Below are 72,089 nucleotides of genomic sequence, written 5' to 3'. Positions count from 1 at the left end.
CACGCACAGCAACTACAGTATAAGTTGCAAATAAGTGTTAATTCTGAGAGCCGCTTCTTCCTGGGCTTCATTGGCCTGCCATACTGTCTCACCCCTTGGCTGTCCAGCCTCCTGACAATGTACCCAGCGAAGCAAGCCCCAGATCAACTATAGTACCATTTTAACGGTAGCAGAGTGGCATGGTTCTAATCATGTGCACTGATAGGGAAGAAACTTCAAAGGTCTACTGCTTGTTTTGTTGATTTCAGGTGACTGTAGGGGTGGAATCGGTCACGGGCCCGAGAACGGTGTTGGGGATATCTTACCAGACTAAGAACCAGCTCCAATATGAGTCTGGTACACGTAGTTTACCTGCAGAAGGCAGCGTACCCGAGTTAGTCAACACCTGGGTGGTGCACTGGATTGCCATCTCAACTTCATGGCTGACACCATTGTCGAGGCAGGGGGGACTTCTGAGCTGTGTGATGCAGTTTGCTGTCTGGTGTGCAGGTGCAGATGAATAGAGTTAATGGAAGACAGAGTGCCTTATATTCACAGGTCTTCAGGATTCAGCCTCATTTGAACCATTTGTGTAATAAAGTTCAAGAGTTAAGTATGATAAACAGCGATCTGAAATAAACCCGATTACTGAAGAGCGGTAAAATTATTCAGTACAGCTTGATGACAGTTTGCTGAATTGGAAAGACAGTTCTGGGTGGGATAAACGAAATGGTTCTCTTCCCGACCCAACTTCTCGTGGTGAGGGATTTGGAACTTCAGGTAGGAACCGTGAAGTAAGGTGGAAACTGTTTGATAAATTAGCTAATCAGCTTTAGCCAATAATACAAAGCATTGATAAGTTATCAATAGATAGGACTGTTAGGACTGCAACGGTTAATCGTTCATTTGCAAAATCGGGCTAGAGTTCTACAAATTGTCCATTCAGTCATGCTTCAAATTATATACCCGTATACCCATGGTGTACTGAGTAGAATTTTATCTGAGCTCCTTGATATGGTCGAGTCATTGGTCGGCTTCTGTAGAAACTTGCTACAGGAAAATTTGTCAAGTATAATTAAAAATGAATTGACCAGAAAACACTCTGTCATTGCAAAATCATAGTGAGCGACTTGTCCGGTACATTGAGTATGTTAGGATAGCCGCATATCGGCTCTTTGCCTTAGTGTTACGGAACTGGTAGCAATAAATGATATTCTAGGTGCCAAGCTCAAGAAGATAGGTCCCGTATGCTTTTCACTAATAAAACTGAGACTTTTGCCGAGTTAGGTAAATTAGTGGCGAGTATATGAACACCCATTTTGGCGAAGAAGGACGCGGCATCCGTAAATGCAGTTTGCAACCCTTTACAGGTAACAGCATACTCCCCGATAATAAATAGAAATAGGTGTCATCTGAGAGTAGAACATGTTTTCAGTACAGCCAGTCAGGTCATTTAGTGGGGGACTGTTCAGTGCCTGGAGATAGAGCTCACACCATTGGGTGGTACCTCATGGTAAGAAGTGCCAGGAGCCACTGAGGGTCTTTATTAGGGTGAAGGCGGTTCGCAGCTCAATTTTACCATTTGCCTGCACCACTTTAAATCAAAATCCAGTATGCACTCAACTTGATTCTGGTAGCAACATCTCTTTGCTCGATCAGCATTTGAGGCTGACTGCAGTACAATTTTACTGCCGCCAACTTATATTTCGCGGAAAGACCACAAAGATAAGATGAGAGAGATTAGGGCTCGTACAGAAGCATATAGGCAGTCATTTTTCCCTCGTTCTGTTTGGGAGTGGAACTGGGAGAGAAGACGCTAGTTGTGGTACGAGGTACCCTCCGCCACGCACCGTATGGTGGATTGCGGAGTATTTATGTAGATGATGTAGATGTAGATGTATCTGTAGTATAGCAAGCAACTTCATATTTATAAACTTCTTCCTTGATAAAAGATAATCAACCACTGTCACACGATCACTGGCGAATTATTCAGTGTTTGGCGAAAACGGTGTTAATTTAGGGAATCGCTGACTGGCATGGCCGATAAAATTTATTGTTGACAAGGGCCCATGAACTGATGTATTACTTGGTTCTGATTTTTTAAAGAAGACATGACGTATTCTAGTACACGCAAGTACAGATCCTTTTTCAGTTTCAGCCTAATAAAAGGTGTTTGCTTGGTAACCATAATTATATTCAAGAGCTGTTCAATATCTAAGAGAAATTGCCGCTTTTAGTGTTGCTTATCTGCCCGAAATTGAAGCTCAACAATTGCTGGAAACACCTAGGCAGTTTCTCGATGTGCTGACTGATAAATTAGGGGTCAGTGATAAGGATGAGTACGAAATTCAACTCACCGATCAAATACCTGTAAGCCAACCCCTTTACCGATTGTCTCTTAAAATAAAAGAAATACGTAAAATTATCGATCAGACTTTGGCGGATGGTGTGATTAAGTCGTCAATGTTTCCGTAGACGTAACCTATTTTTCTGATTCCTAAGCTCAGAGGTGTGCATCACCAGTCAATTCTTAATTTCCGGACCCTTAATCAAAACGTAGTATTAGAATTTGTGCCATTACTGGACCTCTACAACTGTTTTACCTGGTTTTCATCAGACCAATCATCAGGAGCCATTGGTCAAAGAGTTATAACCCCACGCTGCATGTTGCACCGACTGGCGTCTGTCTGAATATGCGAGGGCGTGCTAAAAAGTAAGGACTCCAAATTTTTTATGTGGAAAGTTTTAAAGCTTTTAAAGTAAAACAAATGTTGCTAAAATTCTGCGTCTTTGTTCTTCGTATCTATATATTTGCAACCCCCTGCTGCTAGAGGGCTCCGAGTTGTAGTGTGTAACATGGTGTGTGTAACGTAACTATGTCAGCGTGTGAGAAACAGCGTGCTGAAATCGAGTTTCGAACTCGAAGAGTTCGTCCACACACTCCACTTGTCAGCACTCCAATACCAGGCCACACACAAGAGCTGCGACATCTGCAACCACCCACACTTAAAGAACATCCTCGAGGACTTCATTTTAATAAAGAAGAAGCATTGCAAGCAGAACTGATGTTGTGGATATGTAAACAAAGTCAAACATGCTACAGGGACGGTATCAACAAACTGGTCTCTCGTTGGGAGAATGAGCTCGTCGCCATGTGATTATCTTGAGAAATAAATACGTAGACATGAAGAATAAGGCTGTACAAGATTAATGGCGACTTTTCATTTAAAAAACTAAAGATTTTTCACACAGAAAATTCGGAGGCATTACATTTCAACACGCCCTTGTAATTGTCTCTTTTAAGTTAGCCATCGTGACGGCAGTGCTATCGCATTTTCTGGACACATTGTTAGGGGAGCTCAAATTTCAATGTGTTTACAGTTATTTAGGCGACGAAGGTTTCGTTGTGTAGTAAGACCTTCGTTGAACATTTTGATCATTTACGCCAGGTCTTGTGCCATTTGTACGAAGGCGGGCTGAGTGTGAAACCTTCCAAGGCTCCTGGGAGATTTCCACTTTGAGACGCACTGTGTGGGCTAATGGAATCAGTGTGGATCGATATCTTACCAAGGCTGTCTACCAGTTCCCTCCGGATAGACAAGAAGGGCGTGACTAGATTTATAGGAATGCTGATGTTTTCTTCGAAAATTTATCTATAATTTTGCCCAATTCGCCCCACTCCTGAATCAGTTGTGCCAGAAAGACGAAAAATTTCAGTGGACCGACACCCAGCAATACACGTTCGATGTTTTGTAAATGGCCTTGGCTACCATGCCTGTCTTAGCTGTTCCTGATTCATTTTGCAAGCTCATTGCTCAAATTCTGGGTTAGCAGTTGCGTTACTCCGAGACTGTGAGGGGGAGCGGAAGCCGGTCGCCCATGCGTCGAGGTGCCTGTCCTCTGCTGAAGTTTGTATGGAGCGGGAAGCCATGATTGTATCGTTCGGATCGAGAAATGTGAGCTCTACATTCTTCATAAATAATTCCAGCTGGAAATGGAACACCAGGGTTTAGCCTGAGTATTGGTTAGGCTCTATAAAACATGAAGAACTGCGCACTAGGTGGTTACAGTCTCTGCCTTCCGTTATTAAGTGAAGGAAATCCGAAGTTCAGAGAACTAAGTGGCTGATGCTCTCAGTCGCGTATTCCAATGTGATTCGGAAGTTCTTGACACCCCACAAATCAGCAAGGAATCCATACGTTTCTCTGCTTTTCTGGGAGAGATTCCTACGCAGTTAAATAACTTCAAAGAGAAACAAGATAAGGATACTCAATTAAGGGACGTCAAACAACGGCTTAGAGACAGTCAGCAAGTGCTGGGTTATTCCATCAATAAAGGCCGTACCCACTATGGTGTGAGGTCTGTGTGCTTTTTTGCCATTTACATATTTTATAAATTTTATGTTTTTTCTTTGTATGTGTTTAACAATCTGTACTGACTCGATCAACTGTTTGGGGTGTAAGCTAAGCTGAAGCTGGATACTGTACATTGGTTAATCCATACGATTTAGCCCCTTTATTTGGTTCGGACTTGTCCTTGGTTGCTCAGGCGAATAACAGCTTATCCTTGTTGACTTGCTAATGCTCACGTTCTTATTTAAATCCTGTGTAGAAGTTGATTAAAGTGAATACATGTTGTGGTATTTGTAACACTGATTTCCAAGTATTTAAAACTATTGTTAGACCCTCTAAGTGGCTCTGGGGCGATTTTCTAATGCTTGTAGAGCCCGTGTAGAAGTTATTGGAAGTTTTTTAATGATTAAAATATGTGTACGGCTGAAAGCAAGGGGAAACTACAGCCGTAATTTTTCCCGAGGGCATGCAGCTTTACTGTATGGTTAAATGATGATAGCGACCTCTTGGGTAAAATATTCCGGAGGTAAAATAGTCCCCCATTCCGATCTCCGGGCGGGGACTGCTCAGGAGGACATCGTTATCAGGAGAAAGAAAACTGGAGTTCTGCGAATCGGAGCGTGGAATGTCAGATCCCTTAATCGGGCAGGTAGGTTAGAAAATTTAAAAACGGAAATGGATAGGTTGAAGTTAGATATAGCGGGAATTAGTGAAGTTCGGTGGCAGGAGGAACAAAACTTTTGGTCAGGTGAATACAGAGTTATAAATACAAAATCAAATAGGGGTAATGCAGGAGTAGGTTTAATAATGAATAAAAAATAGAAGTGCGGATAAGCTACCACCAACAACATAGTGAACGCATTGTTGTGGCCAAGATAGACACGAAGCCCATGCCTACTACAGTAGTACAAGTTTATATGCCAACTAGCTCTGCAGATGATGAAGAAATTGATGAAATGTATGATGAGATAAAAGAAATTATTCAGGTACTGAAGGGAGACCAAAATTTAATAGTCATGGGTGACTGGAATTCGAGAGTAGGAAAAGGGAGAGAAGGAAACATAGTGGGTGAATATGGATTGGGGGAGAGAAATGAAAGAGGAAGCCGTCTGGTAGAATTTTACACAGAGCATAACTTAATCATAGCTAACACTAGGTTCAAGAATCATAAAAGAAGGTTGTATACATGGAAGAATCCTGGAGATACTAGAAGGTATCAGATAGATTATATAATGGTAAGACAGAGATTCAGGAACCAGGGTTTAAATTGTAAGACATTTCCAGGGGCAGATGTGGACTCCAACCACAATCTATTGCTTATGAACTGTAGATTAAAACTGAAGAAACTGCAAAAAGGTGGGAATTTAAGGAGATTGGACCTGGATAAACTGACTAAACCAGAGGTTGTAGAGATTTCAGGGAGAGCATAAGGGAACAATTGACAGGAATGGGGGAAAGAAATACAGTAGAAGAAGAATGGTTAGCTCTGAGGGATGAAGTAGTGCAGGCAGCAGAGGATAAAGTAGGTAAAAAGACGAATGCTAGTAGAAATCCTTGGGTAACAGAAGAAATATTGAATTTTATTGATGAAAGGAGAAAATATAAAAACGCAGCAAATGAAGCAGGGAAGAAGGAATACAAATGTCTCAAAAATGAGATCGACAGGAAGTGCAAAATGGCTAAGCAGGGATGGCTAGAGGACAAATGTAAGGATGTAGAGGCTTATCTCACTAGGGGTAAGATAGATACTGCCTACAGGAAAATTAAAGAGACCTTTGGAGAAAAGAGAACCACTTGCATGAATATCAAGAGCTCAGATGGAAACCCACTTCTAAGCAAAGAAGGGAAAGCAGAAAGGTGGAAGGAGTATATAGAGGGTCTATACAAGGGCGATGTAGTTGAGGACAATATTATGGAAAGAGGCTGTAGATGAAGATGAAATGGGAGATACGATACTGCGTGAAGAGTTTGACAGACCACTGAAAGACCTGAGTCGAAACAAGGCCCCGGGATTAGACAACATTACATTAGAACTACTTGGGAGAGCCAGTCCTGACAAGCCTCTACCATCTGGTGAGCAAGATGTATGAGACAGGCGAAATACCCTCAGACTTCAAGAAGAATATAATAATTCCAATCCCAAAGAAAGGAGGTGTTGACAGATGTGAAAATTACCGAGCTATCAGTTTAATAAGTCACGGTTGCAAATTACTAACGCGAATTCTTTACAGACGAATGGAAAAACTGGCAGAAGCCGACCTCGGCGGAAATCAGTTTCGATTCCGCAGAAATGTTGTAACACGTGAGTCAATACTGACCCTACGACTTATCTTAGAAAATAGATTAAGGAAAGGCGCACCTACATTTCTAGCATTTGTAGACTTAGAGAGAGCTTTTGACAATGTTGACTGGAATACTCTCTTTCAAATTCTAAAGGTGGCAGGGGTAAAATACCGGGAGCGAAAGGCTATTTACAAATTTTTACAGAAACCAGGGCATGAAAGGGAAGCTGCGGTTGGGAAGGGAGTGAGACAAGGTTGTAGCCTGTCCCCGATGTTATTTAATCTGTATTTTGAGCAAGCAGTAAAGGAAACAAAAGAAAAATTCGGTGTAGGTATTAAATTCCATGGAGAAGAAATAAAGATGTTGAGGTTCGCCGATGACATTGTAATTCTGTCAGAGACAGCAAAGGACTTGGAAGAGCATTTGAACGGAACAGACAGTGTCTTGAAAGGAGGATATAAGATTAACATCAACAAAAGCAAAACGAGGATAATGGAATGTAGTCGAATTAAGTCGGGTGATGCTGTGGGAATTAGATTAGGAAAAGAGACGCTTAAAGTAGTAAAGGAGATTTGCTATTTGGGGAGCAAAATAACTTATGATGGTCAAAGTAGAGAGGATATAAAATGTAGACTGGCAATAGCAAGGAAAGCGTTTCTGAAGAAGAGAAATTTGTTAACATCGAGTATAGATTTAAGCGTCAGGAAGTCATTTCTAAAAGTATTTGTATGGAGTGTAGCCTTGTATGGAAGTGAAACGTGGATGATAAATAGTTTTGACAAGAAGAGAATAGAAGCTTTTGAAATGTGGTGCTACAGAGGAATGCTGAAGATTAGATGGGTAGATCACATAACTAATAAGGAGGTATTGAATAGGATTGGGGAGAAGAGAAATCTGTGGCACAACTTGACTAGAAGAAGGGATCGGTTGGTAGGACATGTTCCGAGGCATCAAGGGATCACCAATTTAGTATTGGAGGGCAGCGTGGAGGGTAAAAATCGTAGAGGGAGACCAAGAGATGAATACACTAAGCAGATTCAGAAGGGTGTAGGTTGCAGTAAGTACTGGGAGATGAAGAAGCTTGCACAGGATAGAGTAGCATGGAGAGCTGCATCAAACCAGTCTCAGGACTGAAGACAAGAACAACAAAGTATGTGTATACTGTGGTATTTGTAGTACTGATTTACAAGTGTTTAAAACAACTTCCAGAGCCACTAAGTGACTTTGGGCAGATTTCCTAATGTTTATAGAGTTCAGAGGACTTTTTTGGTTCTACTTACGAAACGGAGATTCTCTGTACTGTCGTAGAAACGGTAACTTAATTTGTTTTTATTTGGGGTTTCCTTGTGAGTTTGATAGTTCTTAATTGTTTATGTTAAACTTGGCCCCAGTGGAAAATAAGTAGTGCTCATTTTTTTTGTTAAATTTGGCATATGTGGCAAATAAATACCATAAAACGATTATTTCCTGTAAGTACACCAACTTATCACTGCCAGATCCTACCTCCCTACCATTTCAGATTTATACTCGGATTCGAACTTGTCTGAATTCAACAGGGTTCATTTGAGTCGTCAACTGGTGCAGCATTCCTGTTATATTAATAATTACCTCGATCATGAGGTTGTTTACAGCCAGACCTTTGGGAAGCACCTCCAACATCTTAGGCAGAGGTTGTCATCTTTTAAGAAATTGGGGTTAACAGTCAAATGCACTAAGGTTAATGTAGCTCATACTAAGATTTCTTTTCTGTGTCATTTAGTTTCAGCAAATGGGGTTAGAATTCACAACGAGCGCACCAAGGCCATTTACAAGTTTCCGGACTCTCAGGATAAAAAGATAGTTGCAAACTTTATCAGAACCATTAACTACTTCAGGAAGTTCATCCTGAACGTCACCCAACTAGCTGTCCCCTTAAACCAAATTCGCCGTAAGGGAGAGCTATTTCAGTGGTCAGATACCCAGCAGTCAGCTTTTTATACACTGAAGCAGGTTCTTTGTATCGCCTCAGCCTTTTCAGATTATCAACGTCTATTTATTCTCCAGATTAATACCTCGACTAAGGGTGTCACAAGCCGTCCTGTTATAAGAATCTGATAGAGATCGTTAGACGGTTACTTATGCTTCAAGGGTTCTCTGTTGAAATCTGAGGCAGTTTTATTTTGAATGCAGATATTTAAGTTCCATTTGGAGCATAGATTTTTTCTTATTAGAAACAGACTTTCGAGTGCTAAGCTGGATACTGGCTACTCCTGTAAAGCAGACAGGGTAGCATACCTGACTGTTCGAAATTTCAGCTTTCAGTTTGTCGTAAAGCACATAAAAGGTTCTGTGAAATAGCTCACTGATATGCTGAGTCGCATGTTTAGTGAGGGTCAGACGCTCACTGAAATCACGGGATCGGATAATGAACTTCAAGTAGGGTATCTGTAGTAACCGAGAATTTAAAGTAACAGTAGGATCAAGTTCATGTGCTCAAGAGTATTAAGGATCAGTTCCTTATTGGAAAGTAAGTAACTGGGTATCATCCAAACAGAGCTCGCCTGTTATTGTACCCGCTAAGACGAGAAGTTAAGGATTTGTCTCCCCAAAGAGCTAATCTTGGCTGTACTTAAATACCTCTATATTCCTGATTTGGGGCAGTTGGTACTTTTAAGACCATAATGAAAATGAACGAATACCGTACTTGGTCGTCCCTTAATTCAGACGTCAGGAAGTTAGTACAGGAATTTCAGAATTGTCACGCTACCAAGCCCAACACCAGATATTATTTGTATTGTTGTGGATGCTTTCACCTAGTTCGTATGACTTTCCCCAAATAGATGATTATTGGTTTGAAATTCAGCATCTTGATAAAACACTTTCACATCCCAGTAATAAATTGTCTACCTACATATCTAGAGAATTTAGGAAAACCTCACCGTCGTTCACTGAACTTGTTAATGCAAACCTTAAATCAGCACTGATTATCTGTCATGACCATTCTCTGAATAACTGGAACAAATGCATCAACTGGCTTAATTTTGCTTTCAATTCTACTGTGCATGCGGCACATGAGACCACACCTGCAGAATTAATGCTTGAATGCCAAATTATTTCTCCAATATCCAGCATTTCGCCCAACAGTGGCCACTGAGGAAACTGATTCTGACTCCATTAAAAGCAATTGCAATAAAACGGTTAATAACATTCTTTTTGCACACAGGGTGAGGCAAGCATAGGCAGCCTAACTGGATGGAGGATCATATTTTTTTAAAGAATTTTTGGGCCCAGAACAAGGGAGCAGTCGAATTTTTTGCCAAGCTATTGACGCATTTTGTTGGACATTGCTTCTTAAGATATCCATCTTGGATAGATTCCTAGTTCAAAAGTTAGCAACCAATAAACTCCATGGGGTTCATCTTAGTCAGGTGAAGACTAGTGTTCCTTTTATAGATTGTAAGGCCAGCAAAGCTTAATAAAAAGTGGACGGGGGAGGCGTTTTGGCCGATTATCCCCCCTGCCCCTCGAGGATTTGTCTTTTAGTGGAGTAGACTTGATACGTATGGTGCTCCGATATAATATTGAAAGTGTGAGGTAATGTCTGTGCCTATGTAGCTAAGCAATCACCTCCTTAGTGCTCCACCAGGGGCACGGGCTCTATACCATGTTGACTTGACGGCAATGCGCCTGAGTTCACGCTCACAAAGAGAGGGTCTGATATGAGGGTCGTCCAAAGGGAGGGTCTGACATGTGGGTTGCCCATTTTTATCAAGTTTTGCAAGAACGATCTACACTGAAAGTAAAGAGACACTGTTTCGGATTTTTACTAGACACTTCCTAGTTTTTGAAAAAATCGAGGTCAAAGTTAACGACGGAAAATCGTATTTTCAGTGCTCCGCATCGAAAGATCGTCCACAAACAAACATTTTACTAACATAATATGGGGTCCAAAGTTAATAAAGTGGGAGTTATTAATGTTTTTGTGTTTTCATGCTGTAGCTAGGTTACTCTCATTCTAGGCGTATAGCAGATCAAGATCGCCGGTCGAGCAGTCAAGGAATTAGACTACTAAACTGCTGGTCTGTGTTCGATTGTTGGTAGTACCTTTTATTCACTCGATATTTTTTTCAGTGTATCAGACAATATTCTAATAATCCGAATACTTTTCTTTGCAACACACTTCGAGATGTGTAATTAATTTGAAATAAGTATATATAATGTCTTGATAGTTATTTTCATCGAGATACGTAGCACGAAAATAGACCTAACCCATACAGAAACCATTTTCGTTCTTTTTTAAAAATTGACCTAAAGTATATTATTGTGTAAATCTAACTGATCGTCTACTCGTGAGCGTTCTTGCAAACAGTGGGTTGAAAGTTACTATAGAAACGGATCAAATTGGACACTATGAACCGGCAGTATACCCGTGGACTGTTCGAGCGGATCAAATATAAATATTTCTCACACCATGCGCAACACACGACCGAAAATGATCTTCTCTCAGCTTTGAGTAGATTTTTTTTCAAAAACTAAGGAGTGTCTAGTAAAAAGCCAAAACACGTGCCCACGTGCTCTTTATTTTCGAGACAGAATGTTCTTGCGTTAAAAGCGATGACTGAGCCATGGCTGGCTCATGTTAGGCGTTGGATTAAACCTCGATTGCTATTCTGTGTCTAGTCTCCCGTGGTTACCGCGATTAAGCTGTTATCCTCTCTCTCCGCGAGTGTCAGCAGCGGTGTGTATCGACATTCGCACCTTGTACTGTCCTTGGCCTGGCGCTTATAGTTTCCAGCTGTGCTGTGTGCGAGCAGTTAGTCGGTTGGCGTGGAGCAGCGAGGAAATCTACCCGGCGCGTAGTTTGGCCGAGGCCGCTGGCGGCGTCCACGCGCTGTCGGAGTGTGTGCTGCTGTTCCCACTGCTATGAGTCTGTTGTTCACCGATCCGGGCACGAAAGATGAGTTTTGACTTAATCTACCAGCAAGTCAAAACTGTTCATATTGTGTCGTTTGGATTCCGTTGTCGACTGTTGAGACATTCCCGTGAGCAACAACGTGTGTTTTCGAGTACCGTTAGAGTCTTCCAAGAGCTGTTCGGACGGAGTTTAGTTTGGTTTTATCCAGTGGTATAAAATGTCTCACAGATAGCAAAGTAAAATTTGAAACCAAACCGAAAAAATTTCTCTTTTGCAACTCCTTCTATTCCATGGAAAAAGGTATATTAACTCATATCTATACATTAAAAAAACACGTAGCCATACAAACAAAAAATTTGTGATGTGGATAAAATGACTCATTACGATTTATCGTGCAAATGATCCATGTATCATGAAATTAATTAAACCACATTGTTTAATAAGAAAGTCTCAGTGGAACCATGAAGTCTTTTAATCCTTTAAGAATAACTACATTTTTGTGCTATTGACGACAGTGATAAAGATGATGGGTGGATGATGGGTGATTGTGCAGTGCTGTCTTTTTGTTGAAGACAACTAAATAAATGGTGACGGCGAACGTGATGCCAAATGACCGTGAACAGCATCGGGGTGGCTTATGAGCTGAATAGATAGACTAACAACAGCAGAAGAAAGTGCCCTTCTGTAATTTAGACCTTGATATTATCCTTGTTGAACTCCATCCCTTGTTGTTCAAATTCTGGTTATACTAATTTCTTTCATAATCAGTACTTTTGTGGATCGTTATACACACTGTGTTTTGTATGGGATATGTGATTGTGTGTAAAATCTTTTTGTAAACAGTTGTCTTCTCTTCTGTGACAGCTTTTTATTAATTATGCCTTTGTGTATCTTAAATACAATATAAATCAATATAAATATTACAAAATTAATAACTTAGTATATATACAATCACAAAATGTAAGAGACCACACACTTCATATTCTGCTGTACCAGGCAGTAGATACAAAACAGATGTCGCACTGTTTTGTTAAGAATAATATAATGTGTATTTAGAGTAGCTAATGCATTTGTACTTAATCGTGAAACTGAAATCTCTGAAGAGCAATATTCTGGCTGGAAACGAAAGAGAGAAAAGTTTCAGAATATGCATTGTGCGGCCAGCATTGGACACAGACTTGCGCGAGTAGATATGTGGAAGTGCCCAAGTAAACTAACGAAGGCAGCAGCTTATCCAACATCCATATGAATACATAACGGGCAAGAATAAGTCAGCCGGAAAAAGCGCAGGTTTTCTATTGGCCAGATTGACGTTTGTGCCTGGATTAGGTCATGAGTTTTCAGTAATACCAACCGTGACCATGATCATGACCATGACCATAGCCTCCGTCCCCAGCGCCAGCTCCGCCACCATATCCTGAAGACACACATAAATGTTCTAAGTTACCATTTAAAACTGTGTGATATAGCATAGTTAACATTTGCATAAGTAGCTATCTGGACGTGTGACCCTTAACTGTAGTACAGATCTATGATCATACGGATCTATGATCATATTCAATAACTACACGATATTTTAAACAGTTTATTTACACTATTAATTTATTTTCTAAAGCAATACATGGCCCTCTAGGCTGTAATATTCTTTATTAATTGTGCCGTTGGCCGATTTCGACATTTATGTCATTTCTCCATCGTTCACGGTCATTCCAGTCTCCTTCATAAAGACCTCTCGCCGCCATTGCTTCGTTGACGTCGTCTTTCCAGCATCTCGCAGGTCTACCGCGCTTTCTTCTTTGATGTGGAGTCCATTGCCATACACGTATTGGCCATCTTGAGTCTGGCATACGCTGCCAGTGACCATACCAGATTAGGCACTTCCTTTCTATGTAGTCTAGGATTGTGCTTTCGACATTCATAACCTCTCTGATCCTATCATTTCTAATATTATCAAACCTGGAAAATTCTCAACTCCATCTCCAGAAATCCATCTCGACAGCCAGCAGGCGATCTTTCTGCCTCTGGGTTAGTTCCCACAACTCTGCTGCGCGTTATGTTTTTGTTCCAAAAAATCCAATTTAGTTGTTTTATGGCTTGCTTGCCCTGGCCAATTTTATTGTTTATATCATCAAAACTTCTACCATTGGACGACAGTGTCACTCCCAGGTACTTAAAATTATGACACCCTTCAAAAGTATCAGCACCGAGTTGTAAGTCGTTAACAGCATTTTCTTGCACTTTCAGATATTCTGTTTTAGATACGTTGTAAGCCACGTCAAATATTGTAAATCACATTACGGTTATCCACATGTGATGGAAAATAACATAAACGTCGAAATCGGCCAATCGTACAATTAATACAGAATATAACAGCCTACTACAGGCCATGTTTCCCCTCAACAAAATTTTTGGAGGCTGTGAACGCACGAAAAAACAAAATTATATTTTTTAACTTGATTTTAGTCTTAGTGTTTGGAATGCTTTAGGCTTGCTGCAGCTGTATATATGAATGAACACTGTATCTATTTTAAGAATCTACACACAAATTTCTGCTCTTAATCGAGAGGAAACTGGGTCAAATAGACCAAAAGACTCCAGTTGCATATTATTTAGAGCAAACAAACATGTTGAATAGCTAATGAATTCATATTCGTATCTACTATCCCATGACGTTTGTTAGATACTAAAAAAGGGCGAGAAGAAGTGTTCAGTTACAACAATTTTTATCACTCTGGAGTTAAAGTAAACAAATAAATGTGAGGCTTACGACCTGTAATATGTCTTCCTGCTCGACGACCTTTCGGGAGTTACTCATTCGCTCAATAGAAGTGTGGATGAGTAGACACCATTCCGTACCTTCTCTTCTCGGACAAGTTCGATGTGGTCACAGAGAACAGACCTGACACCTCCAGTTCACTAGCTAACGATACTACCAATTAGAGCAAGCAGGGTATCACTCTTCCACTTCAGTCTACTAACAAAATTCTAATTCAGATGCACCTCCAGGAGAGAAAACAGCAGCACACTTTCCGTGAAAGACCTCGTTCCATTCAGTTGTGCAATGCAATAAGTATTATCTAAGAACTGATAAACAGTTTATCGCTTCACTTGTCACGTTTCCACATCGCTGAAAGGTCCCCTCAAATAGTAATAATTAAATGTAAATCCATAATGAACACTACACATATCTCGATTCTCATTTTCAGGAAGGCAAACAAATAACTCCGCGATCAGGCCATGTGAACCACTAGATGTCACCCGATCGCCGTGTCATCCTAAGCGATATTGCGTCATTCAGTTGTCATATGGAAGGGCATGGACTAGCATACCGCTCTCCTAGCGGTGGTTGGCTTGCCAGACCCAGGAAAAGCTCCTGGTAGTAATCGGGATTAAACTCGGTTCCTCAGTATGACAGTCATACAAGCTGACCGCTCAGTTACAGAGGCAGAAGTAAGAGTGACCACTGCAAATGCACGGGATCGATAATGTGTGTGTGACTGTACTTTTGCTAGGCTAGTTAGTATGTATTTACCTTCCTTGGACAGGGGGAGTCGTATGGGGGCAGGAGGGAGGAGGGGTATGCCGACTTCAGCGATGCAGTCGTGCTCAACGAGGCAGCAAGTGTGGGGGACAGTGTCTCCGCTCAAAAGTTAGATATGATACTTGGTCTCTCATACCTCCCTATTGTGGCCGAGCTGGAGGCTTCTACTTGCAGCCTTTGTTCCTGGTGCGTTTCTTACAGCCCAGGCCAGGCAGTTAATTGGAGAAGTGCCTTAAGAAAGAAGTGAGCCATCGTGCACCAACACTGGCACACGACACCGGCGGCTATGAAACCTTTATTCCGGGACGGTCACGTGAGAACCTTATATTAAACATCATCGCTTCGGACCATACCAGAGATTGGCATTGGACTTTAACTTACTACTGTCAGCCATTGCAGATAGCCGGCCGGTGTGGCCGAGCGGTTCTAGGCGCTTCAGTTTGGAACCGCGCGACCGCTACGGTCGCAGGTTCGAATCCTGTCATGGGCACGTATGTGTGTGATGTCCTTACAATAGTTAGGTTTAAGTAGTTCTAAGTTCTAGGGGACTGATGACCTCAGATGTTAAGTCCCATAGCGCTCAGAGCCATTTGAACCATTGCAGACATCTTGTGTTTGTGTTTTTCCGTGTCATTTGTTCTAAGTGATTGCACGTACTAATACTTCTCTGAGTCGCATGATAACAGTTGAATATTGTGTTTCCGAATTTTGATCATTATTACCTCAGCTGAGGAGTGATTTCGAAATAACGGTTGTTCGTTGTTGTTAAGATTGATTTCGGGAGTGTCAAAGCAGAATACAATTAACCGGACTCGGCTGTAATTATCTTGTTTCTTTTGTGCTGTAATTTTAAATGTTTTAAAGTTTCAATCAAGTAGGCATCTCCTGTGCTTTAAGTGGTCAGATTTCATTTGTGTTTAACGGTCTAAATGCTGTTTTTAATTCTGTTGCTTTCTGTCTGTTATAGTACATTGACATTTGTTATCTTGTCCATTTATTATTACCATTCCAATGCACCAGTCGGCTAGTTGAAGGGAACGTTAAAAACTACCCAAAGGTTGTATGGCTTCCATCTATAACATATTCCCTTATAAAATCAAGGGGTCTTTAAAAAAACAGGAACTTTGTAGTCCTTTGCGTTATTTAAAATTTACCACAAGTTACTATCTTCGTTCATATGGAAGATATAACCTTGTGAAACGGAATGAAACCTATTGGAACACACTCTTTTTTTAAGTCTCAAAGCCACAGTGTCCAAACAATAACTATATACCACATCATCGAAGCCAGGAACAGTATTGCGTGCGTGCGTGCGTGCGCGTTTGTGTAGTGGGGTGTGGGGCAGCGTATACGTGACTGTGTGTGTTTGTGTATACGAGATGTGATGCTCTTAATTTCAAAATTTTCTGGAGGAGCATCAAACGTAGACGTTCCATTCCAGCATTTCCAAGAACAAGAAACATCACTTCGCATTTTACATAACAAAATTCCTGCTGCTCTGTTGCTGTTGTCCGTGTGGTTGCTTGAGAAGAGGTGCACGGCACTATGAACGTTAGAACATTATTTTTGGGACACTTCTTCAAACACTTCAGCTTCATAGTCACAACACGAGGAGCACTCACCGTGGTGCGAGTGGTGCACGACGGGGTGGAAGCCGGACTTGTCGGCGTGGTACTTGACGGTGCGCACGCTGCCGTCCGCCTCCTTGAGCGAGTACTCGCCCGTCACGACGTCTCCGTCGCGGTGCTCCTTCTGGGAGTGGTGGTCCCCTGTGTGACCGTCGGACACACCGTACTCGAACTCGTACTTCGGGTACGCCTGTAGTGTCACGGAAAATCGATAAAAAGTTGGATTACACGTTCTCGTGCAGTTATACTGGAAAATTCGAGACGCTTGTGTTAAAGTTATCACGCTCAAAGATCAGGAACATTAATATAGTTGCATTAGCACTTAATTCAACAGAACAAATGCAGTAAACAGAAGCGCTGAAAGGCGTGTTACATAATAACTAAATTTTGGCCATAAATGAAAACACGAGAAAATTGAGTGAAAATCAGAGACTACAGGAACTGAAATTAACTACATTCGAAATATCTAAGGGTTCTCTTTTGTGGTTGAACTGAAAGCACACGATGGTTGAATGCATGAATAGCTAAATGAATTTAAAAGATATGTACATCTCTTACGTCTAGTAGCAGTTCATTGACACATAGGGGTACATGTGCAGATATTGTGATCACCGGAACCTTAATATGGACCGACTTCACTGTGTTAGTTGAATTTTGTCTGCCTCTAACAGCCTTCCTGCAAACACGTCATACAAGTTACTACTTGATGTTCTCTGAACCGTCGTAACTGCCCCACTAAGTGGATTAAACCTGTCAGAATAGACTAACCCTTTTGGTCCCCGCATCCATACTTCAACATCTGACCTGCTGCCTAGGGGAAAACAAGCATTGACACGTGTACCTGGAAGTACTAGCCAACCTAAACACATACTGCTCCCAATAGCCAGAAGAACTGGTCTGCAAATGAAGTAAACAATAATATAATGTTATTCAGTACACTGTCCTCAGTTCCCAATAAAAATATCTCCACACCCTATATATTTCAAGAAAATCAGTAGGCTAATCGCAGTACCATGTGGCACCCGTCGCCTTACACCACCTTTCATATTCAGTATTCGCTGAGACATATCTTTGGATGTCGTATTTGAATGGTTCTCGAGTCAGTTGGCAGTTGATGGTTGGAGTGCTGACACATTATCTGCGTATCCAGTAATGCTGGCAACTGGTGTGTTATGCATGGGGATCATATCAACCTGTAACGCATCAAAAACAGGCTGAAGATGACGCACTGAAGCGTTGAAACTGGGAGCGACAAAATAAAATAAAATCATAAGGACGGCTGTAGGTGTTTTTATTTGTCACGATGTCAGATTCAGAGTCGGTCCCTGTGCGCTGAATCTGGAGCATAATGCCCTGTTTCTTATTTTCCAGACATGAACAGAACCGCTGATGAGATACTGCACCATCTCTGTGTGCTTGTCTTAGAGACTTACGACATAGTCCACGCTGTGCCCGTGGCCGTGACCGCCGTAGCCGCCGTGTCCGCCGTATCCTCCGACGGTGACGGCGTGGGCGGGACCCACCACGGGCCCAGTCTGGTGGGCGTAGGAGTGGGCGTACCCTCCAGCCTGTGCCCTCTCGCACATGGCGGCCACCGCCAGCAGCATCATCGCCGCACACATCTGGAAGCAACTGGATGTTAAGGTTTAGCCTGCACTCGGCGAGACATTACATACGTAACTGGAAGTAAACGTAGCACCAAGGGTAAACGATACATGAAACAAACAAGTCGCAACTGGAGACGACAAACTCAAAAAAACACTCAAATGACCAATAGGCTCAGTCGTTGGTACAGCTGGTGGCCAACTTAGGTTCATGTGTAGGATACTGCAGTCCATGAAGCGAATTCTTGCTAAACACTCGTGAAACCAATCCTTGAATACTGTCCAGGTGTGTGGGAAACCAAACCAGACATAACTAGCGGGTGATGTTTAAATTATACAAAGAAGGACAACAGGAATGGCCAAAAATTTGTTTGGTCCGCAGGACAATATATTGGAAATACTGAAAAGCATAAGAAGGAATACAACTATCCCGTGAATATCCGTTTCCAAAGTTTTTACTACAAGCTTCACTTTAGGAATATAGGGATATCCCTATCTATCGCTCATACACTGAAATGAGAAAGCCATGGGATACATGCCTTGTCAGACCTCCTTTTGCCTGTAGAAGTACAGCAGTTCCATGTGGCATGGACTTAACAAGTCGTTGCAAGTCTTCTGCGTAAATACTGAGCCTTGCTGCCCATATAGTCATGGATAATTGTGAAAGTTTTGGTGGTGCAGGATTTTGTGTATGAACCCACATATGTCTATTATGTGGGTGACCAATTCATTCGCTCGAATTGCCCAAAATGTTCTGCGAATGAATAGCGAAAGGCCGGCCGGAGTGGCCGTGCGGTTCTGGTAGCTACAGTCAGGAACCGCGAGACCGCTACGGTCGCAGGTTCGAATCCTGCCTCGGGCATGGATGTGTGTGGTGTCCTTAGGTTAGTTAGGTTTAAGTAGTTCTAAGTTCTACGGGACTGATGACCTCAGAAGTTGAGTCCCATAGTGCTCAGAGCCATTTGAACCATTTGAATAGCGAAAAATTTTGGCCCAGTGACATGGCATTGTCATCAAAAAAGGTTCAAATGGCTCTGAGCACTATGGGACTTAACATCTGAGTTCATCAGTCCCCTAGAACTTAGAACTAATTAAACCTAACTAACCTAAGAACATCACACACATCCATGCCCGAGGCAGGATTCGAACCTGCGACCGTAGTAGTCACGCGGTTCCAGACTGAAGCGCCTAGAACTGCTCGGCTACACCGACCGACCACTGTCGTCCATAAGCGTTTCATTCGTAAGCGTTCCACCGCTATTTGGGAACATGAAGTCCATGGGTGACTGATAATGCTCTCCAAGTAGACCGAACATTACCATTTACAGTCACTGTCCCAGTCCATTCCATGGTAACACAGACCACGTCATTATGGAGCCACCACCAGCTTGCAAAGTGCAATATTGACAAGCTGGATCCATGGCTTCTTGGGGTCTGCGCCACACTCGAACCCCACCATCGGCTCTTACCAACTGAAATCAGGGCACATCTGACCAGGCCAAGGTTTTCCAGTCGTCTAGGGTGCAGCCGGTATGGTCACGAGCCCAGGAAAGGCGCTGCTGGCGATATCTTGCTGTTAGCAAAGGCATTCGTGTTGTTAGTCTGCTGCCATAGCCAGTTAACGCAAAATTTCCTGGCACTGTCCTGACAGATACGATCGTCGTACGTCCCACATTGATTTCTGCGGTTCTTTCACACATTGTTGCTCGTCTGTTAGCACTGACTACTCTAAGGAAATGCTCTCAAGTGAAGGCCGTTTATCACTGCGTTGCCCAACGTAAGAGATAATGTCTGAATTTTGGTATTGGCGGCACTCTCTTGACACTGTGAATCTCGGAATATTGAATCCCCTAACGATTTCCGAAATGAAATGTCCCATTCATCTAGCTCCAACTACCATTCCGTGTTCAATGCTTGTTAATTCCCGTCGTGCGGCTATAATTACATCGAACACCTTTTCACATGAATCACCTGACTACAAATGACTGCTCTGCCAGTGGAGCCCCCATTTATACCTTGTGTACGCGATACCACCGCCATCTGTGTATGCACACCGATCTACCCTACGACTTTTGTCACCTCAGTGCATAGGAGCCGCAAAGAAAAGATTGGACTATTTAGAGCATGCGTAGTAGATGCAATCGAACAGTCATTCTTGCCGCGCTGCACACACGAATGGATCAGAAAGAAATCGTAGTATGTGGTACAGTGCAAAGTACCGTCTGTCATTATTTCACAGTGGTTTACAGAGCCCAGACGTAGATATAATCGAGACGTACAGAGTGGTTCACAAATCGTGGGTGTAAATGTAGGCGTAGGAACACCACAGTTGTGTCTGACAGCATTCAGACAGATCTGAAATGAGTTCTCTGGGAAACTACGAAAAGCAATTAAAAATTATGGAATTGTGAAACAGTTAGTGTCGGGGGAGTCAGCAAAGTAGAAAATAGCGAATATATATCCCTGCGTCATGCTACTGATTTTTACGCACACAGATATCTTAAGGGGTAGGAATTGTAGAGAAATGACCTAATTATGCGAGAAATCAATAGATTTATGAAAGGTAAATTGTAAACAGATATGGGAAAACCTTATGCTCTCAGGAAATGGCAAGGGGTTCTTTAACGAAGGCCAAGAATAATTTAACCCCACAATCTTCCCCAATCGAATTCGAGATGAACAGAACTTCCTTTCCTCCTTTACCGCAAACAAGCAGATGTAAGTCGCCCGTGGCGGAGCATGCACTATATGAGACCGATCCCATAATAAAATTCTCCAACACGCCTGATTGTTCAGAGAAGCCATAGGAATTCACAGAAAGAAAAAAAGATAACCTGAACGTAAACGGATCCAGGATTCCGGTGTAACAGAAAACGAGCACTCCAGATCAAGAAGGGCAGAACCACGGCTATGATGACCAGTAAAATACCCTCAGACGTGTCGCGACTGGTATAGACAGGATGTTTACGAAACAAAGTGTCACGTAATCCTACAGGGGCTAGTATTGGCCAAAACTAGAAGAAAAGTGCCTATAATGATAAGTCTGAAAACAATACCTATTGAGATGTGTGCCAATTTGTCCACTCATTCCCATCTGTCACTTGTGTAAAAGTACACACAACAGACAGTGCTGCACATGGCTACCTCGCATTCTGACAAATCCTTCGGCTCTTCTTCGAAGTGAATCACGCAGTGTTTCGGACACACTTGGTTCCATTCAGACTGCGTCGCAAGCACTGGGCACACGCTCTCCATTGTCGATGGGCTGAGCAAACACCAGTACCTTCAAACGTCCCCATAACTAGAAATCCACCGGATTCAGATCCAGTGAACGTAGAGTTCACGTTAGCGAACCCTCTCGACCTGTCCATCGATCTTGAAACGTTGCCGTATGGTATGGTGCACGATCCGTAGAAAATCGGTTGGTGGCTTTAGTACATGTGTCAGTCGTTGTTTCTGCAAGAGTAACGTTCACCAGTACCGCTGGTAATTCATCGTGCTGTAACCGACGGTACACACTACCTGTTAATCTCTTTGGTGCGCTATGAGTCTGTTGCCGACAAGTCCTGCCCGTACATTGATATCAATGCGATGCTCCAGGCTTTCTCGAGGCTTTGCATCTGCCCAAAAGTGCTTATTTTGATAATTTACTTTTCCCATCTCTTGTAAGTACTGCCCCATTTGTGTATAAAATGCAAGTTCTGAACTCTGGATCTTCAATGGCCCATTTTCAACAAGTAATGTTTTTGGGCATGTCATTATAGGAATTTTTCGTACAGTTTTGACCAACAGTACCTCCTGTAAGGATGTGACAGTTTTTATAACAGCATAATGTCTGGCCGCCGTCTAGACTCCAGTCTGTCACAGCAATGGAGGACTAACCTATGACAATGCTTGTTACTTGTGCTGATGAAATGTCAGAAAAATCGTTAAACAAACATCGGCTGTAGACCCCGTCACAAAAGCCAACAGACAACGCGTCAACGAATGGACACAAAAGCCTCAAAAACTTTGTTCTGTAGAGACAGCTAGGTCTTGAACACAAGAGATCTAGAAAATCTCCGAAAAATCTGTTTGTCAGTCGGTAAAGTATAGTGATGTTGCTTGTATGTAAAAGGAGAAAATTCGGATGCATATGATAAGAAACGTGCAAAATCTGTATAAGACAACAAAATTCGGATAGTAAAAAGGAAACTTTCATGACCCAAAGTGTCACAATTAATAAAATATTCCGTGCTATTATGCCGTGATCGGATGAATTTCACATTAAAACACAATGTTTCGTCAACATCTGCGGAGGACATTTTCAAGGGGGATCCTAGATTCTTTGAGTGTCACGCCCTGATTCCCTACTGACTGCAGAGAAATTCCGTTTATGTGTGTTCCCAGCAATGGCGTGACGTCACATGCCTTGAATCTCCGGGCGCAATTGACGTTGTCGGCGGCTGTCGTCCGCTGTTGCTATCATCCAGTGATGGAAGACTGGTACACTAGTACACGTCTTCTTCATCACTGGGATCCAGATGTGATTAAATTTCATGCTCTCCTAATTCCTATCGAAATTCCTCGGATGTTCTCTCTATGGCCTCTCTGTATAGCATTTCGTGGTATCCACTTATGGCTACCAATACCCGAGTCCTGTAAAAATGAATGTGGTTGCAAATCATGTTCCACAACAGCTGATCTGTCAGTCTCTTCCCTTCTACATTTGCCCTTGTGCTCTTCAAGTCGATTTTTGGCCTTTTTTGTGGTACCCACATACACCACCCCACAACTATTCGGAGTCCTATAAATTCCTGCTTTTTCCAATGGTTTGCGAACATCCTTTGCCAATTTTAGGTGATCCTGTATCTTCGAGGTGGGTTTGTCAATTAAAATGGATTAACAGTCACCACAGATTGTCAGAACGACAAGATCTACAACTACATACATACTCCGCAAGCCAAGTATATGGCGAAGGGTACCAGGTACCAGTACTAGTCATCGCCTTTCCTGTTGCACTCGCAGATAGAGCGAAGGAAAAACGACTCTCCAAAACCTCCGTACGAACCCTAATATCTCTCACATTATGTTCGTGGTCCTTACGCGAATTGCACGTTAGCGGCAATAAAATCGTTCTGCAGTCAGGCTCAAACGCCAGTTCTTTAAATTTCTTCAATAGTGACTCGTGAAAAGAACGCTGTATTCCCACCAGGGATTCCCATTTGAGTTCGCGAAACATCTCTGTAATACTCACGTGCTGACCGAACCTACTGGTAACAAATCTAGCAGCGCGCCTCTGAATTGCTTCGATGTGTTCATTTAGTCCGACTTGGCGGGGATCCCAAGCATTCGTGCAGTACCCAAGAATGGGTCGCTCTAGTATTCCACACGCCGTCTCCTTTAAAGATGTACTACGCTTTCCCGAAATTCGCTAACAAAAGGAAGTCGACGACTCGCCTTCCCTACTACCAGTACCTACCTGACATGCTCGCACCATTTCATACAGGTTTGCAACGTTACTCCTAGGTATTTAACAGATGTGACTGTGTCGGACTGCACACTACTAATGCTGCATTCAGATGTTACAGAATTCCTCTCCCCACTCATCAGCATTAACTTAAAGTTTAGAGCAGGCTGCCATGCATCACACCAACTAGAAATTCCCAAATGTTACCGCACTGACATCCTTTGTGATAAAAACTAATCATTCATATATTTCGTGGTGACTTTAGCCCTTGTTGCAATGAAAATAATAGAATGCGGTATTGCAGTGCAATATCGTATTGATCCACCGAAGTCGGGCACTCGACTTGCACGTAAAATGTCTCACCTGGACGGGAATATACGAGGGTGAGTCAAATGAAAACCCTAAATTTGTAATAACAAATCAAAATTTCGCGCCGTTATCCTGTAAGTTGGTAAGCGTGCTACAAATAGTGTGCAGAATGGCCTGTAGGTGGCAGCAGAATGCAGATGCACACATACCGTCGCGGTATCAGTATAAAGATGGCCGCCCCTCTTGCGACTTGCACTAGGGAAGAACAGCGTTCTGTTATTCGGGTTTTGCGTAGTGAATGTGTGAAAACTATTGAAATTCATCGACGAATGTAGGTTCAGTACGTTTACGCATGTTTGTCACAGCAGCAAGTCTACGAATGGAGTAGGAAGTTCGCAAATGGTGTGACTTCAGTGGAAGATGCTCCTCGTCCAGGTCAGGCACAACGAGATGTGACTCCACAGAACATTGCAGCAGTTGAAGCCATAGTGAAGGAAACCCGCCGAGTGACAATGAATGACTTTGCAGCAGGTTTACAGATTAGTCATGGGTCAGCAGACCACATTGTACATGATGTGCTCCAGTTTCACAAAGTGTCTGCAAGATAGGTGCCACGACAGCTGACTCTTGAAATGAGAGAACGACGTGTTGCCGCTTGTGAAGAACTTCTTCGACGCTTTGAACGAGAAGGTGATGGCTTCCTTGCAAGAATCGTTACTGGGGACGAAACCTAAGTTCACTTCCACCAACCGGAAACGAGGAGAGCGAGCAAGGAATGGCGCCATTCCTCATCACCAAAACCAAAGAAGTTTCGAACAGAACCCTTAGCAGGGAAGGTTATGCTGACTCTCTTTTGGGAAGAAAAAGGCGTCATTTTGGGGCATTACATGCCTAGAGGGACCACTGTATCATACACAGATCTCCTAAAGAATCATCTGCGGCCTGCAATCAAATCAAAGCGACGTGGATTGCTGTCAGCAGGTATCCTTTTGCAACGCAAGGCACCACACTGCCCATACAACAGTTGCAACAATCACAGACCTGCATTTTGAGCGTCTTCCTCATCCACCATACTCGCCAGACCTTGCCCCATATGTCTGGACCACTCAAAGACGCAATGGGAGGGAAGAAGTTCCATTCTGATGAAGAGGTACGCCACGCGGTGCATGAGTGGTTGTGCGGATTACCAAAAGAATTTTTGCTAAAGGAATTTACGCACTTTGTAAACGCTGGAAGACTTGCATTGAGCGTGGGGGAGATTATGTTGAAAAGTGATACAGCTTTGTACCACTTCTGCACAATAAATAATATTTAAAAAAATATTTAAGGCTTTCATTTGACTCACCCTCGTACATACTGGATGCACGAGAACTGGTTCCAGGCACAGGGTTGACGATGTATAGAAGTTTGGATCTGGCCGTGAGTCGTGCATGGATAACTCAGTGGTAAGGCGACCGCTCGTGATAAGTGGGAAATCCGGGTTCAAATTCCAGTTCGGCACAGTTTTCCTTGTAGACATTCCATTTTGCAACTCATGATTGTCCGTATTCTCAACTGCGATTGCGAATACATGAATACATTTAATGTATAAAATAACAGAACGACTATCTCCCCGGGTTTTGGCGCATCTACTGCGAAAACAGTGGACGTGAATGGATGAGCCAAGTACAAAAATTCTTATGCCAGAAGACAACCAGAGTTGCGGATAAAACAGACGTTTAATCAGTATGAGACCTGTTTCGTGTTAATACTCATTTTCGAAGACACCAAGGCTTGCAGAGTTAGTGATCGTTAACTAACTTCAGTGATGTTCATTTGGGACTGTACATGTATGTACCGACATTATTCAATTTTATTTCGGAGGTATATTTAACTTCGGAAGCCTTGGTCGGTTCGAAAACGGGTATTAATACGAAACCGATCACCTATTAACTAAACGTCAATTTTATTCGCAACTCTGGTTGTCTTTTTACATCTTAATCAGTAAGAGATACTGCCTCATATCATGAAGCATGCTAGAAATATGTGACAATTCTGACTGGTTGAACTGATGCTTATGTTTGAAAGCGGCTTTACAGACAAAACTGCTTAGTATTGGAAGAAAAATAAAAAGTAGTTTTACTTGATCCAGAGTAGTAAAACAATCATCCAGAAAAGGCAGAGTGCTTCACGTGCGACTTAGTCACTTTGTCTGGTTTTGCGCGGGAACCAACACCGGGGAACCAGGCCCCGATCGCGCGTACATTCCGGTCTATAGCTCCGACTTTGGTAGGTGGCGTATCGGCTTCCTGCTGAACTACACTTGTTAGGGGCGGCCTTGGGAAGAAGCTCGAGAAAATCACTGCGTCATTTATCGGTTAACTTCGCTGTGTTTATCTTGGTACACGAACTAGCAGAACAATCGACGTTATAATTCAGATAATCCTTATCAGTTGCATCAGAGCCTCTGCATCACTTGAGAACAAGACTGTGGTGTGCAATTAGTGCAACCCCTGGTAGATTAGCGGCTTACTGAACTAAACGCGCTGCACACTTCCAATTGAATTTAGACCGTCTAGCATCGAGACACTTCATTATTCTTGAAATTTGACAGCAATACAAAATAAACGAGGAAGAAACGTAAAGTATGGCGTAAAGAGTGGTTACTGAGGAGACAACACGAATTCGCACAATGAATTTAAGCTGGCTCGTAACGATTGGCACAATTGCTTAAAATGGACGAAAGTATGTACTTTTAGTGTTTCCATCATTAACCGAAAGAAAAAAAATACTACGGTTACAATAACACTGACGCTCCTATCACAGGAGAAGTTCGCAGGACCTGAAGTTTACATCATAACCTCTCAATTACTTTACGCGAGCATTTCTTTACGATCCGAAAAGAAAAGTTTTGGTATGTACTCGTTATCTGCGATGAGCTTGTTTTCATGGACTCCTTAACACTTATAACTCCTTCCTGCAGCTACGCCTCAAATTATGTCTTGTCTTTAGGACTATTGATTTCAAGCAGGCTGCTTCAATTTCCTTCCAATTCTTCCACCGGTCGGGCACACGCAGCGACCTCCTTATTCAATAGTCATAGATTATTTCGCCTTCGGCAGGCGACTTTCGCTATGCTGGATGCTGATGAACTCCTCCAAAGACAGATTCTCTTTCTCTCTTGAACTGTGCGTATATCCGCAACAGTAATTACTGTGTGGCTATAGGTTAAAGGACAGTAGAAAAGTAGATATATCCGTCTATTCCTGATTTTGGATGGAGTGACACTATTTGGGCTTGACTGCACGTTCTCATGGACACGATAGGCGCGCTACTCATATCAGCAAGGACTAAGGATGACGCACATCCTTCTTCCTACTTTTCCGCACAATTACGTACAGCCCGCTTCCGTCCTATCGTCAACTGCCTTAGGTCTGTATCGTTCCTGTTCCACTTACATTAACATATTTACGTAATTACCTAAAACTGCCACAAGGCGACATGAAGGCTCCTCTAAGACACTTCAGCTCCTAGACTCTTCTATTCATGGGGTGACGCCTGTTCGTTTATCACATACGATACACCGTAAATAATGTTCGGCATAAAATTAGTGAATCGGTGAATGTTTCTCCTATATACAGGGTGTTTCAAAAATACTTTTACAAACTTTGGGACAGGCTCCTTACACTAAAAGAGGGAAAAAGTTCACAAAACAATATGTCTCAAAGATCATCCTTTCAATGTTATTAATGAAAGTTTAAAATTTATCGGACCTCATCAACCATTAAATAATAAATCCTCGCAGTGTCTTCCTCTTGCTTCTAAACACTCATGCACTCACCGAATCATGGGCTGTCACACCATTGCAATTACTAATTGGCGGTTTCGAATGGTTTTGCATGCTTCCTTGACACGTAGATGAAAAGTTTCTACATTCGAGTGGTCTGCTGCATAGACCAATTGTTTAAGGTGACCCCAGAGATAATAATCCAAGGGACTGAGGTCAGAAGAATGAGCAGGACATGCAACTGGTCCTGCTCTACCTATATGTCATGAAAGATACCAGCCAGTGCACCTCGAACACTGAGACTGAAACGTGCTCGAGCTCCACCATACAGAAACCATATGTTTCTCCACATATAGTATGCAGGAGCATATCTTCTAGTAGGTCTTGGAAAGTGTTCTGAATTAAGTCCTTGTTGACAGACCTGCAAGACCTACTGAGAGAAAGTACGGCCCCACCAAAAAGTTACCTATAATTCCAGTTCACACACTACTCTTACACTGATGTCTAGCCTGTATTATAGCATGAGGATTGCGATTGGCTCCCGTGTGTTGGTTATGCAAATTCCTTATTCCGTCTCGTTCAAACGTTGCTTCATCTGTAAGCAAGACTGAAGAGACAGATAACGGATTGAAATTCTGTGCAACAAACCATCGTCAAAAGGTCTCCTGTGGAGTTTGACGCGCAACTGTAAGGTCCTGCTCACGTTGACGATGATACGGATAGAAGAGTTGCTCGGGAAGTATCCGCGACTCTGAACTTGGAGGTGTGCCACATGCCAGCGCCCTTTGTGTTGCGCTGAGACATGGCTCTTCGACAGACCATAGGACGTGCTCTTCCTAGTCAGACATATAAGCAACACATGGTCTTCCTCGGTCAACAGTCTATGGTGCTACGGACCCTGTCTCGGCAACGCGACGATACACAGCACCAAAGGTTGGATGACTCAGCTGTCTTAGGTGTGAAACGCTGTCTGTTTTAGCAGTGCACGCTCTTCTCCATTGCCATTCGCGTGGCCATACACATAAATTATATTTGTCTGCTCACGAAATGAATATCCTGCCATGTTTGGGCGAAGCACTTTCAGTTATCTCACTACCCATAGTACATTTAGACAATAGCCAATTTTAAGACAGTAACAACACAACGCCATTGAGAATACGATGAGACAAACTGGTTCACAGACAAGTGAAACTGTTGCGTTGTACCTGGAAGGCCAGTGACCATCAACTTTCATCAATAATTCGAAAACGAAGGAATTCAGATATGTGTTTATATGGACCTTTTTTCTTATTTTGGTGTAAGGAACCTATCCGCGTAGTTCGTAAAAGTGTTTCTGAAACACCCTCCAACACTGACGAACCAAAATAATACGATCACTAATTAATTAATGTGGTGGTCCGCCTTTGGAATGTAGCACAGCATCGGTTCTAAATGGAATCGATTTCACAGTTCTTGGTAGACTCCCAGAGGTACACGGCACCAATTTACATTATGATCACTTGCTCTGTAGGGTGATGGTTTGCCTTGCGAATGCAATACAGAAGAGATTCTGAATGTCATGGATTCTACAAGTACTTGGTAGCCTTCTGCATGTGTGTTGTACCATATGTCAGCGCACTGGTCACGCAATTCCCGTAAATTACAGCCAGTTGGTTTGTGGACGCGGTGCTCCATCGGCCTCAGGTCAATTGAATTTGGAGGCCAAGGCATGATCGTGAGTTCACTGTCATGCTCCTCAAACCTCAATAGCACGATTATGGCGTTCTGTTAGGGACTGTTATCGTTCTGAAAGATGTCAATGCGGTCGGGGAACCCGGCTGAACGTTCCCCACAGCTTGATACAGATTTCACCAGCTGCTTCAGTAGTGCAGTGCACGTTTCCGAGCAGCCATTCGCCTCGGTAACAGAGGATTCAGACACGACCATCGATCCGAACAAGAAACGTGAGTGACTGGATCAGGCGACATGTTTCCATTGAGCCACGTTCCAATCTCGACTATCCTGTGGCCACTGCAATCGTAACTGACCATGTCGCTGGGTCAACATGGGTACATGTACGGGGCTAGTGCTATGGTGCCTCATGTTCCCACCTATCCAGCTTTACAGTGTGAACATTGCTCCGACTTCCATGTTCTGTGATGGGGCGTGGACTTCCAGCGCCTTGTCTCCTTTTCTCAACCACATTCGATAAGTTCTCACAGTAGCAGCACGGGAACAGCCGAACAGCTTCGTCGATCCCGATATTATCGTTCCCAGTCGTTCGTCTCACCTTAAGTGAAACCGCTTAAAACCGTAGAATGAATGAAAAACATTCATATAGTTGACGCAGAAGCAGAGGCTAATTTCATTCAATATGCGTGGTGTCTGTTCTTTCGGACATGTCCGACAGAACAGGCACCATTTTGATCCTGCACCTACTATGAATCAAGAGATAAAGGAGTTAAAGACAAGCAAGGGGCTCTACATCAGGAATGTATGCATAAGTTGACAAATTGGGTCTGACAGGAGGCCTGTTAGAGGAGTACACGTAGCTGAGATGGCCACTGTGTGAAATATCTTGGCGTAACGTTCCAAACTCCTATGAGGTGAAACGAGCATATGGGAACTGTGCAAGGGAAGGCGAATGGTCAACTACAGTTTATTAGGAGAATTTTTAGGAAAGAGTGGTTCACCTGTAAGGGAGACCGCATACAGGACGTTGATGCGACCTATTATTCAGTACCAGGTCGGATTGAAGGAAGGCATCGAGACAATTCACAGGCGGGCTGCTAGATCCGTTACCGGTAGATTCGAACAACTCGTAAATGTTACGGAGACGCTCCGGGAACTCAAATGGGGATCCTTGGAGGGAAGGCGACGTTCTTTACAAGGAACACTAGTGAGAAAATTTAGAGAACCAGCATTTGAAACTGACTCCCGAACGATTCTACTGTCGCCAACATACATTCCGCGTAAGGACCACGAAGATAAGATAGGAGAAATTATTGCTCATACGGAGGCATATAGACAGTCGTTTCTCCTTCGCTCTATCTGCGAGTGGAACAGGAAAGGAAATGACTAGTAGTAGTACAGGGTTCCCTCCGCCATGCGCCGTACCGTGGCTTGCGGAGTATCTGTGAACTTGTAGATCCCGTAGTGGTCAATGCATCTGCTTAGTAAGCAGGAGACCCAGGTTTTAATCACGGTCCGGCACAAATTTTCGACTTTCTCGTTGATTTATGTCAATGCCCACTGGCAGCTAATGTCTTTCACTTCTCTGTGTCTAGTTTCATTCGGTTATTTCATTCGACTGGAAAAATACGACTGAATGAAGAAACAATCGACTGGACAATCCTTTGTTAAAAGCAACGTTTGCCCAGTCACTGCTGTTCAGGCACTCTCGACAGGTCGCTGGTCTTCAGGCGTAACTTCTGAGGCATAACCGACTGCACCGAGCGCGGCGGAGGGAATGTGGTCCCGACCAGCTGACGGAAAAAGCCGGTCCTTCTGGAGCAACGATGATCAGTCTACTACGGTTTGTAGACATGGATAACGAAGATGGTTGAGACAGAAAAGGCAGATGACTCGTGCATTTCAGTCTGCCACGAAATTCAGTACTACACTACGATCGAGCGAGCAGGAAGCTGATTACTAGCCTTTTTCCCACTTACATCTATAACATGAAAGGTAACTCTATCTGCGATTGTCACAAGAAAGAAGAAGCTATAAACCATTTTAAGAACCTTCAACATTGCAGCGCGTCAGCAGTCGTTGGTTAATACACTCCTGGAAATTGAAATAAGAACACCGTGAATTCATTGTCCCAGGAAGGGGAAACTTTATTGACACATTCCTGGGGTCAGATACATCACATGATCACACTGACAGAACCACAGGCACATAGACACAGGCAACAGAGCATGCACAATGTCGGCACTAGTACAGTGTATATCCACCTTTCGCAGCAATGCAGGCTGCTATTCTCCCATGGAGACGATCGTAGAGATGCTGGATGTAGTCCTGTGGAACGGCTTGCCATGCCATTTCCACCTGGCGCCTCAGTTGGGCCAGCGTTCGTGCTGGACGTGCAGACCGCGTGAGACGACGCTTCATCCAGTCCCAAACATGCTCAATGGGGGACAGATCCGGAGATCTTGCTGGCCAGGGTAGTTGACTTACACCTTCTAGAGCACGTTGGGTGGCACGGGATACATGCGGACGTGCATTGTCCTGTTGGAACAGCAAGTTCCCTTGCCGGTCTAGGAATGGTAGAACGATGGGTTCGATGACGGTTTGGATGTACCGTGCACTATTCAGTGTCCCCTCGACGATCACCAGTGGTGTACGGCCAGTGTAGGAGATCGCTCCCCACACCATGATGCCGGGTGTTGGCCCTGTGTGCCTCGGTCGTATGCAGTCCTGATTGTGGCGCTCACCTGCACGGCGCCAAACACGCATACGACCATCATTGGCACCAAGGCAGAAGCGACTCTCATCGCTGAAGACGACACGTCTCCATTCGTCCCTCCATTCACGCCTGTCGCGACACCACTGGAGGCGGGCTGCACGATGTTGGGGCGTGAGCGGAAGACGGCCTAACGGTGTGCGGGACCGTAGCCCAGCTTCATGGAGACGGTTGCGAATGGTCCTCGCCGATGCCCCAGGAGCAACAGTGTCCCTAATTTGCTGGGAAGTGGCGGTGCGGTCCCCTACGGCACTGCGTAGGATCCTACGGTCTTGGCGTGCATCCGTGCGTCTCTGCGGTCCAGTCCCAGGTCGACGGGCACGTGCACCTTCCGCCGACCAATGGCGACAACATCGATGTACTGTGGAGATCTCACGCCCCACGTGTTGAGCAATTCGGCGGTACGTCCACCCGGCCTCCCGCATGCCCACTATACGCCCTCGCTCAAAGTCCGTCAACTGCACTTACGGTTCACGTCCACGCTGTCGCGGCATGCTACCAGTGTTAAAGACTGCGATGGAGCTCCGTATGCCACGGCAAACTGGCTGACTCTGACGGCGGCGGTGCACAAATGCTGCGCAGCTAGCGCCATTCGACGGCCAACACCGCGGTTCCTGGTGTGTCCGCTGTGCCGTGCGTGTGATCATTGCTTGTACAGCCCTCTCGCAGTGTCCGGAGCAAGTATGGTGGGTCTGACACACCGGTGTCAATGTGTTCTTTTTTCCATTTCCAGGAGTGTATATTAAAAAACTAGAAACCCGCCTCGACTGCGAAAGATTAAAAGAACATCATTTATAAATTTATAGCCATGATGTTCTTTTAATAATTGACAAAGGTCTTTTTAGGCACTTGTGGGTTTTATTGTTCTGAAGTAGGTGTAGTTATCTACGCCGAAACCTAGGTAAACACTAGGTGCTTTTTTCGCAGTCGAGGCGGGTTTCTAGTTTTTTAATATATAAACCATTTGGAGTCTTCCTGCAGTTTTTTCGAAGCACAGCAAAACTTCTTGGTGCAAAACCTTGTGCAAATTGATGTACCGATTCCAACAAGCGCTCCAATTTTATTGTATCCTGAAAAACATTCAAATATTCAAAACCCTTTCCGATTTTATACGAGATGGTAACGTGTGTCTATGAAATTTCGTGTATTATGGATAGTCTGCTACATTTACACCCTAATCTCCAGAAGTAAGCTCCTCCTCTTTTATAATGTATTTCGTCTACAGCTGTGACCATCTCAAGATCCTGTAGCTCTATACACTGTCCGCCACATGTGTCCACCTGTCAAAAGCCCTTTGCATCGTGGACCGCTGCGAGACTCGTAGGATGAGAGTCAACAAAGTTCTGGAAGGTACCGTCGGAGACATGGAGCCATGCCGACTCAAGCGCGGTGGTCAGCTGCACTATATTTCTTGACTGACGATTCAAGGCGCGAACAGCCCGACCGAGATGGTCCCGCAGATATTCAAGTGGGTGAAAATCCGGGGAGTTTGATGGCCAGAGTAGTGCAGTAAGCTCATATTGGTGCTCATCAAACCGTGCATGTTCAATGCGAGAAGCTTGACACGTTCAATTGTTCTGCTGGTAGATTCCACCGTGCTGAGGAAAAGCAAAATGCTTATAGGGATAAGCATGGTCCCCAAGCAAAGATGCATACTTGTGTTGATCTACAGAGCCTTCCAGAATGAGGAGGTCACCCAGGGAATGCCAAGAAAACATTTTCCAGATCACAAATGCTCCTTCCTCCAGCGTGGATCCTTTACTTTCGGACGTTTCACTCCGTACACGCCAACAGCCGTCTGCCCGATGGAGCATAAAACTTGATTTATGGCTACAGGCCACCTGTCGCCACTCGGTGTACGTCCAGTTGGGGTACCGGCGTGCAAAGTCCAGCCTTCGTCGCTAATGAACAGCAGTTAGCATGAGTGTGTGAACCACATGCCTGCTGCGGAGGCCCATACGAAACAATGTTCACCAACCAGCCATTGAGGAGACCCTGCTGGTAGCCCCTTGGTTCATCTGGGTGGTCAGTTGCTCAACAGCTGCACGCCTGTTGCCTGTGCACAGCTCCGCAGCCGTCGTTCACACCTGTCATCTGCGGCACTTGGGGCACTACAGTTGCCTCGGGCCACTTTTGGATAGAGCCATTTTGCCATGCGTGGTATAATTTAATCATGGTGGCACTCGAACAGTTTACAAACTTAGCCAATTAGGAAATGCTTCAACTTTTATGCTGAATGCCAATGATCAAGACCTTCTGGACGTCAGAAAAATCGCTTCGTTTGAGTGGTTATTACACGTTGATGACGAACATAGGCGGTGGTCACGTAAATCTGAGGAAACGGTGTACATTGTGCCTACAAGGATACTCTAAAATAATCCTAAATAATTGCTCAGACTATTTATATTGTGATTTCTTGGTATAGAAGTCTTTTTTTTATATTTGTACTTAGCTGTTGTCTAGTATGGTTCCATAAGCCAATATAATCATGAATCGCACATCTCGCGTGGTATCTCCGGTGTTATTTTAATTCTGATATCATTCTAACGCTACCTGCGCTGCCCAGCCAGATATCTTATCAGTGTATGACGTCTTACCCAGTAAAGTTACGTTGTGCAAGACGCGACAGTTGGCTGCGACTGCGACGCTGCCCCCTCCTCTTTTCCCACCCTGGCAGACGGCGACACGGCCGCAACGCGACAGGAGTCGTCGCTGTTTCCCAAGCTCCGGTCGGCGGCGGCGGATTCAAATACATAAGAAAAATAAGAATTCCGATTTTCTTGCTGTGAAAAATACTGCATGTTAATGCAACAAAGTTACATCGGCTCCCAGAGTTAGTTTTTCGATACAGATTCTCCTTTTACTTTAAAAAATTGAAAAGTATCTCTTCCGGTTTTGCGTGTTTTTTTCGCTGTATATGACTTCTCTATCAATTGTGAGGAAAGTAAAAGGCACAAAAAATTGATGTTTGCGTATCTTACAGTTTCACATCACAGCTTGATAATGAGGTGTCTATTTTTCCGATATTCGTCACAGTTATTCCGATACTTAATTTACAAGCGACCTACTGCATAAAATTTGAATTGTGTACAGTGAAAAATGTGGTCGCTGGCTACTTTACGTATGGTTCACGTTAGGTCATACATCGTTGCCGATGAAAAGAAGCTAACATATCGAAATTATTTTTAAAGTTGAGATCAGAATGATATCGATCTCCGTTTCCGAGATTTGGGCACATATATCTCCGGGAGCGTCGCGACTAGCCGCCAGTTCTGTCGACGCGCAACGAGAATCGTGTGGTCGTCACACGATAGAGAATGCATTTGTTTTGTTTCGCTGACACATTTGGACCTAATGAAACCATTTTATGTCATATATTTCTCCGGTATGAGTTACTAATATTTCTCCATATGCTCTTGACAATTTCATTTAAAATGCCACGAAATGTAGGTTTTTTAAAGCCAAGTGATCAAGCAGAACCCATTATCTTGGTTTTGCTGAGGCATCTGAACCTGTTACAAGCTTTCTTTCTCGTTTATTTCTCTGATACGAGTCCCGAATATTCCTCCATCTGTTTTTGCACATTTCACCTAAAATTCCAATGAAAGATAAGTTTATTAACAATAAGCGCACGATAGCGTCATTGCATTGTTTCAAGTTCTTGACAACAAGATACGGTTACACCTTAAACATCTCTAGAATTTTCATTCTGAACGTCTACAGTATACACTGGCAGAAATGTGGAAGAAATAATGTCCGTGCTTGTTCACAAAATTTCCCCAAATTATACTTGTCAGTTTCTCCCATGCAGAAATTTTTGGAACAAGCTAAGGCAACTTTCATGCCGACTGACTCTTTATTCCCATCCAAATGAACTTCCATATTCTTATAATCTGACAGCATACATCGTTATGGATGACATGAACATTTAATCTTGCCAAGCTGCACTCAAAAGATGACTCCAGGATTTACAAAAGACGAATTTCAATTGTGAACTGTGTCAGACCAGAAGGGCCTTGTAAAACAGTAGTGCACTTTTGGCACAAGTTTTTTGAGCACCATCTTCTACCAATGAATTGAAGTGAATGTGACAAATTACTTATTGCAGCATACCGTTTGCGCAATCTGTTGAGAAACGCCTTCCTCAAAAACGAACATCTATTGATTACAGAAAGCTGTACAACAATCTGGTGGTGGTTTTTCACAACTAGAAGGTATCATCAAGACACCATTCTACCGTTTACTTTCAAAGTGAAGGTATTGTAAAATGTAACTTTCTCGTTGTACTTTACATTGTTCATTTTATAATGTACTTGCCGTTTTCAATTTTTATCGTCACAAAAAAGAGTAATGCGAAAATTGACCTTCAAGTTCATTTTCATCATTCTAATTCTACATGTGCATGGATTATACTGATTTTCATAACAGGCCTGAAAAATTTGCATTAATGGGAAAATATTATATATTTCACTCACCTGCCAGTTTCAACTGTGCACAAATTTCTTCCCAAATTCTGTCTCTGAACATAGTGTCTCTATATTTAGGGTTCTTCAAATCGTAAAGGCAAGGGTGTTGCGAGACCAGCTCACAGAGCATCACATCCTGTGAGTGGCTCATTTCAGTTTTCCTTGACTGGCTCGACATCTTTCTGGCAGCCCTACGTCTTTGTGTCGTCCGACTTCCGTCGCAACACTGCTCACTGGTGCAGTGCTGCGACAGCTGCCGCAACAGTCGCGCGTCGCATCCCAAACTCGAACTGCGCATGCGCCAGCAGGCAACTTCTGACGTCACGTAGCGACCCGTCGCAGTCGCTAGTGTGCGTCGCGTCTTGGACAACGTACCTTAAGCGTGGCTCCACTAGAGGGATTCACGTTTGAAACTTAACTTTACTGTTCCAACGGTTGTGCATAATTTCTACATCTACATCTACATTTATACTCCGCAAGCCACCCAACGGTGTGTGGCGGAGGACACTTTACGTGCCACTGTCATTACCTCCCTTTTCTGTTCCAGTCGCATATGGTTCGCGGGAAGAGCGACTGTCTGAAAGCCTCCGTGCGCGCTCGAATCTCTCTAATTTTACATTCGTGATCTCCTCGGGAGGTATAAGTAGGGGGAAGCAATATATTCGATACCTCATCACCTTAAGTTGGTGCAGTAATGAATCAGAAAATTCCCAGTGAACACATCAAACAGGAAGCCTCGGCAACTTGCTTGAAACATTAAAGAAGGTAAAATTGTACACTTCATAAAATGAATGCGCGTTGTATCCTACCACTATAATATAAACGAGTCACAATTTGAACCATCTGCTCTAATACTTGAGTGAAACAATTTGTAGGGATCTGAAATGAAATGGTCACGTAGGTAAAGCAGGTGGAAGACTACAGTTAATGGGAAGTGGACTGTGCACAATACAGATCGCCTATAAAAATGTCTGTGCAACTCAGCCTAGAATATTACTTAAGTGGAATAATCCCATACCAATAAGACCAATGCGAGACGTATAGAAAGAAGGGCAGCACGAATAACTACAGGTTATTTTGATCTATGGAGAAAGAACATGGAGATTCCCGAAAACCTGAGCCCTTGGCGACAGAGGCATTCTACCCCGCGAAAGCCCGCTTGCAAAGTTTAAAGTACCAGTATTACATCAGAAGCCTAGTAATATAATACGACTCCTCTACATATCGGTCCTGTAAGGAACCGAAGAGAAGTTTAGATCAGATTAATTTCAGTGATCACAGCTGCGTTCAAGCATCATTCTTCCAGGACTCCAAACGCGAATAGAACGGGAAGAAGTGATGGAATGTGCTCGCAGCCATTCACTTCACAATAGTTTGCACAGTACAGATGTAGATGTAGAACTTCCATTTCTATTTGAATCTTGAGGCGAAATTCATCGCTAAATACATCTTCTAAATAATACTAAAATAATTTAACGTGCTACCATCATTGTAACGACACTTATGACGTCAAATCGTAATGGAAATGATAGTCATTAATAAGACGTTTCAAACTGTGGAAGATACAGACGAAATGTATTCGCAAACTGCGAATACGATTAGACGTCAGCTCTTAAAGTTAACAGTGACACATCGCAAGTTGTGTAGAACTGAGAATCGAACTCTGATTTCACACTTAACACGAGCCGTCGCCTTAAATCCTTCTGCTATTAGCCCGCGCCTCCTAGACCGATCCAAAACCTTATACACTGAAGCGCCAAAGAAACTGGCATAGGCATGCATATTCAAATACAGAAGATGTAAAAAGGCAGAATACGACGCTCCGGTCAGCAACGTATATATAAGACAAGTGTCTGGCGCATTTGTTAGATCTGTCACTGCTGCTACAATGGCAGGTTATCAAGATTTAAGTGAGTTTGAACGTGGTGTCATAGCGCACGAGTGATGGGATACAGAATCTTCGAGGTAGCGATGAAGTGGGGATTTTCCCGTACGGCCATTTCACGAGTGTACCGTAAATATCATAAATCCTGCAAAACATCAAATCTCAGACATCACTGCGGCCGGAAAAAGATCCTGCAAGAACGAGACCAACGATAACTGAAGAGAGTCGTTCATCATGACAGAAGTACAACCCTTCCGCAAATTGAGGCAGATTTCAATGCTGGGCCATCAACATGTGTCAGCGTGCGAAGCATTCAACGAAATATCATCGATAGGGGCTTTCGGAGCCGAAGGTTCATCATGCACCCTTTATGTTTGCACAACACAAAGCTTTACGCCTCGCCTGGGCCCATAAACACCGATATTGCACTGTTGATGACTGGAACATGTTGCCTGATCGGACGAGTCTCGTTTCAAATTGTATCGAGCGGATAGATGTGTACGGACATGAAGACAACCTCATGAATCCATGGACCCTGCATGTCAGCAGCGGACTGTTCAAGCTGGTGAAGCTCTGTACGCGCGACCGCTACGGTCGCAGGTTTGAATCCTGCCTCGGGCATGGATGTGTGTGATGTCCTTAGGTTAGTTAGCTTTAAGTAGTTCTAAGTTCTAGAGGACTGATGACCTCAGATGTTAAGTCCCATAGTGCTCAGAGCCATTTGAAGCTCTGTAACGGTGCGGGCCGTGTGCAGTTGGAGTGATATGGGACCCCTGATGCACCTAGATACGACTCTGACGGGTGACACGTACGTAAGCATCCTGTCTGATCACCTGCATCCATTCATGTCGATTGTGCATTCCGACGGACTTGGGCAATTCCAGCAGGACAATGCGACATCCCACACGTCTAGAATTGCTACCGAGTGGCTCCAAGAACACTCTTCTGAGTTTAAACACTTCGCTGGCCACCAAACTCACCAGACATGAACATTATTGAGCATATATGGGTTGCCTTGCAACGTGCTGTTCAGAAGAGATTTCTACCCCCTTTTACGGATTTATTGTCAACCCTGCAGGATTCATGATGTCAATTCTCTCCAGTACTACTTCAGACATTAGTCGAATCCATGCCACGTCGCGGTGCTCGCGGGGACACTACACGATACTAGGCAGGTGTACCAGTTTCTTTGGCTCTTCAGTGTGTATCAGTGCGTCCATGATCCTTAGTTCTCGCACACATTATGTGATTCCCTCAAAATGTCATTCCAGTAGAGTCTCGATAGTTCGAGTTTCCAATAACCCGAGCCTCTTTAAAAAAAAAAAAAAGTTGCAAAGATCTCCTTTCTTTTTTTACTGACATGATAAATAATGAAAACATCATTTCAAAAGATAGATAGGGAGAGTACAGCTCAGTGACAAAGCAGACAACAATGCAATCAACACCGACGATTAGCTCGCTGCCCTGTTGCACGAACATCTTTTGTCAGTATGGCACGAAATACCCCGACTGCTGCCGGCTGCTACCGATCAAAACTGGGGAGTTCATACACTGCTGTAGTTTCCAGTACCTGTACTGTACAGTGTTGTTTGTCGTTTTGTTTGTTGACTGTGTGTTCCGTTGTACACCTTACAAAGATGAGTGCTGTAACAAAAAAGAGGAAATTTGTGCCTTTTCATCTAAAATTAGAAGAACTAAGACGACTTGACAAAGGAGAGACAATAAAAAAACTTGCTCTCGAATATGGTGTCGGTGAAGTTACTGTTGGTGACTGGCGAAGAAACCGACTTAAATTGGGACAGTTTTCTTCTCAAAAATGCTCACACGAATCTCTCAGTCGAAGAAGTATAAAGAAGTCAGACTTCGAAAAGACAAGTGAGGCATTGTTCATGTGGTTTACCCAACAGAGAGAGAAAGGTGCTCCGATTTCTGGCCCAATCTTGCAAGAAAAAGCTTTGGTTTTCAGAAACTATCTGCAGGAAGGAGATGACGATTTCGCCGCTAGTGTGGGCTGGTTCGACTAGTGGAAGAAGAGGTATGGAGTGCGTCAACTAGACGTATGTGGAGAAAAACTCTCTGGTCCGCTGAGGCCGTTTCAAAATTTATCTTCGAGTTTAAAAAAATCATAACTGACGAAAATTTGTCTAATGAACAAATATATAACTGTGACGAAATTGGGCTAAATTTTAAAATGTTACCAGCGAGAACACTTGCTTCTTGTGAAGAAAAAAGTACTCCTGGGCACAAAAAAAGCAAAGGGTGGCTCACAGTTATGGCAGCTTCAAATGCAACTGGAAACCACAAGCTAAAACTAGTTGTGATTGGGAAGTCTGCCAAGCCAGAGCATTCAAGTATATATTCATCTCAGCTTTTCCGGTTGTCTGTACACATCAGAATAATGCCTGGATGAATCAGGAAATCTTCAAGAACTGGTTTTTTAACTCATTTGTACCTGACTGCAAGAATTTTTTAAAAGAAAGGGGACCGCCATGCAAAGCAATTTTGCTCATGGATAATGCGTCCTCACATCCAAGTGCAGGAGAACTGCAGTGCGACGGTATCCGCGCCTTATTTTTCCCACCAAACGTTACCTGTCTCAATCAGCCCATGGATCAGGGCGTTCTGGAATGTCTAACAAAAAAGTATCAACGGACATTGGTACAGTCAATCCTGCATTCCGAAGACAACGAAAGCATTGTAGGAGCTTTGAAGAAAGTGACTTTGAAGGACGTCGTGTACTGGATTAGCGAATCTTGGAGCGAAATGAAGTCAGACACATGGAGAAAAATTCTACAGGAAAGTATGCCAGACACCAAAAATGAAGATTTAGCAGATGAGGACGATCAACCATTGTGTAATTTAATCAGAAGATTGCCAGGGTGTGAAGAGGCAGACGAGGTGGAAGTAGGCAAGTGGTTAAATTCGGACGAACAGTTGGAAGTGACAGACTCTTCTATAATTGACATGATTAACATTCCATTGCAGTGTGAGAGTGACGAGGATGACGAGGCAGAGGCTGCACCGCTGATGAGTCAACCGAAGGCTACGCTCCTCTCGAGGCCGCCATATGCTACGTGGAACAACAGCCTGAGGCGACACCAACTGACCTACTGCTCCTCAGACGGTGGCGTGACATTGCCGCGAGGAAACGTTGCAGCTTCGCCAAACAAAAGACACTTCACTATTACTTGTCTAAATAAATAATTATTGTTATTCTGCCAATGCAAATGCATATGTAAATACTTTTATTTTAATAAAGTTCATATTTTGACCTGTATTACTTACAATATCATAATATTTCTTTTTCCCATTTAAATTTCGATAGTCCGAGTTTTCGATAGTTCGAGGTGGTTCCGGTCCCGTTCACCTCGAACTATAGAGACTCTACTGTATCGTATTTAAAGGTTTTGAGTGAGTTAGGCATTTGGGTATTAAAATGAATCAGTTGTAACTGGCGAAAATGTGTGCTGAACTGGGATTCCACTTAACGCGAGCTGTCGCTTTAAGCGCGTCTGCCCTCTAAGCACGCCGCCCATCCGACCCAAATTCTCAGCCGGTTACTCACTACTGGTGTAACGTCACCTACCAGTGAACCTCTTACTTGTCATTTCGGATTCACCTAAGGCATGGAGTTTGGTGAGCATCTGCACTGATATAAAATTAGATAACATTGACCAGGGAGTACAGCGACCTGGTGCTATATTAGATTAAAATTAACAGTGGAGATCGCAACAATATTTGTTTGTTTGCCGGTTTCGGCTTATGTTAAAGTCATCTTCAGAATTTTTGGCCTCCTGTGGCTGTTGCTGGTCATTCCTCGGTTTTCTCGTGATACCAGAATCGTACACTGTCTGATCGTAGTTATTGTGATTTCGAATATTGATTTTAAGGCTAAACATCCGCACCGAAACAATGGCTCTTTGGTCAGCGTCACATGCTTGTCTGAAGGAATAGACACTGTCGACGATCCATAGCCGTATTAAATAGACTAAATATTTTCGCAGTTTTTGACCTCGCTTCGGTTCCTTCTCTTGTCCATGAGCCTCCATCTGTGCATAGCCCAGCACCAAAATTGCAAATGACGCTCATATCGATTGAATGTCGGCACTCGAACATACTTGTTGCTATCAGATAACTTACTGCAGGGCTTGCACCGTGTTACAGCTTCTGCAGGTGAGCTGTCAGTCCCCATCGTCTACTAGCCAAGTCATGCGAGTCAACTAACGGGGAAACTTGCTCCGTGTAACACGAGCTTAGCGGTGTCTGTGCTCACCATCACGACGCTGCTGTCCAGTGCAAATCGACCGAATCGGCATCGATGTCGCTGTTTGGCGACAGCAAAAAATTAATCATCTCAAAATCTGCGAGGCTTATGGGGACGAGGTAATCAGTGGCGCAACGGTTCGTCGCTGAGACCAAATTGTCAGCGGCGCGCAAGAATCAACATATTTAGCTATTCCGCAAGTTCACTTACTAAACAGGCATGTACAGTCTTCAGCAACCGACGTTGTTATACCAAAAATTGAAGCGATGTGCATATTAAAATAACTCAGCAGTCTATTTTTATGTGAAAAAGCATTTTTTATATTGGAGACTTTCTGAGGGATTAATTTCTTTAACGTTGTAGTATAGAATTGTACAGGTAGCCACTGCACATCCGTGAGAATATTTTAAAGTACTTCTACAGCTACAGCTCTACGTCTTTCGTACCTCATGTACTCAGAAACTTTCCGCCTCGACTCTAGAAGCCCTTAAACGTGTAACTGTGGATGATCTGCGTTTTGTCTTACCTACTTTGCAGGAGGCAATTACTTATTAATATAGTTTGTTATGCTAATAGCATTTGCGTGCTCGATTCGGAAAAGGACCACTTATGTCAAGAAGCCGCCATATAACGAAAGAAAAAAGGAATAGTGTGTCGAATTGAACTCTTACAGGAGAATATTAACCACGTGAGTAGCTCTCAGCCACTATGAATTTACGAAATACGAAATAGATTCCCACACCCCTCTTAAGGTGGTCATCTCTCTCGTAAGTAAAGCGAAGTTTCCCTCCCGGACGGCAGTAAGAAAACATGACGTATGGCATTTTTTCCAAGTACTTTTATCCACACCACCCAACTTCTTGGTAGCTAAGGTAACAAATATATTTACGTAGCCTGTAACCAAACCCTGATGCGCGTCAACGAGACATATGGTACCTGGGTCGATGCTCGTACAGTAAGTAATGCAACACATTTTCTCTCGGCCAGTTTCGATTGAAAAAATGCGGATTTTGTTGTGGAGCATCGTGTAATATTCCCACATCAGCCCCTACAGTTTCAGCAAGTTCCGATAGGTGGCGACGCTATATGTAGCCTTCGAAACGGTGTCTGTATGTGAGGGACGTTGCAAGCAGAGAGCTGTGATTAAGATTTTTTTGGTGAGAAACCAGAGCATCGCAGATATTCATAGGCGCTTGCAGAATGTCTACGGAAACCTGGCAGTGAACAAAAGTACGGTGAGTCGCTGGGTGAGGTGTGTGTCATTATAGCAACAAGATCGTGCAAACCTGTACGATCTCCCGCGTGCCGGTCGCCCGATCAGTGCTGCGCATTCTGCGTTGTTGGTACGTCTGGACACTCTCATTCAAGGTGACCGACAGATCGCGCACAAGCACTTCGCTGCAGAGCTGGACGTCTCTAATCGTAGTGCTGACGCACCCGAGAGGAGCACACGAAACTTCACTGGACTGTTCCTCACCCACTCCACAGCCCAGATCTTGCACCTTACACTTCCATCTGTTTGGGCACTTGTTTGGCAAAGTGAAAGATGCTCTCCATAGGAAGCAGTACGTCGATAATGCGGAGGTTTTTGGTGGATCAAGACGAAGTAGTGTAGTGCCGTCTGGCATACAGGCCCTCCCAGTAAGGTGTCATAATGTCGTCGCATTGAACTTAGATTACGGTATGTTAAAAAAAAAGAAAAAGAAAAAGAAAACACCAGGGTTTTGTAGCCAAAAGGGTAGGGTTTAATGTGGTGCATTTCAATCCTGAGTAAAACCAAACTGCTTTCAGAAAAAAGAAATGTGTTGCGTTACCTAGGGGAGAGTCCTACAGTGGCGGTCAGCTTGACCTTTTCACTTGTAGAATGTGAAATATTTAAAGAATTGTGATTTAATACAGTAATCTGGTACTTAAACTGATTCCTTATGGATGTTCATGATGATTTCCCTGAATTTTACAAGAGCGACAGGTCATGTAGAAGTAAAAGCAAATGGTTTTTCAGCCAGTACAAGTAAAAACAAATGGTTTTTCAGTCGGTACAAAAATTGTCTTCCAGCACCAACCAGTGTCCATATAGGAAGCCTTTCAAGATTTATAGATAAACAACATTACACAACTAAAGAAAACCATGAACAAAATTCACTATTTAAAAACCCATTGTTCACTTATTGCACTGATCAAAAATAAAATACAATATTTTTACTCGGTCTGTTGAACCAACACGTGCCCACTCTTTACTGTTTGTGCACTGTACCCATTAGCAAATGCTAACCTCAAGAATTCTTTCCTACTAAGTGGCATGAAACTGTTGTCTAAATCTTTCGTGTACAGAACAACTGCGGTTCTATATCATTGTTGAATGTCTTCTTAAACCTGCCCATCTAAGGAGTTAGATCCACAGATGAAACTGTTGTAATTACTTTTATTCGATCACCTGAAGTGCAGCTTGGGACATGAAAAGACTCAGCTGCCTGCCTTGCTGTCATTGTCCGCGATATTATTTCACTTATTAGCATCATATTCCCTTCAGTCCATTTTCCTTTCATTTCGCCCTTATTCTCAGCCATTTCACACCAAAAAGTGAAGAGGAAGAGTTGTTATTATTTTTCCCCTAACGTTCTGACTGGGTGGTATAGGAAGACAACTAGGCGGCTGGTACTGTACGACGATCAAGCAATAGAAACGACACCTATTGCGTATTTTTTAACTCATGATATCTTGAAATTTTTACCGTTACAATATCCTTAATCAATACCGTTAAAATAAATGTAGAATTAAATTCGATTGCCCGACTCATAAATGTGTACAACAGTCCTGTAACAAAATTCTTGTGTGCTTCTCTCAGGCAAACAACATTAAACTCTAACAACTAATAAACAACTGAATTCAGGACAAAATGCCTGACGTATCAAGAGCAGGGATCATGGCGTCTTTCAACTCGCCCCTTGTATGTGCTGCCGCCTAGTACCACAAAAGAAAACTAGCCTTGGCCGATACTGTAAAACGGTCGATATTGAACATAGTGCCACGGAACACCAGTTTGTTGCAGCTGAAAACACGAAAAGAAAATTGAGGGTCTGTTAGATGAAGATCAGTATGACTTTAAAAAGGATAAAAACAGCAGAGAGGCAGTTATGACGTTGTGATTGGTAATGGAAACAAGGCTAACTTAAATCAATATGCCTTCGTAGGTTTTGTCGATTTAAGAAAAAAGCGATCGCAAGTATATAATGATGCAAAATAATCGAAATTCTCAGAAACGTAAGTGTAAGCTATATGAAATGACGGTTAACGGATGATATGTATAAGACAGAATAATAAGAATGTAGGACCAAGAACGAAGTGCTCGGATTAAAAAGGGTGTAATGCATTCTTTAGCCTCTATTGTTCAGTCTAAACACCGAAAAATAAAAGAAACGTTCAGGAGAAGTGAATGGATATCAACGGTAACATATGCTGATGACAGTACTATCGTCAGTGAAAGTGAAAAATAATTACAGGACCTCTTGAATGAAATGAATGTAGTAAGTACAGAAAATGAATTGAGGGTGAACCGAAGAAAGCCGGCCGCGGTGGTCTAGCGGTTCAGGCGCTCAGTCCGGAACCGCAAGACTGCTACGGTCGCAGGTTCGAATCCTGCCTCGGGCATGGATGTGTGTGATGTCCTTAGGTTAGTTAGGTTTAAGTAGTTCTAAGTTCTAGGGGACTGATGACCACAGATGTTAAGTCCCATAGTGCTCAGAGCCATTTGAACCATTTGAACCGAAGAAAGCCCATCTCCAACATCTGAAGCTCTCTGAAGGTCTGGGGCAACATTCAGAAGGATCCTCACCTGCCTATTCATCAAGATATTTCACAAGTAGAACACCAACGCTTGAAATCAATGAAACCGTCGCAGCGCATAGGAAACAGCCGTATTGGATCCTCTTTCAGTCAATCATTCATGGAAAATCTAGAGCGAGCAGTCATCAGTACTCAACTAACGTTCAGTTAAGCACGCTTGTACGCACATACAAGGGCTCGATCTGCACAGACGTCAGTGGAGGATCAGAATCGGATTCGAACCAGACAAGGCAGAAGTGGTCTTCTATTGCACAATTGGGGATGGGCAGCTCTGTAAATTGCGGCTGTGCTGCCTCCTAAAGGTCAGTCCACCATATCATTGTTGACTCTTTTTTCGAGAGTGCAGACAAACAAAGATAGATATTCACCACGCATGAAACAATCGAATGGATCAGGGAACTAGTCCTAGTTTGTACGAGCTTTTGATTGTGCACACTTAGTCGTGTTACATGCCCGGATATTCAGAAGTTGGGGCAAATGGCCATGCTAAATGTCTGGGCAAATGCCCAAAACTCATAAATTCTCAGGCATTTATGCATTTTAAAAATTAATTGATAAAAATCGCTTATTAAAAAATTTAAGCTGATATTTTGTGTTGGAAATGGCTCTTGTAACACTGCTTCGTTAGTGGTTGGATAACCAAGTTGAAGAAGCAGCTAGAGAGTTAGGGGAGAGTTATTAGAGGAAATAAATTTGACTGTAAACATAACATTTTACATCTTTAATGAGATCAGTTCTTGGTGTAGTACACAATAAAAAAATGTCGCTACACATACCAATAAAGCTTCTTTTTGTTTTTCACTGAAAACAGATTAATATTTAAAAATACATTCAACATCAAGAAAAACATGGCAGCCGCTTAATACAGTTAGTATTAATTTTGTTACCAATAATCATTGTTCAGCGATCTTCTGAGATTTGACACGGATTATAAAGCGCGTTACATTACAAAGCGATAACCTAACGACAACTATTTTTATACTAGCTTATCAATACACTAGTGTTCAACGCGGTGTGTGTGTGTGTGTGTGTGTGTGTGTGTGTGTGTGTGTGTAAGAGAGAGAGAGAGAGAGAGAGAGAGAGAGAGAGAGCGAGAGAGAGAGAGAGAGAGAGAGAGACCGATGGCGAAGAGCGGAGTTGTTACAAAGAAAAAGGATATTATAAACAATAAGCAGGTGTCAGCAACAGGCACCTTCCCTTGGTAGAGCAACTTGGAAAAATAGTGAAAAGAAGTAAGAAACACGCTTCCCTCTTCTTTCCATTCGTTGTTGGTAATAAAGCAATGAATGACATACGTAGTTTAAACATTTCCTAACTTTTAATAACGAGAGTATCGCAACTCCCTTATTTTAATTGGTAAATTATACTGTCTAGCAGTAAAAACTTTAAGATGTCCTTTTTTATATAAATGCCCAGATTATGCGCGTAAACTGCTTTGGGCAAATTTCTAGGCAAATGATCATTTATAAATTACCTGCCCACTGACTATTTGCCTAGCCCGCATCAATGCGACATTTGTCTTCAAATGTTGTTTATTTATGTTTGTTTCGATCTTACCACAAATAAATAACGAAAATTATCTTTGTTTCATTTCTGTGAATGGCTACAATCCAGACAAATGTCTACAGAAAAGTGTTCCTAAAACTTAAATTTATTTAGGATATTTAAAATAATTGATAATTCTAAATTCTTGTAGCCATTGAAGAGTTTGCGAGAGCATTTGACTGCTGTCAATTTTGTTGTTAAAAATAATGTTCACCGTTCTCCGTTAGGCTGTCTCCATGAGGTATGTCCTACAACAACCCCTGCACACCTTACTTCTGTCGACACTGACAAGCAGCAACTCACCGTGTCTTGGACGACTCTCAACATGCACTTATCTGCGAGACTTTACCTGATTGATGGCCATGCTTGTGACTTGCCTCGTGTGGTTACCTTCTATGCACCTGGTGGCTGACTGGTGTCCCGGGGAATCGCTGGGCAATTTATACACACGGGGCCTAAAGGCTCTGCGTAATATGCCGAAAAACCGCCCGCCCCTCCCCGCCGGCGAGTTCTTGCTGCCCGGACAAAGCTGCGACTCGCGAGGGGAAGGACGCGGCTTGTCGTTTTCTCGCACGTCCTCCGGAGCGGAACTATCTGTGTGGCGAAAGCCGCGCCCCTGTGGCTGGGTCGGGCGCCAAGTGGGTGGGCCTGCGACACGCGACGCCGAAACGCTCGGCTGGCGCTGCGGCTGCCGGCGGTCGCGCGCCCGCGCCCATTCAGACAGCCTGTGAGGAAACCGCGGAGCGAAAACGCTAATTGCTCAAATATTTCCTCAAGGCTCCCCAGCTATCCGCCACGCTCGTTTGTATTCTCGAAACGATTGCTAACTGACTGCCCGTTTCCAAACGAGGCGCAGCGCAGTCCGAGCTGCTCTTGGTAGTCGTCGGCCAGTGGATGAAAGCAACAGCTGTGTCTGTACAGTGTACCACCTTCTGTAGTGCCACGCGGGATTACCCGAGCGGTCATGGACTGTGCGGCTGATCCCGGCGCAGGTTCGAGTCCTCCCTCGGGCAAGGGTGTGTGGGTTTGTCCTTCGGATAATTTAGGTTAAGCAGTGTGTAAGCTTAGGGACTGATGACCTTAGCAGTTAAGTCCCATAAGATTTCACACACATTTGAACATTTGAACCTTCTGTAGTGCAAACAATTATTGCCAATGCATAGTCGTGATCAGAGAGAGAGAATACACCGAGAGATTGCAGCACGTCATTCAGCATTTCCTGCAGACCCACACCGTACTACAAGGCCCTACAAGTGGTCTACGGTAAACAGCGGACAAATTGAATAGCGACCAGTGTTGTGTAAACTTACGCGCGGAAAAAAGTTCTGCTTTTCTAGTGTATGGTTCAGAAAATGCAAGAGAAATGTAATAGCACCAAGTTTTAGCCTTCCTCAATTTCGACAGTTTGCAGGAAACAACTCCCCTCGAAATGTTTCGAACATAGAAAATGGTTTTCCTCCGATCCGGAACCTTGCCTCTTAACCGCATTTAACCATTTCTCCTAAAACCTACGGTTTTGAAAAAGGAAACCTGCAAATAAATGCACGTTTATTATATTGCTGTCACGTTGGAAACACATTTATCAGGAAAGTGCATTAACTTACAAAACGTCTAAAAATATCCGGGTACCTATGAAAAGTAACATTGGTTCCTCCTCGAATTTAAATGTGCATTTAAACGCTGCACTACACACTTCACAATTTTTCTTCGCGTAAACTGGAGCGGATAGATAGCACACTTACACTAACAAATACTGTATACAGGATGGTCCATTGATAGTGACAGGGCCAAATATCTCACGAAATAAGCATCAAACGAAAAAAACTACAAAGAACGAAACTCGTCTAGCTTGAAGGGGGAAACCAGATGGCGCTATGTTGGCCCGCTAGTTGGCGCTGCCATAGGTCAAACGGATACCAACTGCGTTTTTTCAAATAGGAACCCCTATTTTTTATTACATATTCGTGTAGTACGTAAAGAAATATGAATGTTTTAGTTGGCCCACTTTTTTCGCTTTGTGACAGATGGCGTTGTAATAGTCACAAACGTACAAGTACGTGGTATCACGTAACATTCCGCCAGTGTGGACGGTATTTGCTTCGTGATACATTACCCGTGTTAAAATGGACCGTTTACCAATTGCGGAAATGGTCGATATCGTGTTGATTTACGGCTCTCGTGATCAAAATGCACAACGGGCGTGTGCTATGTATGCTGCTCGGTATCCTGGACGACATCATCCAAGTGTCCGGACCGTTATTTAAGGAAACAGGAAGAGTTCAGCCTCAAGTGAAACGTCAACCACGACTTGCAACAAATAATGATGCCCAACTAGGTGTTTTAGCTGCTGTCGTGGCTAATTCGCACATCAGTAGCAGACAAATTGCGCGAGAACCGGGAATCTCAAAAACGTCGCGGCTGAGAATGCTACATCAAAATCGATTGCACCCGTACCCTATTTCTATGCACCAGGAATTGCATGGCGACGACTTTGAACGTCGTGTACAGTTCTATCACTGGGCACAAGAGAAATTACGGGACGATGACAGATTTTTTGCACGCGTTCTATTTAGCGATGAAGCGTCATTCACCAACAGCGGTAACGAAAACAGGCATAATATGCACTATTGGGCAACGGAAAATCCACGATGGCTGCGACAAGTGGAACATCAGCGACTTTGGCGGGTTAACGTATGGTGCGGCATTATGGGAGGACGGATAATTGGCCCCCATTTTATCGATGGCAATCTAAATGGTGCAATGTATGCTGATTTCCTACGTAATGTTCTACCGATGTTACTACAAGATGTTTCACTGCATGACAGAATGGGGATGTACTTTCAACATGATGGATGTCCGGCACATAGCTCGTGTGCGGTTGAAGCGGTATTGAATAGCATATTTCATGACAGGTGGATTGGTCGTCGAAGCACCATGCCATGGCCCGCACGTTCACCGGATCTGATGTCCCCGAATGTCTTTATGTGGGGAAAGTTGACGGATATTTGCTATCGTGATCCACCGACAACGCCTGCCAACAGGCGTCAGCGCATTGTCAATGCATGTGCGAACATTACGGAAGGCGAACTACTCACTGTTGAGAGGAATGTCGTTACATGTATTGACAAATGCATTGAGGTTGACGGACATCATTTTGAGCATTTTTGCATTAATGTGGTATTTACAGGTAATCACGCTGTAACAAAAAAAAATGGCTCTGAGCACTATGGGACTTAAATTCTGAGGTCATCAGTCCACTAGAACTTAGAACTACTTAAACCTAACTAACCTAAGGACATCACACACATCCATGCCCGAGGTAGGATTCGAACCTGCACCGTAGCGGTCGCGCGGTTCCAGACTGTTGCGCCTAGAATCGCTCGGTCACACCGGCCGGCCACACTGTAACAGCATGCGTTCTCAGAAATGATAAGTTCACAAAGGTACATGTATCACATTGGAACAACCGAAATAAAATGATCAAACGTACCTACGTTCTGTATTTTAATTTAAAAAACCTACCTGTTTCCAACTGTTCGTCTAAAATTGTGAGCCATATGTTTGTGACTATTACAGCGCCATCTATCACAAAGCGAAAAAAGTGTTCCAACTAAAATATTCATATTTCTTTACGTACTACACGAATATGTAATAAAAATGGAGGTTCCTATTTTAAAAAACGCAGTTGATATCCGTTTGATCTATGGCAGCGCCATCTAGCGGGCCAACCGTAGTGCCATCTGGTTTCCCCCTTCTAGCTAGATAAGTTTCGTTATTTGCAGTTTTTTCGTTTGACGCTTATTTCGTGAGATATTTGGCTCGGTCATGGTCAATGGACCACCCTCTATACTGTCAAAGTGTGAGTGATTTGCTGCGGTTATTTATTATTTAGATTTCGCCTCATACCGGATTTACGTATAGAAGTAAGGTAACCTTGAACATCTGTATCTTGGAAACGGATAAAGATATGAAGAACATTGTCAAGGTTGTTCGAGAGCGGGATGTTTGAATATCTCGTAAGAGTTTCAGCCACATGCTGTACATAGTCGTTCTGGAAGCCTCGCCTGGGTTTTGGTCCGCTGGTGACGGCGAAAGCATAGAAAAAACACTTTTTTGGGGTTTTCCCAGGACCGCCCAGGAACTGATGGTGCCTCCATAAGTCCCATCAAGCAAACCGTAGACCACATCAAATGCAAGAAGAACCAACCGATTTACTCCATTTCCCTAAGCAGGAGGAACTGTGTAATATTCATATTTTGACCCTTCACTGTAGGATAGTGACACCAAGATGATCCTTCATTTGGATGTACAAATGGTCCCTACCGCAGGGGCTATTCAAAACGCTTGCACTCCCTTTACATCACCCGTAGTACCCGAGGTATGAGACGGGACAATCCCGTTTCTAAGCTCGGGCGGTGTTTTGGAACATATTAGGTACGCATATTGTCACATGCATACCGATTTACGCATGATTTATTTAAAGATGCATGACACGAGGTCGGGCCCTCCTAAATGGAACAATACATTGACGCACTTTATAGCGATCTATCACTTTAAAATGGAGTATAAGCCTAAATCGGGATCGTGGTGAATAAATACAATTAATAATAGGCCTGGCGGAAAACTTTATCCTTTCTAAGTTTAGTGGAAGCTGGACTGACATCACGACTTGCCATTCGTCATTCGCTGCTTGCAGCATACGACAAGACAATAGAGCTTATTGTATGGCGTGGAGCCGGAACTAACTGTGGTGCGCTGAGTGGCATTCTGTGGTTTCCCATGACGACTATCACTTCTGTTTGTGACTCTTAAATTGGCGTCATTGTATCTGTAGATAATCTCGCCAAAGGTCACAGAAAGCAGCGATTCTCGAGATAGATTACTGAACTTATGGAATGGGGAGGTATTAGATACGACGACAGGAATTATTTGGTAGTTGTTGAATGGACGCTGAATGTTCGCCATTTTGTAGCAGGGATGACAAACTCTGTTGTCATACTTTTCATGTCCAGGGTACTAAATGGTATATTACAGTAGGACATTTCCTGACCTCACACTGCTTTTGACAGCACAACCGCCTTGAGAAACCTATGGTTACATGACTGGCCTGGCGAGTCCTGATTTGTTATATATAGAAGAGGTCTGGGATACGATGTGCAAGCGCATACTTTCATACCAGCCTCCAGCCAGCAACCTTTATGATCTGGCGCATCATGAGCTTCAGGCATGGCAAGAAACTACTGCAAGTAACATTCGGAAGTTCTTTGCTTCCATGCCACAACGAAAAAAAAGTGTATTTGTGGCTGTAGGGAACTTCTGGCATAAGAAGTCACTTTCGTTCGGCCAACGGCCGTGTCAAAAAGGACGGAGGAGCGGACAGAGGTTCAGGGCACTCTCTTGTCCTAGGGTGGGAAACTGCCCCTAAAGGCGGAAGAATCAGCAGTGATCGACGGCATGACGATACAGAAGGCAATGGAAACCACTGCATTACAGACACGTAACGTGTATCCACAAGACATGTGGCCTGTAATTGAAAACTGTCATGATGATCACTGGCAAAAGATTCCGAATTAGTCCCCCATTCAGATCTCCGGGAGGGGACTGCCAAGGGGGAGGTTACCGTGAGAAAAAGATTGAACAATCAACGGAACGATAATGTTCTACGAGTCAGGGCATGGAATGTCATGCTTGAACGTTGTAAGGTAACTAGAAAATCCGAAAAGGGAAATGCAAGGGCTCAATCTAGATATAGCAGGGGTCAGTGAAGTGAAATGGAAAGAAGACAAGGATTTCTTGTCAGATGAGTATAGGGTAATAACAACAGCAGCAGAAAATGGCATAACGGGAGTGCGATTCGTTATGAATAGGAAGGTAGGGCAGAGAGTGTGTTACTGTGAACAGTTTTGTGATAGGGTTGTTATAATCAGAATCGACAGTAAACCAACACCAACAATTATAGTTCAAGTATATATGCCGACATCACAAGCTGAAGATAAAGAGATAAAAAAAGTATATGAGGATATTGAAAGGTTATTACATTACGTAAAGGGAGACGAAAATCTAAAAGTCATATGAGAATAGAATGCAGTTGTAGGGGAAGTAGTAGAAGAAAAGGTTACAGGATAATATGGCCTTGATACAAGGAATGAGATACGAAAAAGATTAACTAAGTTCTGTAACAAGTTTCAGCCAGTAATAGCGAATGCTCTGTTCAAGAATCACAAGAAGAGGAGGCATATTTTGAAAAGATCGGGTGATACGGGAAGATTTCAGTTAGATTACATCATGGTCAGACAGAGATTCCGAAATCAGATACTGGATTGTAAAGCGTACCCAAGAGCAGATATAGACTCAGATCACAATATAGTGGTGATGAAGAGTAGGCTAAAGCTTAAGACATTAGTCAGGAAGAATCAATATGCAAAGAAGTGGGATACAGAAGTACTAAGGAATGACGAGATACGCTCTCTAAGGTTGTAGGTAAAGCAATAAGGAGTAGCTCAGTAGGCAGTACAGTTGAAGAGGATTGAATATCTCTAAAAAGGGCCATCACAGAAGTTGGGAAGGAGAACGTAGGTACAAAGAAGGTAACTGCGAAGAAACCATGCGTAACAGAAGAAATACTTCATTTGATCGATGAAAGGAAGAAGTACAAACATGTTCCGGGAAACTCAGAAATACAGAAACACATGTCGCTGAGGAATGAAATAAATAGAAAATGCAGGAAAGCTAAGATGAAATGGCTGCATGAAAAATGTGAATAAATCTAAGAAGAAATGGTTGTCCGAAGGAGAGATTCAGCGTACAGGAAAGTCCGAACAACCGGTGACATTAAAAGCTTGTGCGGTGACACTAAGAGTGCAATGGGAATTCCACTGCTAAATGCAGAGGAAAGAGCGGATGGGTGGAAAGAATACATTGAAAGCCTCTATAAGGGGGAAGGTTTGTAAGATATGATAGCAGAGGAAAAAGGAGTCGATTTAGAAGAGATAGGGGACCCAGTATTAGAATAAGAATTTAAAAGAGCTTTGGAGGACTTAAGATCAAATAAGGCAGAAGGGATAGATAACATTCCATCAGTATTTCTAAAATCATTGTGGGAAGTGGCAACAAAACGACTATTCACGTTGGTGTGAAGAATGTTTGAGTCTGGTGACATATCATCTGACTTTCGGAAAAATATCATCCATACAATTCCGAAGACTGCAAGAGCTGACATGTGGGGGAATTATCGTACAATCAGCTTAAAAGCTCATGCATCCAAGTTACTGACAAAAATAATACACAGAAGGATTGGAAAGAAAATTGAGGATGTGCTAGATGACGATCAGTTTGGCTTTAGAAAAGGTAAAGGCACCAGAGAGACAATACAGACGTTGCGGTTGATAATGGAAGCAAGACTAATGAAAAATCAAGACACGTTCGTAAGATTTGTCGTCCTGGAAAAAGCCTTCGATAGTGTAAAATGGTGCAAGATGTTCGAAATTCTGAGAAAAGTAGGGGTAAGCTGTAGGGTGAGACGGGTAATATACAATATGTACAAAGGCCAAGAGGGAATAATAAGAGTGGACGTCCAAGAACAAAGTGCTCAGATTAAATAGGGTGTAAGACAGGGATGTAGTCTTTCCCCACTACTGTTCAATCTGTACATCGAGGAAGCAACGATGGAAATAAAAGAAAGGTTCAGGAGTGGAATTACTATTCAAGGTGAAAGGATATTAATGATACAATTCGCAGATGACATTGCTTTCCTGAGTGAATGTGAAGAAGAATTACATGAACTGCTGAACGGAATGAACAGTCCAATGAGAGCAGAATATGGACTGGGAGTAAATCGAAGAAAGACGAAAGTAATGAGATGCAGCAGAAATGAGAACAGAGAGAGAAACTTAATATCAGCATTGGTGGTCACGAAGTAGATGAAGTTAAGGAAATCTGGTACCTTGGCAGTAAAATAACCAATGACGGACGGAGCAAGTAGGACAACAAAAGCAGACTAACGATGGCAGAAAGGGCATTCCTGGCCAAGAGAAGTCTATTAATATCAAACAAAGGCCTTAATTTGAGGCAGAAATTTCTAAGAACGTACGTCTGGAATACAGCATTGTATGGTAATGAAACATGGACTGTGGGAAAACCGGAAACGAAGAGAATCGAGGCATTTGAGATGTGGTGCTACAGACTAATGTTGAAAATTAGGTGGACTGATAAGGTAAGGAATGAGGAGGGTTTTCGCAGAAGCTGAGAGTAAAGAAATATGTGGAAAACACTGATAAGGAGAAGGGACAGGATGATAGGACATCTGCTACGACATGAGGGAATGACTTCCACAGTACAAGAGGAAACTGTAGAGAACAAAAAGTGTAGGGGACGGCAGAGATTGAAATACATCCACCAAATGACTGACGACGCGGGTTGCAAGTGCTGCTCCTGGATGAAGAGGTTGGCACAGAAGAGGAATTCGTGGTGGGCTGCATTAAACCAGTCAGAAGACTGAAGACGCAAAAAAAAAGGACACTTCTCAGACTGATGTTGATAATGGGAATCAGTTTAGAATGAAATGAAAGTTTAATCATTTAATAGCAATTATATGATGAAATCCGCAAAATTTGACACATATTGTACTGGTACTTCATAGTGTACTTAGAATGTGATGTGCCGGCCGAAGTGGCCGTGCGGTTAAAGGCGCTGCAGTCTGGAACCGCAAGACCGCTACGGTCGCAGGTTCGAATCCTGCCTCGGGCATGGATGTTTGTGGTGTCCTTAGGTTAGTTAGGTTTAACTAGTTCTAAGTTCTAGGGGACTAATGACCTCAGCAGTTGAGTCCCATAGTGCTCAGAGCCATTTTTTAGAATGTGATGTTGGTGGGAAACACTGAAATAGCGGGGAACTTCGATCTGGGAGTGAGAAGGTGCTGAGCATTAAAGAGATAATCATTTTCAATATATAATTTTGCCAAATTTAACATAAACAATTGTAAGGTGCAATATTTTGTGGTTTACTTATTATAGGATTGAAGACAACAGTGTAAGATGAAGTGACATGTTTAATGTCGCAATATTAGCACAAAAATACAAGCTTTTACACAGTTTTCAATGTGACAACAAAAAACAATTGTCAGGATAACGAATCTCGTCAGCGTCAAAAAGTGAAATAATCCTAAACACAACAGTATTAAATATTAACTCTCAGAAGATTAAATTATCCTCAACCCGACAATATTAAAATTCAACTAGAAGTTTTTTTACAAAATTGTTCCTACACTTACTTTATGATGTTGGTCAGTACTATGAAAATCGTCCGATTCCGGTTCAAAGTTCGGTACTATTCTTAAGATGACAATCAAGTCTGCAGTGGATGGTTACTTATGTGTTAAACTGAGCAAAAGATTATCCAAGATCGCTCGAGTTTACAGCGGACACAAGCTGGCGGTATCTACCTTAAGCTGCGATGAACTCTCTTCCGCTGAAATTCCTATAAAACTAATTACATCTTTGCTGAATTTTCCAGAAGAAACTTTCTCTATGTTTCTCGTTATGAGGGAGAACATGTACTCATCCCTAGTCTTTGAATGTGGCGATATACACGCGCATGGTTGGAGCAGCGTACATATTATAATGCCCTCTCAGTTCTCGTAAGAACAATTAACTAATTGGCTGGTTCGTTTCTCCACAGTTGGAACTAAACGATGCTACAGCTAATTTCTAGCTGGATATCAGGCGCTGTGAACGCAGTGATCACACAAATTACTCCTCTGCGTCTTACAGAGCATTATGCGCTCCGTTCTACACTTGATGCCAGTTCAGAGAAGTGTCCCCAAAAAATTTTCGTCTTGTCTTACTCATAGCGAAACTGTCTCCCCACCTGGGTTCTTTCGTTCTTTACGTCATGGCTTTTTTCGACCAATAGGAGCGTTCCTCTTATTTTGTGGAAACTCTCTCTACCAATCGCAAGTTCCCTACCATTAAATTGCGCCAAAACTTTGGCTCCTTTCTTCTTTCTAGTATGTTTCCGCCAATCAGACATTTTGTGCCCATTCCAGACGCCTAAATGCGTACGTTGATTCTCTCATATGTGTACCACTCGCTGGACATGTGATCGAAAATGCCTCATCCCTAGTCCCTCTGAATTCAAAACTAAAACGCCTCTCGGTGCTTGTTTCACATTCCGCTCAAACATGAATTATAGGAACGGTGTGTTAATTACCATCCACTGAGTGTCATCCCTTTTTGCATTACATACTGATAGGCAAATCTGCTCATTACCGCCGTATTACGTTAGGTGTCATAGTCACCTTCCGATTGTGATGTATAAAGCTCTCATGTAAGGTGCGAATCTGACCTTCATTTATTCTGCCACCTTACACAATGATGAACATTATATATTTGCTACTGAGGCCAAGTTTGACATAAACAACAGCAAACAGTTACGCTCATGGGAACACTGCAATAAGTCAACAAAACTTTAAACTGATGTCCTTTGAATACTTCAGAATATTTACTTTTGTAATTCACAACAACGTAAAACATTTGAAGTTCGCATACAGAGCACTGAATTTTGGCTGATGATGAAGAAATTGATGAAATGCATGATGAGATAAAAGAAATTATTCAGGTAGTGAAGGGAGACGAAAATTTAATAGTCATGGGTGACTGGAATTCGAGAATAGGAAAAGGGAGAGAAGGAAACATAGTGGGTGAATATGGATTGGGGGAGAGAAATGAAAGAGGAAGCCGTCTGGTAGAATTTTACACAGAGCATAACTTAATCATAGCTAACACTTGGTTCAAGAATCATAAAAGAAGGTTGTATACATGGAAAAACCCTGGAGATACTAGAAGGTATCAGATAGATTATGTAATGGTAAGACAGAGATTTAGGAACCAGGTTTTAAATTGTAAGACATTTCCAAGGGCAGATGTGGACTCCGACCACAATCTATTGGTTATGAACTGTAGATTAAAACTGAAGAAACTACAAAAAGGTGGGAATTTATGGAGATGGGACCTGGATAAACTGAAAGAACCAGAGATTGTACCGAGTTTCAGGAAGAGCACAAGGGAAGAATTGACAGGAATGGGGGAAAGAAATACAGCAGAAGAAGAATGGATAGCACTGAGGGATGAAGTAGTGAAGGCAGCAGAGGATCAAGTAGGTAAAAAGACGAGGCCTAGTACAAATCCTTGGGTAACAGAGGAAATATTGAATTTAATTGATGAAAGGAGAAAATATAAAAGTGCAGTAAATGAAACAGGCAAAAAGGAATACAAACGTCTCAAAAATGAGATCGGCAGGAAGTGCAGAATGCCTAAGCAGAGATGGCTAGAGGACAAATGTAAGAATGTAGAAGCTTATCTCGCTAAGGGTAAGATAGATACTGCTTACAGGAAAATTAAAGAGACCTTTGGAGAAAAGAGAACCACTTGTTTGAATATCAACAGCTCAGATGGAAACCCAGTTCTAAGCAAAGAAGGGAAAGCAGAAAGGTGGAAGGAGTATATACAGGGTCTAAACAAGGTCGATGTACTTGAGGATAGTATTATGGAAATGGAAGAGGATGTAGATGAAGATGAAATGGGAGATACGATACTGCGTGAAGAGTTTGACAGAGCACTGACAGACCTGAGTCGAAACAAGGCCCCAGGAGTAGACAACATTCCATTAGACCTACTGACAGCCTTGGAGAGCCAGTCCTAACGAAACTCTACCATCTGGTGAGCAAGATGTATGAGACAGGCGAAATTCCCTCAGACTTCAAGAAAAATATAATTCCAATCCCAAAGAAAGCAGGTGTTGACATACGTGAAAATTACCAAACTATCAGTTTAATAAGTCACAGCTGCAAAATACTAACGCGAATTCTTTACAGACGAATGGAAAAACTGGTAGAAGCTGATCTTGGGGAAGATCAGTTTGGATTCCGTAGAAATGTTGGAACACGTGAGGCAATACGGATCTTATGACTTATCTTAGAAGAAAGATTAAGGAAAGGCAAACCTACATTTCTAGTATTTGTACACTTAGAGAAAGCTTTTGACAATGTTGACTGGAATACTCTCTTTCAAATTCTGAAGGTGACAGGGGTAAAATACAGGGAGCGAAAGGCTATTTACAATTTGTACAGAAGGCAGATGGCAGTTATAAGAGCCGAGGGGTATGAAAGGGAAGTAGGTTGGGAAGGGAGTAAGACAGGGTTGTAGCTTATCCCCGATGTTATTCAGTCTGTATATTGAGCAAGCAGTAAAGGAAACAAAAGAAAAATTCGGAGTAGGTATTAAAATCCATGGAGAAGAAATAGAAACTTTAAGGTTCGCCGATGACATTGTAATTCTGTCAGAGACAGCAAAGGACTAGGAAGAGCAGTTGAACGGAATGGACAGTGTCTTGAAAGGAGGATGTAAGATGAACATCAACAAAGGCAAATCAAGGATAATGGAATGTAGTCGAATTAAGTCGGGTGATGCTGAGGGAATTAGATTAGGAAATGAGACACTTAAGGTAGTGAAGCAGTTTTGCTATTTGGAGAGCAAAATGACTGATGATGGTCGAAGTAGAGAGGATATAAAATGTAGACTGACAATGACAAGCAAAGCGTTTCTGAAGAAGAGAAATTTGTTAACATCGAGCATATATTTAAGTGTCAGGACGCCGTTTCTGAAAGTATTTGCGTGGAGTGTAGCCATGTATGGAAGTGAAATATGGACAATAAATAGTTTGGACAAGAAGACAAGCTTTCGAAATGTGGTGCTACAGAAGAATGCTGAAGATTAGATGGGTAGATCACATAACTAATGAGGAGGTGTTGAATAGAATTGGGGAGAAGAGGAGTTTGTGGAACAACTTGAAAAGAAGAAGGGACCGGTTGGTAGGACATGTTGTGAGCCATCAAGGGATCACAAATTTAGCATTGGAGGGCAGCTTGGGGGGGGGGGGGGGCAAAAATCGTAGAGGGAGACCAAGAGATGAATACACTAAGCAGATTCAGAGGGATGTAGGTTGCAGTAAGTACTGGGAGATGTAGAAACTTGCACAGGATAGAGTAGCATGGAGAGCTGCATCAAACCAGTCTCAGGACTGAAGACCACAACAACAACAAGACACTGACAATTGAAATCCCATAGTTTAATCTGGAAAGAAATCTGCTGCTAGATCTTAGGAACCAAACGATGACCATATCATACGGATTCATATATTGTTTTATCGTTCCCTTTCTTAAAAATATAAGTACCAAATTAAACAACGTGAAAGAAAACAGCAGTTGCCTCAGTACAATGCTTACGATTAACAGATCCTGGCGGAAAGGACACCGCTTCACAATTTCTAGGAAAAGTAATGGTACTGGTTTCGAAAAGAGCCACGGATGTCCTGTGCTCATCGTTCTTTTGTGTGCAGTGTGGCCGTGCAGTTGGGCTGAGTTAGCACTGCTGTGGGTATGGCCTTCCAGGAAAGCAGCGGCTCTTCTCATTCTCGAAAAGTCGCCTGTAGGTGGAGGGAAGTTTAACTGGAGCGTGCTGAGTCGCTTGACTTCCTTCTTGAAATTCCGTCTTTGCGGCAAAAGCCGCTAGCGGGCTGGCGATAAGTTCCCGCTTCCACAGACAATGGAAACTTGCACATGGGTCCCCCACTATCGCGTTCCCAGAAAGTGCTTCCACACTCGCTGACGGAATCTGTCGTATTGAGATGACATCGACTGAAGTAATTCGTGCAGGCAGTTGTGGCTATTCAGATTTTAGTTCAAGATCTTACAGAAACATTAACGAAAGACAATGGGACCCCCATGACGTTGGACTTCGAAATAGATCTCGCACAGAAATCAATTGTAGAAGTCAAACATCCTACTAAAAGAGTTATTGGCAAGGAACAAAGTGGTTTCCAGAACGAGATTTTCACTCTGTAGCGGAGTGTGCGCTGTTATGAAACTTCCTGGCAGATTAAAACTTTGTGTCGGACCGAGAGTCGAACTTTTCTTTTCTTTTAACAATCATGACATTATTCAATTTACAAACAGCACATGATATTAAGAAGTGTTACACTGTATTTCGTTACAGTTTTTTCTTTTAAAATTTTCATTTTTATTACATTCTCGTGGAATATCTTTTCGGTGTTGAGTGTTCGTTTTGTTTTTGGACTTCGGATGTTTTCCGTGAGTCTGTTTTTAGAATGCTTTCAGTCTTCTTGTGAAGTTTTCGAGCTAGGTTTGTTGACTTCTTTCCTCTTTTTGTATGAGCTTTTACTTGAGGATTAATGTCAACAAATAAACAATTTTGTGTTACTAGCGAACAAATTTTTATAAGATACCAATGTACGAGAGTAGATTGACCGTCTTCGCTGTTGCTATTGCTATTTTTCAGTGGAATATAGTATATTTCGATCTTTCGAGGTCTTCACTTCATAGTTTGGAGGTCCTTATTTTATGTGGAGAAGGTGGCAGTGACATTTATCACCGGGGCAATGTAAATAAAACACTTTGTGGTTATAATATGGCTTACAATTTTAACATTATTAAGAAGTTGATAGGAAGACTATGATGCATACCAAGACCTGAAGAAACAGAATATGGGGAAACACATCTCGTGAGGTAATTTCAATCAATCACTTCATCTTTAGAGTGACTAGGCACGAGATTTCAGCGTAGAATTTAGTCTTTTTTAGGAACTCGGGACTTTTGCCTTTCACTTTCAAGTGCTCTATCAACTGAGCTACCTAAGCCCTCACAGCTTTACTTGCGCCTGTGCTTCATCTCCTACCTTCCAAACTACACAAAAGCTGACCCGTAAAATTTGCAAGACTATTGCTCCTGGAAGAAAGGATATCGCAGTGACATGGCTTAGCCATAGCCTGGGGCATGTTCCCAGTATAAGATTTTCACTATGCATCGAAATGTGCGCTGACATGAAACTTCCTGGCAGATTGAAACTATGTGTAGGACCAATACTCGACCTCAGGACTTTCGCGGGCAAGTTCTCTACGAACTGAACTATCCAAGCACGATTCACGACCGTCGTCACAACTTTACTTCCATCAGCACCTCATCTTCTACCTCCTTTCCTCCATGAGTGCCAGTATTGTGGGTTTCGCAGGAGAGCTTATGTGAAGTTTGAAAGGTAGGAAATGAGGTACAGGCGGAAGTAAAGCCTTCAGTTCGGGGCGTGAGCCGTTCTTGGGTAGCTCAGTTGGTAGAGCACTTGCCCACGAAAGGCAAACGAGATTGAGTCTCGGTCCGGCACACAGTTTTAATCTGCCAGAAAACTTCAACAAAGTAGAGTTCGACAATCACTTTCGGACGAGTGAAACTATATCGATCGAGGTGGCGCAGTGGGCAGCCCTTGCGTTTGGAAGGACACTGGTGAAAAATCCACATCTGTGCATCCTGATTTAGGCTTCCCGCGATTTCACTAAATCTCTCCATCCAAATATCGGATGGTTCCTTTGAAAGGACGTGGCCGATTTCTTTCCCCATTCTTGGAATAATCCGATATTCTGCTCCGTCTCCGATGACCTTGATTGCGTCGGGGCATTAAACTGTAATCTTCCGTCGTTTTTAATTTCCACCTCTGTTTAAAAGTCCGAAACGGCTACACGAGAAGTCACGTAACCTCGCGTTAGGTTACAAGGAAGATTGAGGTACCTGCCAGAATATATTCTTACTACCATTGTTGTATGTTTGCTTCATTTACACTCCTGGAAATTGAAATAAGAACACCGTGAATTCATTGTCCCAGGAAGGGGAAACTTTATTGACACATTCCTGGGGTCAGATACATCACATGATCACACTGACAGAACCACAGGCACATAGACACAGGCAACAGAGCATGCACAATGTCGGCACTAGTACAGTGTATATCCACCTTTCGCAGCAATGCAGGCTGCTATTCTCCCATGGAGACGATCGTAGAGATGCTGGATGTAGTCCTGTGGAACGGCTTGCCATGCCATTTCCACCTGGCGCCTCAGTTGGACCAGCGTTCGTGCTGGACGTGCAGACCGCGTGAGACGACGCTTCATCCAGTCCCAAACATGCTCAATGGGGGACAGATCCGGAGTTCTTGCTGGCCAGGGTAGTTGACTTACACCTTCTAGAGCACGTTGGGTGGCACGGGATACATGCGGACGTGCATTGTCCTGTTGGAACAGCAAGTTCCCTTGCCGGTCTAGGAATGGTAGAACGATGGGTTCGATGACGGTTTGGATGTACCGTGCACTATTCAGTGTCCCCTCGACGATCACCAGTGGTGTACGGCCAGTGTAGGAGATCGCTCCCCACACCATGATGCCGGGTGTTGGCCCTGTGTGCCTCGGTCGTATGCAGTCCTGATTGTGGCGCTCACCTGCACGGCGCCAAACACGCATACGACCATCATTGGAACCAAGGCAGAAGCGACTCTCATCGCTGAAGACGACACATCTCCATTCGTCCCTCCATTCACGCCTGTCGCGACACCACTGGAGGTGGGCTGCACGATGTTGGGGCGTGAGCGGAAGACGGCCTAACGGTGTGCGGGACCGTAGCCCAGCTTCATGGAGACGGTTGCGAATGGTCCTCGCCGATACCCCAGGAGTAACAGTGTCCCTAATTTGCTGGGAAGTGGCGGTGCGGTCCCCTACGGCACTGCGTAGGATCCTACGGTCTTGGCGTGCATCCGTGCGTCGCTGCGGTCCGGTCCCAGGTCGACGGGCACGTGCACCTTCCGCCGACCACTGGCGACAACATCGATGTACTGTGGAGACCTCACGCCCCACGTGTTGAGCAATTCGGCGGTACGTCCACCCGGCCTCCCGCATGCCCACTACACGCCCTCGCTCAAAGTCCGTCAACTGCACATACGGTTCACGTCCACGCAGTCGCGGCATGCTACCAGTGTTAAAGACTGCGATGGAGCTCCGTATGCCACGGCAAACTGGCTGACACTGACGGCGGCGGTGCACAAATGCTGCGCAGCCAGCGCCATTCGACGGCCAACACCGCGGTTCCTGGTGTGTCCGCTGTGCCATGCGTGTGATCATTGCTTGTACAGCCCTCTCGCAGTGTCCGGAGCAAGTATGGTGGGTCTGACACACCGGTGTCAATGTGTTCTTTTTTCCATTTCCAGGAGTGTATTAAAAAACATTTTCTCACTTTTCTTGCCAGACACTGGCTGTTAAATATCCAGAAGATGATATGAAAGTAAGGCTGTTACCTACGCTATTGTTTTTTTTTTTATTGTTAGGCAAAGCAAACTTTGTAACACTGTGCACAACCAAGCATCATTCACTGTTTGCGCCGCCAGCCGGTGTGGCCGAGCGGTTCTAAGCGCTACAGTCTGGAACCGCGCGACCGCTACGGCCGCAGGTTCGAATCCTGCCCCGGGCATGGATGTGTGTGATGTCCTTAGGTTAGTTAGGTTTAAGTAGTTCTAAGTTCTAGGGGACTGATGACCTCAGAAGTTAAGTCCCATAGTGCTCAGAGCCATTTGAAACATTTGAACTGTTTACGCCAATTAGAGCGCCGTTGTTTTCTGCACAGGATTTTAGTTTAGGTCAAGAATAACGTTAAATCTCTGAAGGCCCAAATATACTTTCTAATTCCATTTTATTGCAATATTAACCGTGTGGTTAACGTAATTTATTATCATTATTCTGAAATCAAAACAACTTTACAATATCGGCATTTCTGCAGTAATATGAATCTCTGGAATCCATAATCTGTGTTACAACAGATTTTGAATATTGAAGAAAAGACTTTTTTTAAGAACCATTTTTTTACTTCATTGCTATGCTAAAAATGATACACTGTTACTTTAATAACGTATCATGGATAAAGGAAATTACTGAAGGCTAGATTGAGAGTCCTGTCACAACGTTCATCTACAGCTACATGGATACCATGCAGATCACACTTGAGTGTCTGGCAGAGGTTTCTATGAACCACCTTCACAATAATTCTTATCATTCCATTCTCGAACAGCGCGCGGAGAAAAATGAACTCTTACTTCTATACTTGCGAGCTTTGATTTCCCTTATTTTATTATGATGATCGTCTCCCTATGTAGGTGAGCGTCATCAAAATAATTTAGTATTCGGAGGAGAAAGTTGGTGATTGAGGTTTCGTGAGAAGATCCTGCCTCATGGAGAAACGCCTTTGGTTTAAAGACGTTCACCCCAAATCCTGTATCATACCAGTGACGCTCTCTCTCCTCTATTTCCCGATAATAGAAAACGTGCTGATCTTCTTTGAACTTTCTTTATGTTCTTCGTTAATCCTATCTGTTAAGGATCCCAGACCGTGCAGCAGTGCTCCAAAAGAGCACGGCCAGGCGTAGTGTAGGCAGTCTCTTTAGGAGATCTGTTACATTTGCCGCGCGGGTAGCCGTGCGGTCTAGGGCGCCTTGTCACGGTTCACGCGGCTCCACCCGTCGGAGGTTCGATTCCTCCCTCGGGCATGGGTGGGTGTCTTGTCCTTATCGTAAGTTTTAAATTAGATTTCGTAGTGTGTAAGCCTACAGGCCGATGACCTCAGCAGTTTGGTCCCATAGGAACTTACAACAAATTTCCTGTTGCATTTTCTAATTGTTCTGCCAAAAAACGTAGTGTTTGATTTGCCTGCCCCACAAAAATTTTTATGTGTTCTTTCCAATTTAAGTTGTCCATAATTGTAATTTCTAGGTATTTAGTTGAATTTACGGCCTTTAGATTTGATTCATTTGTCGTGTAACCGAAGTTTAACTGATTCCTTGTAACACTCATGTGGACGATCATACTTTTTCATTTTTTAGGGTCAATTGCCAATTTTTCACTATAAAGATATTTTTCTAAATTCGTTTGCAATAGAATGTTACCCTCGAGGGCATACATAATGTTCTAACACAATTTACGTCCCAAAATCCTGCTGCATATCGACGCTAATGAGATGGGTCTGTAATTCAGTGGATTACTCCTATTGTCTTTCTTGAATATTGGTGTGATCTGTGCAACTTTCCTGTCTTTGTGTAGGGATCTTCCGTCGAGCGTGCATTTGTATGGGGCTATTGGACCAGCATACTCTGAAAGGAACCTAATTGGCATAGAGTCTGAACGGGAAGACTCAAGTAACGACACAAGTTTTGTATAAATGATTTTCTTTTGACATATGACCATGTGCAGACTTCGTCACAATTTTTAAATTGTCTCTAAATGGTTCTTGAACGAAACTGTAAAACATCATCATTTGAGTTGTATGCGCAGAGTTACGTCACTCAGGCCAATTGGTTTGCTCAAACTTTTTTCAATTTAGATGTCGTTTGTTTCTCCTCAGAAATTATATTAATGCAAGTGCTCTGCTTTAATAAATATTAGAACCACATTGAATAAACTTTCAAGAATCACACTCGCGATGAACGCTGTCAAAAATTAATAATCTTGTCAAATAAATTACTTAACATAATTCTTCATAAATAAATTCTCGGAACACGTATTTAAACTTTAGTAGCATCCACTAGTCTATTATCTTCCTACATATAGACGTGAACCTGAGCCTTGACAAGACAGAACTGAACATTTACAACATGATTAAACTTTCTATGACGTCGTTGTTGTAGAAACATTACAAATTCTTAACTTTTCAGTTTTTAGAAGCACGACGCAACAACTCGGTTTCAGGATCTTCTGTTGCTCTTTGGCTGTCGACCCGCGACGTATAGTGGCCAGCAATTTTCTCTCTGGTCCCGGCAGCGAAGATGCTGTCTCCGTTCGTTGCGCCGCCCTCTCCGTACATGAAACATAAAAAATAAATACAAAACTTTAGACAATTCACAAACATTACAAATATTACAAGAATACATAACCAAAACTCTAAAATAAACTTATATTCACCTGCAAACTGGGCTGACACTGGTGGATGGGTGACGCTTCAATTTCATGTCCCACTAAAGCTATTGCACCAGCATACTCTGAAAGGAACCTAATTGGTATAGAGTCTGGACGGGAAGACTTGCTTTTATTAAGTAGCTTAAGTTGCTTCACTACTGCCAGGATATCTACTTCTAAGTTACTCATGTTGGCTTCTTGATTCGAGTTCCGGAATATTTGCTTCGTCTTCTTTGGTGAACAAATTTCGGAAGGCTGTTTTTAGTAGCTCTGGTTAGCAGTATTGTCATCGATACTTCCGTTACTATCGCTCAGAAAAGGCATTGATTATGGAGTGGCGGTATTAAGTGTCGCTACGACAACCCCGCGTTCATTAAGCCCTGTATCTGTTTTGATGTTCGTTATTAGTTCAGGATTATTTGTTGCTAAGAGCTTAAGTGTGTTTTCCCAACCGTTTACTTTTCGTGTGGGCTCATGTACTAACTGCTCGAAATAATTTTCAGAAAATACGTTTAGCACAATTTAGGACAATGTTTTGTGCTTACCTCGGGAATCAAACATGTATTTTCGAGAGTAAATTGAAGTCACCACCAACTATAATTGTATGAATCGTGTAAGTGTTTGAAATTATACTCAAGTTTTCTTTGAATTTTTCAGCAATTGTATCATCCGTGTTGGGAGTTGCTAAATGAATGGAATTATTATTTTATTCCGGCTGTCAAGAATAACCTCTATCCATACCAGCTCACAGGAACTATCTACTTCAATTTCGCTACAAGATAAACTACTGCTAACAGCAACGAGCACGCCACAGCCAATTGTGTTTAGCCTATCCTTGCGAAACATCGTTAGATCCTTCACAAAAATTTCGCTGAATTTATCTCCGGCTTCACCCAGCTTTTAGTGTCTATAACGATTTGAGCATCAGTGCTTTCTATTAGCGCTTGGAGCTCTGGTACTTTCCCAACACAGCTACGACATTTTATAACGGTTATACCGATGGTTCCTAGCTCCACGTTTTTTCTGTGCTCGACCTGCACCCTTTGAGATAGAAGCCCTTTTTGTGTTTCCCTGAGACTTTCTAACCTAGAAAACCGAGCAGTTGTAACATCATAGATTAAGGGTCGACCTGCGACAGCAATCGCACAACTTGCGTACGGGCCGCTAGACGCCGCCGCGAGCGCTAAGGCTAGACGCGCACTAGCGATTTTCCGTCGCGCGATTTATTTGTCGCAAGAATGAAACACAGTGGCTTGAATAGGAGCGCGCGCACTTGTGACAAAAAAGTAGCGGCGGTTTAAAAGACGCAACCGGCCCTATTTCACGCGCGTCGCGATTGTCGCAGGTGTGGAATGATTTACAGGCACTGGCATGGGCCCGTGCGCACTAGCGACGCGATTTCTCAGTCAGTCGCTCTTGCTCTGTGTTGTATACACACAAGTTCAGTGCGCCAGCAGCATGTCTCATAACGGGAGTTGCGCTACGGATGACAAAAAAAATGGTTCAAATGGCTCTGAGCACTATGGGACTCAACATCTCAGGTCTTAAGTCCCCTAGAACTTAGAACTACTTAAACCCAACTGACCTAAGGACATCACACACACCCATGCCTGAGGCAGGATTCGAACCTGCGACCGTAGCAGTCCCACGGTTCCGGACTGCAGCGCCAGAACCGCTAGACCACCGCGGCCAGCTACGGATGACATTGTAAGTTGTGTTGTCGATTCAGAAAGACTAATTGCAGAAGTAGAAAAGCGACCAGCTCTCTACAACAGGAAATTAAAAGAATACAGTGATCGCAATTTGAAAGAGAAACTATGGGGAGAAGTATGCTGCAGCCTAATTCGGAACTGGACTGAACTGCCTGGACCAGAAAAGACTAAAAAAGGTATTTCATGGTTCACTTATTTTATTGATTCATGTAGACATCACAGTTACAACAATTTAAATTCTTTCATATTGCCAAGATACTGATCCTTGTGGAGTCAGAAAGTAGTTTGCAAAATAATCCCTTATCTGCATACCACACACATCAGCTCTTCTTCCTGTAGCCTCACAGCCTTGCAGAAGGCATTCGTATGACTAGTCCTCAGTTCGTACACCGTCATTTCGTCTTACTAAATTATGCAGAATACAACATGCTTTTATGATTATGTCTGAAAAACCAACATCCACATCCATAGGTCGATGAAATATTCTCCATTTGTTAGCCAAAATCCCCAAAGCACATTCCACGATTCTATGAGCACGACAATGTCTATAATCAAAAACACGCTGTTTCGTCGGTTTCGACTTGCAGTAGTGATTTTCTTGATGTATCTAATCAATAATGTAAAAGTGCAATAAAAACTGTTGAATCAAATACTGTATGCTCACCTCAAAGTCACTGATAAGCGCTTCTCAGTCGGTATACACTTCCTCCCTGTCGGATCTTGTTTTGTTATATTCGGTCCTACTGTCTGAAGCAGTGTATCAAAACTATTCTTACTCATTCGATAGTATTGAAAGAATTTATTTGGGTGATTTTGTAACTCTTCGTGTAAGTCTTTGACTTACAATCGGATGCACCCGATAATTTGTGCTGTTTTCTCGTTCTTCTTCGTAGTAAAAGCGCCACCAAACAAGCTGTATCGATGAAATACATACTGGTACTGAGAGTAGTTGCGATTTTCCTGCCGCTATGTGCGCACCACAATGTACTTCCGCGACAGCGATTGTTAAGTCGCGCCGACTGAAAAATCGCCTGTGCGCGCCTAGCCTAAGAGTGCATTGCGATAGCAGGCGCGCGTGTTGCGTATGGGCCACGAGGTAGGGCCACGAGCGCAACTATATATAAGTGCCGACGGAGTTCGGCCAACTCTCATTTTGTTGGCACCTGATGTTTGCCTATTCTCTTATTTGCTTAGTTGCTTAGCTCTTATTCGTTTATGGCTCATGTTATTGCGCTCTCTTTCAGCCATTCTGATTGTTTTTGATTTCACTTTTGCATATTTCTCATTTTGCTAATAATATGCTCCTTAGCTTTTTACAGTTGAATTGATTAACGTAGTCTCATGAACTGTTTGTTCATTTTAGCCTGTTCATATTTTGATGTTCTTTAAATACTGTAATAATTATCGGACGCATTTCTTCCCTTAAACTTGTGTAAAGTGTTCTCGATATAGGATTTGTTCTGTGACACAGGTGTAAGGTTTTGAGTATAAATTATATACGAAACTGTGCTTTAAAAGGAATTTATTTCTTCAGTTTGTACTACATCAGACGACGATTTTGTGATATGAGGGAGAAATTTGAGGGGCGAACCCATGGAAATAGTCTTAAGTGATACCCTTTAAAAATAAAAATTTGTGTGACACTGAAAGACGTGACACTGTAGGCACCGAAAATATATATATATATATATATATATATATATATATATAGAATTATACGTCATACAGTCCACGCCACACAGCCCCTGCTACCCGTGTAGCCGCCGTCTAAGAACATTTTGCCAGTTTGAGAAGTGTTTACTTTCATAGTTGAAGACAACGTCCGGTTTTTGGCCATGAAGTTATTCATATAAACGAACAAAGATTCTAGACCTGCGCAGCCAAATCAAAGAATGCAGAGTGAGAGATGATCCACTCAGCGGAAGTTTCCGAAGTTCCTGGACGATGATGGGGAAGGTGCGTGAGGTCAGTACATTGGAGTGACAAAAAATCGTGGGATACCTGCCAGCATCGTGTCGGACCTCCTTTCACCCGGCGTAAAGCAGCAGCTCGACGTGGTATGGGCTCAACGAGTCATTGGAAGCCCCCTGCAGAAATATTGAGCAATGCTGCCTCTGTAGCGAAAGTATTGCCAGTGCATGATTTTGTGCACCAACTGACCTCTCGATTGTGACCCATAAATGTTTGGTGGGATTCATGTCGAGCGATCTGGGTGGCCAAATCATTCGCTCGAACTGTCTAGAATGTTTTCAAACCAATCGTGAACAATTGTGGGCCGGTGACACGGGGCATTGCCGTCGA

At 43.1% G+C, this 72,089-nt stretch overlaps 1 protein-coding gene across 1 annotated transcript; it reads right to left on the bottom strand.

Annotated features, from left to right (window-relative positions):
* Positions 1–12,848: 12,848 nt before the first annotated feature.
* On the bottom strand, positions 12,849–48,648 carry LOC124712234 (adult-specific cuticular protein ACP-20-like). Its single transcript, XM_047242528.1, has 4 exons — positions 48,602–48,648; positions 18,111–18,299; positions 16,672–16,867; positions 12,849–12,925 (listed from the first exon to the last, which is right to left on the bottom strand). Exons 1-4 carry the CDS (start codon positions 48,614–48,616, stop codon positions 12,849–12,851), a joined length of 477 nt encoding a protein of 158 aa, XP_047098484.1. The 5' UTR covers positions 48,617–48,648.
* Positions 48,649–72,089: the final 23,441 nt, after the last annotated feature.

This window comes from Schistocerca piceifrons, chromosome 8, assembly GCF_021461385.2.
Source record: "Schistocerca piceifrons isolate TAMUIC-IGC-003096 chromosome 8, iqSchPice1.1, whole genome shotgun sequence".
Lineage (NCBI taxonomy): Eukaryota > Metazoa > Arthropoda > Insecta > Orthoptera > Acrididae > Schistocerca > Schistocerca piceifrons.
The sequence above is the reverse complement of the archived record's forward strand: the minus strand, read 5'-3'. Positions and strand labels throughout refer to the sequence as shown.

What these genes read in the sequence shown, in the direction of transcription:
- LOC124712234 (XM_047242528.1), bottom strand. An exon ending in GGCACAGCGTGGACTATGTC is followed by an intron (nt 16,868 to 18,110) that starts GTAAGTCTCTAA and finishes GTGACACTACAG; the next exon opens with GCGTACCCGAAGTACGAGTT. An exon ending in CGTGCACCACTCGCACCACG is followed by an intron (nt 12,926 to 16,671) that starts GTGAGTGCTCCT and finishes GTGTGTCTTCAG; the next exon opens with GATATGGTGGCGGAGCTGGC.